Genomic DNA, 71,429 nt, shown 5'->3' with positions numbered 1-71,429 from the left:
TCTTATACCAAACAGTAAGAGTCACCAACGCCCTGTGGAATGGGGGCGCCATTGTTTTGGTTGGGTTTGGGGGTGGGATGCGGTTTGTTTTTTATTTTTGCCAGTGGGAGAGAAAAGAAATAAATAGAATCAATCCTACGGTACCCATTTGCTTCAGTTAAGAATCTTAGGGTTTAAGAAAGTTGCTTGGAGAGTTTATCAAACTTCAAGTCACTGAGGAAAAGAGAACTTCTCTTCTCAGAGGTGTGCTTAGATTCCATTCTTTAGAGTCTCACTTTGCCTACATGGCATTTTACTATATTATTGGTTGATATGTGTTTTTTCTGTTTGGCTTTTCTTTTTTAAACTGCCACATACAATTAAAATTCCTGCTTCTGCTTTGTTACAATTGTAATATATTTTAAATGATAATAAACAGATAAAATAAAAACCCCTGCCTCACTGCCTTCATGAATATGATAGCCTGGAGGCTGTCCTCCGCCCCATCCCCTGAAGGACCACAGAGAGTAACCCTGTACCCCTGAGTCAGCAGAGAAGTCAGCCCTTACTGAATGCTGGAGGTGTTTCCTCAGGGAAAGTGTTAATGATTTGAGAGGTTTATTCATTAAAAAACATCTCAAAATGACTTATGTAGGCTCCATGGAAGACAGGAGATTTGCAGTTTGTGTATTTAATACGTGTCATTTCCACAGAAGAATCGAGAACAGGACAGAAGATTCTGGGCCACATTAGGGTTGAACTTTGTGTCCCTCTACTGACGCTGAAGCTGAAACTCCAATACTTTGGCCACCTCATGTGAAGAGTTGACTCATTGGAAAAGACCCTGATGCTGGGAGGGATTGGGGGCAGGAGGAGAAAGGGACGACAGAGGATGAGACGGCTGGATGGCATCACCGACTCGATGGGCATGAGTTTGAGCAAACTCTGGGAGTTTGTGATGGACAGGGAGGCCTGGCATGCTGTGATTCATGGGGTCGCAAAGAGTCGGACACGACTGAGCGACTGAACTGAACTGAACTGAACTGAAGACAGAACGATCAGACAGACAGAAACTGATCCAAACTCAGCTTGAGTCAAGCTGTTTTAAATTTGGCTTTGAGCATGTGTGCATGCGTGAATGTAACCGACGCAACACATGTGTAAGGTGCTGGACACCTAACAATAGCCACTGAATAGGTCTCAGAAAAGCAATAGTAATCCATTTTCTGAACAATCCTGCAGGAATCTCCCACATATATACTCAAATTTGCATCAAGCTTGACCCCCAGGGGCCCACTCTTAGTGTGGCTCATCTCAGAGGCCCAGGAGCAGGTGGGGCAGACCCTAGGATCTTTCTGAACATGAGTCCACCACGCCCAGAACCAGCTCTAGCCAGCTCCCTCCCCTGTCCCTGTGGTCTCCCGAAGGGCTTGGAACTGGAATGTTAGGAGGTGAGCTCCTCTGCTCTGCCAGGAACCACCCCCTCCTCCCCTCTTCACCACCCTTAGCTGTCAGGCAGCATCCAGAAATACCCAGATGTTGTGAAAGCCTCCACTGCCCTGGGTACCAGCCTCACACTCACTCCCCTTTTCTCTTCCTGAGTCCCACCCGGAACATGAGTGAGCCGAGGAAAAGCAAAAAGCAAAAACCAGCCACCAGGGCATCAAGAGTTACAGGCTTCTAGGATGTTAGAAACGGTTCCCACAAGGGAGCCCTCAGATATATTGCAATGCTGGAAATTAGATCATTAGCAAGAATCCTAAGGGGGCTGGCACTTCTGAGACCACAGTCTTTAAACATCTGTAATTTGAGGTAATTTCTGCAAAAATAAATTTCTGTCACTTTCAAAAACCAGCAGACATTCTAAGAAAAACCTACCCTTAATCAGCTCTGCACTCTCCTTTCCTCCCTCTGGGATTAGATGCTAACCTTGCATAACCAGGAGTTTGGGATGGATGTGTTTCCTCCACTATATTTAAAATGGAGAACCAACAAGGACCTAGTGTATAACACAAGGAACTCTGCTCAATGTTACTAGCAGTCTGGATGGGAGAAGCGTTTGCGGGAGAATGCATGCATGTATACGTATGGCCGAGCCCCTTCGCTGTTCACCTGAAATTATCACATTGTTCATTAATCAGTTATGCCCCAATACAAAATAAAAAATGTAAAAAGAAAATTGATTAATACAGAATGGATGTGTTAATTAAAAAAAAAAAAGAAATGAGTTTATTTATAAAATAAATACATCCACAGGTATAGAAAACAAATTTATGGTTCCCAGAGGGGAAGGATGGGGAGAAGGGATAGTTAGGGAGTTTGGGATGGACGTGTACACTCTGCTACATTTAGAATGGATCACCAACAAGAACCTACTGTATATAGCACTTGGAATTTTGCTCAATGTTATGTGGCAGCTTGGATGGGAGGGGAGTTTGGGGGAGAGTGGATACATGTAAATCCCTTCGCTGTTCACCTGAAACCATCACAACATTGTTAATTGGCTATGAAGTGAAAAAGTGAAAGTGTTAGTCACACAGTCATGTCCAACTCTTTGCAATCCCGTGGACTGCTGTGGCCCACCAGGCTCCTCTCTCCATGGGATTTTCCAGGCAAGAATACTGGAGTGGGTAGCCATCCCTTTCGCCAGGGGATCTTCCCGACTCAGGGACTGAACCTGGGGCTTCTGCATTTCAGGCAGGTTCTTTAAGTTAAAAAAAAAAAAAAAAAATGTGACAGTGCAGGAAATTGACTCCTATTTAGGACAGTGCTCTGAGCTAAGACTGCCTCCCCTGGCTGACGTTGACTCTCAGACATCCCTGGGATTCCTTGGTTGAATCACCTTGGTCTGTGGAATCTCCATCTGTTGGGTGAGGGCTGGAGGCAGGGACATAGAGGGAAAAGTGCTTGGGCTTTGGAGCCGGGCCCAGGCTTGAAACCTGAGTCCTGTATCTAACCAGGTGCCTGCTCTAGAAACGTTTCTCAAACACCCAGCATGTGACCAACTTCCACACTCGTTCCTTTTGAAATACTGTGTTTTGATTGCATTACATTTTGCTCCATATCATTTTGAAGAATATTCAGTTTGTCTTTCCAACTCCTGGGGCATAAAAATGTATTCTTGAATACGACATGTTCCTATGAATACATTCTTAATATTCAAGAATATATTCGTCATGAATATATTTTCTTATAAATACATTCTTCTTAAAAACTGATTTCTCCTTGTAAATATATTCAGGAAGAATCTATTTGTTAATAGATTTTTGAATATTCAGAATCCTTATAAATATATTCTCCCTATGAATAAACATATTAATGAATAATATATTCACAGGAAGTCTTTCTTCAAAAATACATACTGCTCTACACTCTGCCTCTATCTCTCTCTGCCCTTCAGTTTCTAGCTGTGGCAGGCAGCTAGCACAGAAGACACGGAAGAAGACTCTGGGAAGACAGAGTGAAAACTGATCAAATAGAATTCAAGAATTAAACAAGTGGGCTTCCCTGGTAGTCCAGTGGATAAGAATCCACCTAACCAACATGGATGGACCTTAAGATTGTCATACTAAGTGAAGTAAGTCAGACAGAGAAGGAGAAATATCGTATGACATCCCTTATATGTGGGATCTAAAAAGAAATGATACAAGTGAACTTACTTACAAAACTGAAACAGACTCACAGAGAATGAACTTATGGCTGCCAGGGGGAAGGATGCTGGGAAGAGATAGGGATCTGGGGATGGACATATCCACACTGCTGTATTTATTATAGAATAGCTAAACCAACATGGACCTACTATATAGCACAGGGAACGGATCGATTTTATGTGGCAGCCTGGGATGGGAGGGGAGTTTGGGGGAGAGTGGGTACATGTATATGTGTGGCTGAGTCCATTCTCTGTTCACCTGAAATTGTCACAACATTGTTAATTGGCTGTACCCCAACACAAAATAAAAAGTGTTTTTTTTTTTTTTCTTTTTAAAAAAAATCTGCCTGCTGATGCAGGGAACACAGGCTCAATCCCTAGTCTGGGAAGATCCCACACGCCTCAAAGGAGCTAAGGCGGTGCGCCACAACTACTGAAGGCTGTGCTGTCTAGAGCCCATGCTCTGCAACAAGAGAAGCCATCGCAGTGAGAGGCCCACACACCGCAACTGGAGAACGGCCCCCACTCATCACAACTAAAGAAAGCCAGTGCAGCAACCAGGACCCAGCAGAGCTAAATAGAGTAATTAAAAAAGAAACAAACCAAACAAGTAACCATTGATGAGCCACTTGGTGACCTAGTGCCCACACCTTGATCTCTCAGTGAGATTGCCTGCACATTCAAGTCTTTGCCTCATGTATCCCTTCAGGCAGATGACGGATGTTGAATCTGGATATTGAATCAACAAAACACAGCCCAGCCACTCCTGCCGAAAGCCCGGGTGTCCAGGCTAAGGCTGGAATGCACCGGGAGGTCCTTAAAGGCAGTGGTGAAACTTGGTGATGGGCGCAGGGGGTGGCGGGCATGCGGACACCATGTGGACACCATGGGCTGTCCCGCCCTCAGGACCTCAGAACTTTTAGGGGCAAAGCTGCTACATCAGATCACTGTGAGCTGATGCGGCTGCAGGAGTTACACAGAGATAGAGAAAATTCAGGGAAAAGGGTCATGGGGTTAAAAAAGAACAAGCCAAAACCACCATTAAAAAGGAAAGGCAAAGTCAAAGGTTGGAGAAATAAGACTGAGTTTAAAATAGTAAGAGTTTTTCTCCAAATGGTTCTGCGAGTCAGGCTGAGTTCTGTGCAATTTTGCCCACAGGCAACACCCATCTATTTCCCCACTTACTTCAGCTTGAAATCAGATCGTGTTCCCTTTGATTGCAGAATCCAGCGTCAAGGCAAATCGATTCGTGATGTATACAAAGTAGTGAGAAATCCCAGGTCAAACTTGGAAAAATCTGAATCTAAAATTCTTAAAAAATGTTTTTAGTTTAAAATTATTTAAAAAAAATTTTTTTAAAGAATGTTCCCACAATGGCTTTTTCACAATCCTTGAACTGCAACTGATAGCAACTGTGTTAAACACACAGGGCCTATTTGGACATGTTGGAGTCAGTGTTTTACTGTGAAATGCTGGGTCCTCAAGGGTCTGTTAGTAGCGAAAAAAATCAAAAGAACTACTGGCTAACACTAGTTTCATTTAAAAAATAAAGAAAGAAATAGAAAGCGTGTTTATAGGATCTGGTTCCCAAAGATGCATGAGTAGCTTCACCAGCTTGTGGTGAGAAGGGTCAGGTGTGAGTGACATGTGTTTCCACTAATGCGGCTGTTTCTCTATAAACTGGTTCAGGATTTGCTCTGAAGATGCTCGCGAACACCTTGCTTCAGAGAACAGCCCAGATTTTATTTGTCCAAGAAGAAGCAATTCGAATTTCATTTGGCCTGGCCTCTCCAACAAAGAGAGTGAAGCCAGTCAAAAAATACTTTACCAAAGGAAGCTTGGGACTTCCCTGGTGGTCCAGTGGCTAAGACTCCATATTCCCCAACGCAGGAAGCCCAGGTTAGATCCCTAGTCAGGAAACTAGATCCAGCATGCCGCAACTAAAAGTTCACATGTTTCAATGAAGACCCAGTTCAGCCAATTAAATAAATAGCTCTTTTACAAAAGGAAGTGCACTCAGACAGGTTCCTTGGTGTTAGTGACAATATTTTTCTTTCATTTTTTTCAAGTTTGTAAAATTTTCCTCCAGAATAGTCAGCTTACTCTTTTTTTCCTTTTCATTTCTCTGCTTAAGAATAAATCCGTTTTTCTCGAGCCTTAGGAGTTTGAAATTTGAGGTTGTCCTGGGTTTTTAGAAAGTTTTACTGCCATGCCTTTGAAAATTAAGTCAAAGAATAGAAGTAAATATCCCAGAATTGCATCAACATTGATTCAGAGATTTTCTTTAAATGAATCAACAAATACATCTGAACAGAGAGGCCCTTATCTTCATCCACTGTGGAAATTACTGCATTCATTCATTCAACAACTATTTACTGAGAGCCCACCATGTGCCTGGGTCGGGAAGATCCTCTGGAGAAGGAAATGGCAACCCACTCCAGTATTCTTGCCTGGGAAATCCCATGGACAGAGCAGCCTGGTGGGTTACAGTCCATGTGGTCACAGAGTCAGATGTGATTGAGCGACTGAGCACGCACACCATGTGCCAGGTGTAATGAGCACTGGGAATGTATCTGCAGACAAACAAAAATCTCTCCTTTTGTGGACCTTAAATTCAAGTGGGTGGAGACAGACAATAAACCATAAGAATAAAAATATGAATAGGAGGGAAGAAAAGGAGAAAGGTCTAGGGTCTCGTGTAATGGAAATGGTACCCTGCTGGTCCATGGATCTCATTGACATGCTATCAGGCAGCACCAGTGGATGGAGGCCCCTGGCACCCAGGTCCACATGGCATCCACACAACATACACCTGCACAGACCCAGGTGTTTCTGTTTTTCTGTCTAGGCCTTTCTTCTTGTTCTGCTGTAGTAAACAGTAGGCATGCCCTCATATCTCCCCACAGGATCTAAAACAATTTTCCACCAGAGGTGCCACCGCCCACACACATTGTTGACTGGCTGGGTCAAGGGAAGGAATATTATTTTGAGTGCCAGATTGATGTTAGCAATTAAGTAATCTGTTACCTGGAAATGTCTAGACCTTCTTCCCTCCAGAATGGAAGTGGCAATTAACAAGAAGTAATCAGAGATACTTGTAATGTGATTAAGTAAAATTGTCATCAGGCAGGTAATTTTAAATACAGCCATGCTTCAAATACAGACTCATTAATTTCAGCTCAGTAGTGTTCTAGTATTTATTATGCATACAGAAGCATTTAAAATATGAATATGTTTTCATATTGCTATGCTCAGTAGTCCTGCCACTCCCCCCCACAAAAAAATTATCCAACCAATTAATTTCCTCCCAGGGGGAAGCTAAAGGTTAATAATGTGATTGTTGAGTGCAATGCTGAAATAAAAAGGATAACAATTCTTGATGAAACAGGTCTAATAAGAAGATGGAAGGACTTGACCTTCTATGGATGCCAACACAGCATTCCAAGAGTAGGTCCCATGTCACAGCTGTTTTCAATGTCCCCATTTATCAAATTAATCATTTGGGTGCATGTTAATTTGAAAACTGATTAGCCTTAGAGGATGTGCCATTTTAGGAAAAGCAATATTTAGTGATTTATTTCATTCTAGGCAAGTTCTCTTAACCTGAAAAGTCTGAAACAGTGTGTTAAGATCTGAGTTGGAATCATGAACTTCGGGAGGGAAAAACCAGTTTTTCCACATCTGGGTAGCTGTTGGACACTTGAAGAGTCCTGTGGAACTTGGGAGCACTCTCAGTCAAGTTGGGTTATAGAAACTTATTTCAAAATCCTGTCTACATTCTGGGCAGACATTGGAAATATCTGTCTTCAAGAGGAAACAATAAAGAGCTTGCTGATTTCAAAACCTCAAGCTCAAAGTTTCAAGATCCGTTTTCTACTGGTATTATACTGGTAACAGGTATTTGTTTCCACAAACCTGGTTAGCCCCATTTCCATTTCTCCGGAGACAGGAAACCATCACACACACCCATCCTCAGGAGCAACTTCATGACTTTCTAGACTTCAATGAGAATCTGAAAATAAAGTAATAGATGAATGGAACACAGAACCATGGAACAGAACAGAACAATTGGGTCATGTGACTATTCTCTCCTTCATTATCCCGTTTCCAAAACTCCCTAGTAAAGCAAGTATCTAATATGCTGCATAGCCTCACTTGAGACCCCTTTGGAAAGAAAGATGACCTCCTGTAAAATCCTCCACACCTCTCAGGGCCTACCCAGAACCCTACATACACAGGTCAATTGAATTTAATATTTAACAACTGGATGGTGAGAAAGAGGCATTTGAGAAATATTAAGTAAAGTAGAAACAAAGATGCACTTTTTCAGAAGGAGCCTCAATGATTCAAAGTTCAGTTTAAGATTTAAAAGAGCTAGTTCTCCAGTCCCTATAAAATCATCTTTCATATATTTTTGAAGATCCTAATGAGATCACTCCTCAGTCTTCTCTTTTGGGGATTAAATCCTCCCTGCTTCTAGTCGGTTTTCATAGATTAACTTTGAAATGTTCAAGTTTTGCTTCTACTATTAATTCTGCTTTTTTCTAATCTTCATCCCATGTACCTTCTCAGCTGTTTGCGTCTAGAAAGGCCTTCCCTTCAGTATCTCTGGATAGTCATTGAGAAGCCAGCTGATGTCACTCTGACCTGTGATTCATTTCTGCTAAAAGCTAACCATGTCATAGATCTATTCACCCTCCTCCCTGTCAACCCTCAAAATAGCGTGACCAGGGAGGCACAAGGTGGAACAGCCCAGAAATCCATCGAGTCATGGAGGGATGCACTGACTCCTGGAGTGAGCAAGGGAGGCCTGTCATCCTGGAAGAGAACTCCTGAAGACTGTCATCTCGCTGATGGTTTATAAAACATCACACAACACAAGCACCTAATGAAGAGGCCTTAGCCCATTAGAATCCAGCTTTCAGGCTTTAGGATGTTCCCTGAGCACTTCTCTTGTGCTTCCTACAGCTCCTGTCCCACGTGTCTAGCTGTGCGATCTACAGACTTTCTTGTTCGGCGCATTTCATTTGGTTTCTGCCCAACCTGAATTTCCTTCTCACTTACAACTGGCATCTCTTGGTTAAAGCAACTGATACTTTCTCGTATGTCTTGCAGCATCTTGCTCAGGGACTGAGACTGTGGTCACATGATACCTTTCTCAGCTACATGAGGTCAGTTGTATAGAGAATTGGAACGTTTTCCTGAAGACCTTACCTTCAAAAGACACAACTTGTTTTGAATAAAGCAAATCCATTTCAGCCAAATTCTTCCTGGTTCTGTCTTTCATGAGTATCTATGTCCTGCCCACAGATCCAAACTTTGATTGTGATAAGATGGATGTGACCACAGTCCATGTGGTCAGGGTCATCCAATGCAAGCCAAGCACTGTCTTCACTTGGGTGAGTGTGTCAGCAAAGAGGGAAGTCCTGCCTCAGCCTTCATGTTGAACTTGGGATGTCCATCCAAGTATTCTTGGTTTATTCTACCCAGAAAAAATTATTTAGGAGCATGTGGTTAGAAGGGAGAAGAGAAGCAAGTTTATAAAAAAAATAACTGGAAAGATGAGGCAAAGCATTACCTAATAATTTATTATAATTTAATGAATAATTTCACTTGTTCTTTCATTATCATACTTTTTTTTTAGCATCTACTTAAGTCAGACACTGTGTTCATCATATAAGCACCAGTATTACGTACGGAATTTTTGATCTTTGGACTGTCATCAATGAATGACTGAATAAATGAACAAAAGCCAGAATTAGAATATAATTCTTAGGCTGTTGAAAGCCTTTAATATTAGTTCACACCAACTCTGATACAGTGTTTTAGAAGGTCTGAAGTGTTTGAGTCAGATGAGGCAGTGCCTGTCTGAATTTTTAAACTTTCATTCCACAGAAAGAGATGCTTTAGATCACAACCCAGTGTGTAAACACACACACACACACACACACACATTTCTGTCAATAGCAGGCTTTTTTTTTTTTAATTGTTGATCCCAACCCACTGAGCCTCTTGATGAAAGTGAAAGAGGAGAGTAAAAAAGCTGGCTTAAAATTCAACATTCAGAAAACTAAGATCATGACATCCGGTCCCATCACTTCATGGCAAATAGATGGGGAAACAATGGAAACAGTGAGAAACTTTATTTTTGGGGGCCCCAAAATCACTGCAGATGGTGACTGCAGCCATGAAATTAAAAAGACGCTTGCACCTTGGAAGAAAAGTTATGACCAAACTAGACAGCATACTAAAAAGTAGAGATATTACTTTGCCAACAAAGGTCCATCTAGTCAAAGCTATGGTTTTTCCAGTAATCATGCAGGTCAGGAAGCAACAGTTAGAAGTGGACATGGAACAACAGACTGGTTCCAAATAGGAAAAGGAGTACATCAAGGCTGTATATTGTCACCCTGCTTATTTAACTTATATGCAGAATACATCATGAGAAACACTGGGCTGGAGGAAGCACAAGCTGGAATCAAGATTGCTGGGAGAAATATCAATAACCTCAGATATGCAGATGACACCACCCTTATGGCAGAAAGTGAAGAAGAACTAAAGAGCCTCTTGATGAAAGTGAAAGAGGAGAGGGAAAATGTTGGCTTAAAGCTCAACTTTCAGAAAACTAAGATCCTGGCTTCCAGTCCCATCACTTCATGGCAAATAGATGGGGAAACAGTGGAAACAGTGGCTGACTTTTATTTTTTTGGACTCCAAAATCACTGCAGATGGTGATTTCAGCCATGAATTTAAAAGATGCTTACTCCTTGGAAGGAAAGGCATGAGCAACCTAGACAGCATATTAAAAAGCAGAGACATTACTCTGTCAACAAAGGTCCATCTAGTCAAGGCTATGGTTTTTCCAGTAGTCAAGTATGGATAAAGAGTTGGACTATAAAGAAAGCTGAACCCTGAAGAACTGATGCTTTTGAACTGTGGTGTTGGAGAAGACTCTTGAGGGTCCCTTGGACTACAAGGGGACCCAACCAGTCCATCCTAAAGGAAATCAGTCCTGAATATTCATTGCAAGGACTGATGCTGAAGCTGAAACTCCAATACTTTGGCCACCTGATGCAAGGAACTGACTCATTGGAAAAGACCCTGATGCTGGGGAAAATTGAAGGCGGGAGGAGAAGGGGACAACAGAGTATTATATGGTGGGATGGCATCACCGACTCAATGGGCATGAGTTTGGGTAAACTCCGGAAGTTGGCGAAAGACAGGGAGGCCTGGCATGCTGTAGTCCATGGGGTCTCAAAGAGCCGGACATGACTGAGTGACTGAATTGAACTGAACTGAACCCATTAAATTGGTCTCATGACCACGGGTTGTGACCACAGTTGGCATGACACCACCATGGGCCACCAGAGCAGCAACCCTCTGCCCTGGCTGCACAGGGGAGTCACTGGGAGCTTTCTAAAAAAAGTACAGGGACTTTCCTGGTGGTCCAGTGGTTAAGAATTCACCTTCCAATGCTGGGGACATGGGTTTGATCCCTGGTCAGGGAACTAAGATCCCACATGCCTCGGGGCAACTAAGCCTGCTCACCACAACTAGAGAGAAGCTCAAGTGCCTCATCTAAGACCCAACAGAGCCAAATAAATAAACAAATAAAATATCACAAATAACGATAAATAAAAATTAAAAAATACAGATGCCTGGTCCCCTACCCCAGACCAACTGAACCCAAATCTGGAGGTGAGATCTGAGTTTTGCTGTTAAAGCTCCCTGTCTGAGTCCCATGAGCAGTAAGAGTTAGCATCACCACTCTACATCATGGAAAATGTCCTTTTAAAATAAACAATTACCACCTTAATCATTTAAGTGATACGTGTGCCTACTGAAAATTTCAGTAGCATAGATGGTTATGAAATAAAAACTGAGGCGCTGGATCAACGCCTTACCTCTCACTTCTGCTGTCTATAGATAAACATTAACACCTCCTTCCCCAAAACTCTTGTTGCATATTCGGGAATCCATTGATATATAGTTTCCACAAGTTTACATTTCCAGATAACTTTAATAATAGGTTTCCAGGTTATAAAAGTTACTGATGGTATTTTGATGAAGATTACATTGGATTTCTGGATTAGTTCAGTTCAGTTCAGTTCAGCCGCTCAGTCGTGTCCAATTCTTTGCAACCCCTGGACTGCAGCACACCAGGCTTCCCTGTCCATCACCAACTCCCAGAGCTTGCTCAAACTCATGTCCATTGAGTTGGCAATGCCATCCAACCATATAATCCTCTGTCATCCCTTTCTCCTCGTGCCTTCAATCTTTCCCAGCATCAGGGTCTTTTCCAATGAGTCAGTTCCTTGCATCAGGTGGCCAAAGTATTGGAGTTTCAGCTTCAGCATCAGTCCTTGCAATGAATATTCAGGACTGATTTCCTTTAGGATGGACTGGTTGGGTCCCCTTGTAGTCCAAGGGACCCTCAAGAGTCTTCTCCAACACCACAGTTCAAAAGCATCAATTCTTCAGGGTTCAGCTTTCTTTATAGTCCAACTCTTTATCCATACTTGACTACTGGAAAATCCATAGCCTTGACTAGATGGACCTTTGTTGACAGAGTAATGTCTCTGCTTTTTAATATGCTGTCTAGGTTGCTCATACCTTTCCTTCCAAGGAGTAAGCATCTTTTAAATTCATGGCTGAAATCACCATCTGCAGTGATTTTGGAGTCCAAAAAAATAAAAGTCAGCCACTGTTTCCACTGTTTCCCCATCTATTTGCCATGAAGTGATGGGACTGGAAGCCAGGATCTTAGTTTTCTGAAAGTTGAGCTTTAAGCCAACATTTTCCCTCTCCTCTTTCACTTTCATCAAGAGGCTCTTTAGTTCTTCTTCACTTTCTGCCATAAGGGTGGTGTCATCTGCATATCTGAGGTTATTGATATTTCTCCCAGCAATCTTGATTCCAGCTTGTGCTTCCTCCAGCCCAGTGTTTCTCATGATGTACTCTGCATATAAGTTAAATAAGCAGGGTGACAATATACAGCCTTGATGTACTCCTTTCCAGATTTGGAACCGGTCTGTTGTTCCATGTCCAGATTAATTTCTGGTAAATTGATCTGTTTACAATATTAAGAAAAAAATAGGTCTTTTTATTTATTCAATTACATTTTTATGTTCTTCAAGAAAATATTATAGTTTTAAAAATATATAGGTGTACACATTTCTTATTAAGTTCATTCTAGGTCTTATTTTTACACTCATAAATGAGGTAGATTGCCTCATTACATTTTATAGCTAAATACTGCCTGTTTATTGAAATGCTGCTGAATGTGGATATTAATTTTGAAATCAGTCCACCTAGCTGAATTACCATCTGTTGTTACAGAATTTCACCCAATTGATTCTTTTGTACTTTCTATGTAAACAACTACATTGTCTGAAAATAGTAATAACTTTGTATCCTCAATTGAAATATCGATGCCTTATATTTTTCTCTAATTACATGATGCCTTATATTTTTCTCTAATTACATGACCAATGCTTTCAAAGCAACAAATTTTAATTTGAGATGATTCCAGAAAGTAACATCTATTATAATGACCTATTATTTAATGACTTATAGTGAAGAATTATATACACTATATATATATATATATAGGCATATTGAGACTGAGGAAAAATAAAACTTGGTAAAATCACTTTCAATAAATTTTTTCATTTACCTTTTTCTCTAAAAGACTGTCAACTTTAAAGAAAAATATCATTCCCCCATATTTGTTATTATCACAGCTGAGATTTTATCATGTATATGTACAACAGGGGCTTCCCAAGTGGCTCAGTGGTAATGAACATACCTGCCAATGCGGAAGACTTGGGTTTGACCCCTGAATCAGGAAGATCCCCTGGAAAAGGGAATGGCTACTCACTCCAGTATTCTTGCCTGGAGAATCCCATAGATAGAGGAGCCTGGTGGGCTATGGTCCACGGGGTCACAAAGAGTTGGACAAGACTGAGCAACTAACACTTTCACACCTGAAACTAATTTAATGTGACATGTCAGTGAAAGTCACTCAGTCATGTCCAACCCTTTGCAACCCCATGGACTATACAGTCCATGGAATTTTCCAGGCCAGAATACTGGAGTGAATAGCCTTTCCCTTCTCCAGGGAATCTTCCCAAACCAGGGATCAAACCCAAGTCTTCTGCATTGCAGGTGGATTCTTTACCAGCTGAGCCATGTTAATTACACTTCAAAACAAAACCTAAACCAGCAACTCAATTTGTCACTAGCCACAGGGCTGGTGGCCGCCGTGGGCTCAGCTCTGATTCCAGATCACTTGCATCACTGCAGAAAGTCCTACTGGGCAGCACTGGCTGAGCCATCACTTCGGCCACAGAGCCAAGAACTTGACACAGTCACCCTCAGAAAAGCAAAATCAGGCAGACTCGACTCCACCTCCTCCCAGGCCAGTGCTTCCTATTTCCAGGAATGACAGCCAGCCGTTCTCTGCTACTGGAGATGGACAGCCTCAAGGTGCCAATCCAGGAAACAGTCTTCTATGCAACGTATTTCCATGACAAAAGGAAGCAGTCATGTGGCTGGAGTCGTCCAGACCATGGGTTCAGGGGTCTTTTCATATTTTTTAAAGAGAAAACAAAAGAGGCAACAACTCCTGTTTTCCTTTCCATTCAGTTCCTTCAAGGTCCTTGAGCTCCGAGGCAGGTATGGGAACCATGCTGTTCTCCCTGCGTCCAGCCCACGGCCCAGCAACCAGGATGGGAGGGGAAGAAAATGACAATGTCACCTTGTCCCTTAGGAAACACTTGTTCAAAGTTCTGTGTCCACAGCAGGGCAGGCTGGAGTGCACCAGCTGGCCAGGTGAGGGCCCAAGAAGTCAAGGGCCACGGGTGCAAAGGTGGGGGGAACCCAGCTCCCTGTCCCTGCTCCCCGCATGCCCCACCCCCCTTCCCTTCTGCAGATGGAGAGCTGGCCAAGTTTCTTCCCTCGGAACACTGAACTCCTGGGCTCAGCCTCCAGCCCCTGTTCAGAGCGCAGTGTCATCACTGAACTGTGGTCTGAGGGCAACCCAGCAGCTGCTTGCTCTGTCCCTTAAAGAAAACAAAAACAGCAGAAACTTCCGCTCCAGAGCCTATGCGTGGAGCCGAGCCACCACCTACCTTGGGCCTGGGATGAAGCCCTGGGGAAAAGTCCTGACTGTGTGAATGCCCAGAGCTGCTGGGGACCAGAGCTGTGACCTCCTGGAGTTCACAGGACCATCTTCCTTCCATGGAGGCTCTTAGGAAGGAGAATTAGCCAAGTATAAGCTGCAGCCGCTGCTGCTTACAATAACAACAACAATAATAATATAGTGGCACTTTTCACTTTTCCCCTCATCAACTTCCTTAATTCTCACAGTAACCCTGCCTGGAAGTTCTTTTCCTATCTTCATCCTGCAGATGCGGAGACTGGCTCTGTTGTCGCTGTTGACTCGCTCAGCTCAGTGGTGTCCAACTCTTTGGGACCCCATGGACTGTAGACTGCCAGGCTCCTTTGTCCGTGGGATCCTCCAGACAAGAATACTGCAGTGAGTTGCCATTTCCTTCTCCAAGGAATCTTCCTGACCCAGGGATCGAACCTGCATCTCCTGTGACTCCAGCATTGGCAGGCAGATTCTTTACCGCTGAGCCATCTGAGAAGCCCCCTATACATAATTATTCGACATTTATTTGAAGGCAAGGTTTTCATGGCCCACACAGAAGAACCAAAACCCCTACAGTTGAGCAGACAATCCTCTTCAGAAAGCAGACTGTTAATTGTATGGGAAATTTTTTACCGCTGTTTTTTCCCCCAAATTTATCTAATGTCAAAGAAACCATAATAATGTGCCATGTTGGCAATATGACTTGAATTTGGGGGCAATGTAAGAGAAGCTCAGAGAAAATGAATAACCTTGTTAAGAAAACCCCTAATGCTTTTGCATGTCACTCATCCTAAAAATGCTACAAAAGATACCTGAGAATTGACCTTGAAAGCCAGCTCCTGGGGCCAGCATGTGATTCACTGTGGTCTTACTATTCTCACCATCCAGGAGGATCTAAGTTATTAATACACTGGAGGGAGCTTTCTGGCTTCCAAGTGATGTCTTCGGTATTAGCTAATCTGGATGTTCAGAAGAGGCTGAAAAGATGCACGATGTGACCTTAGTTTTATCAGAAGGTGATAAAACTCAGGTTCAAGAGGGTGTTAAACAACTCACTCGAGGTCATGTGGTTGGAAGGAGCCGCTGCTGCGGATGGAAAAGCATCCAGAATCCAGATGAGCCAACCATCCCTGACGCCCTGGTGAGATGCGGTTCAATGACTCAAGTGTCTTTGATGCTGTCAGAAAGCGAGAGTGCTTCTTAGCTGATTGTTAGCAGGAAAGAGGCTATTTAGATTATCACAGATGTTCAGGCCTGAAAATGAAGGAAATCAGGTAGCTGTGAATTTAACAACTGCATACAGAAATTACATAATGCCTCAGACTCCCTAGGTCCCAGGCTCACAACTCTATCATCACAAAGGAAGGTGTTAAGATTCACCAAGGTAACTTTGGGTCCTCATAATGACTCACAGGGCTTCCCTGGAGGCTCAGACAGTAAAGAATCTGGCAAGAGACCTGGGCTTGATTCCTGGGTCAGGAAGATTCTCTGAAGGAAAAAGTGGCAACCCACTCCAGTATTCTTGCTTAGAGGATTCCATGGACAGAGGAGCCCAGTGGACTACAGTCCATGGGGCTGTAAAGAGCAACTAACACGTTCACTTTTCAATGACTCATAACTGTGGAGTGAGATTTGATAACCCATCAACCAGGCTGGAAGGAGGAGGCTGAAAATTCTAAAGCCAGGAACTCTGCAAACTTGCTGACAACAGAATACACTGCCAAGTTCCCTCTTTACCCCAAAGTCACTGGAGTCTGCGTGGACAAGAAGAGCAAAAACGGATCTAAAATGTTTTCTAGTCTATTGACTCTAAACAAAGAAAAGCACCACTGAATTTGGTAGCTGACACTTTGTGACCTGAAGAGGAAGGTGGCACCACTGCCCGGCCAATTCCTGAGGTTTGTCTGTAAAACTGGGCACAGCAAAGGAGACCCGCATTTGTCTCTTCCTCAAAGACACTGTGATCCTAATGCTATTTGGAAAAACTCTTCCACTCAGTACATGAGCACTTGGAGCCCTGGCTAATCTCCAAAGATCTGAGGTATGAGCCTACTTCTACACCAACCTGGCAATGTCCTGAAGGCTCTTTGTCTTTCACAGACAGATTTCTGTCTTGTCCTTTACAGGGCCACCTGTGCTTCCAGTCTACGTGAAGCACAGGTGACCCCTCCTCTTTGGGGAAAGACAAAAAAAAAAAGAATAGTGGATTCAGGATCACTTTGAAGAAGTGCAAGCAAATGATAAGATAAAAGCAAGAGGCAGTCACTTGCCCACGCCTGGAATATTGACCTCATAGGGCCAGTGACCACACTCCTCTTTGAGACCTTCTAGTCACCTACCACACTCTCCTTCTTAAAGCTTTCCCACCACCTAAAATGACCCTTTTCTCTTTTCATCTATCTCTGAATTTAAAACCCCCAGCTTGTTACCTCTGACTTCAAATATTCCCTATGATACTTGTTGAATTGTTGTCTCATTTGTGGCAGAAACCCATGAAATCATATGAAATCTACACCCTTTTCCTCCTTTGCCTTTTAAGGAGGGAGGGGGAGGCTCCCCCAAAGATCCTTGTTTTGCCAAATTCTCAAGAATATCTGGAGAGATGGGAGCATACAATCTGCACACGTCCTAGCTATGTGCTCAGTCGCTAGGTTGTGTCTGACTACTTGCAACCGCATGGACTGCAGCCCACCAGGCTCCTCTGTCCATGGGATTCTCCAGGCAAAAACACTGGAGTGCGCTGCCATGCCCTCCTCCAGAGGATCTTCCCAACCCAGGGATCAAACCCAGGTCTCTTGTGTCTCCTGCATTGGCAGGCAGGTTCTTTACCACTAGTACCAGTTGTGTGGCCTGGGAGGAGGAGGAAAAGAAAGGCGGAGAAGGAAGGGGAGGAGAAGACATAGATGGATCTCTAGGGGTCATTTTTGGGGAAAGAGGAAAAATATTCAAAGAAGATTTTTAGAAATCTTTGCTTTATAATATAAGATGCAATTCCCACCTTTGTCTTCAGGCATCCAAACTTTTTTATAAGAATCTTCAAGAGGATCCTGTGTGTGTGTGTGTGTGTGTGTGTGTGTGTGTGTATGTTGGTGTAACAATGTACTGAGACTGACCTTAAGATGAAGACTTAATGGATACATTCAAATTATAAGTGTTCTGGAAGTTTTCTTACATAATTTTCACATGTGTGTGTCTTGTCTCACCCTAAATTATGTATCCATACTTCCTGAGACGATAACTGAGGCCACATAATTATCCTCTGTACCTAGCATATAGGCTATCAGTGTCTTACATATGAGAAAGTGAAGTTAAAGTGTCCGTAGCTCAGTCATGTCCAATTCTTTGTGACCCCTGGACTGTAGCCCGCCAGGCTCCTCTGTCCATGGAATTCTCCAGGCAAGAATACTGGAGGGGGTAAGCCATTCCCTTCTCCAGGGGATCCTCCCCACTCAGGGATCAAACCAGGGTCCCCTGCACAGCAGAGAGATTCTTTACCGTCTAAGGCACCAGGGAAGCCCCTTACATATGAGAAATACCCATTAAATATTCCATTGCTTGATTGATAGGAAAAGCATGTTTGCCAATTATTTTATTTATAATATATAATTATATTTATAATTATTACAATTATTCTGAAATGACAATGAGGAGCCAATATTTTACAACAGAAGAGAATCAAGGATGTCAGCAAGAGGACACATTTTGGTTGGGATATTTTTAAAAGATACTCTATTTGGTGAGGCATAACCATGTTCCTACTAACTTTGGAAAGAAACACTTCATACTCAGTCTTATGCTAAGAGAAACAGAACTGCCTATAAGCCACTGGGTGCAACTGCTGGCGTGACTTTCCCGTCAAATTTCCAAGCAGAATAGTCTCTAAGAGGACCCTACCTCAGGCTTTGGAAGGTTGTCTCAGGGGAAATGAACTGTGGTCTAAGAGGATCCTGAGCGGATGGATGCTGGTAAATCTTTAACAACTGACTTCAGAAAAAGAAAAAATGTCCTGGTCTGCACTGTGTCCAGTTTCCATGGTGTAAGGACTCTCAAAATGGCAGATCTCAAGCTTCCCACATGGCATCGCTGAGTACAGAACTAGAAAGAAACAGGCAAAACGACCGCTTAGATCCAGTACAAGTCAGCTCCAGGGCCCACCGATTCTGAGGCTGTCCCCACGGGGATGACCAAAGAGCAGGTCTACAAACTACAGAGGAAGGTGGGGGTTTTGTGCGTGTCTGTGTGTTTTCTTTCAGAGACATGAAGCTGAGACTCAGAAAAGTTACACAAGGCACCAAGAACTATCTTCAAAGCATTACAGAAAGAAAAAAGTACACGAATACACACACCAGGCCATTCAGCCAGCTGACAAAGCGTCCTTTCATACAGTATTAGGGGTTGCAAAGACATCTCAAATTTCATTACCGCACCGGGCTAACATGAGTCCTAGGAGAGCCAGAACAGTACAATTACGCACGGTTAAGACCTTGCAGGTCGTCCACTGGCTCCTCCGAGGCAGGAGGTTTTATTCTGATGAGCACAGAACGAGGCGTGTGCCAGCATCTGTGCTTAGGTCAATCATCTGAAGATGTCTCATCCACCTTGCCACATCCTTTTGCATCTGACACGCCATTAGAACATTGGAATGCTCTTCTGTGCTCAGTTCCCCCAGGGCCCAACTAAGATGTGCTGACATGCGTGTGCCTGGTGACCCGCAAAACGGTGAACAAGCTTCAAACAACTAAGAGCTTGTTGTAAATCACCGCAGTTTGTTTAAAGCAATCTCTTTGTTGTAAGAAGTGGTGTAAGTGCGTGAGCAGGCACGCACCGGCACACCTGCTCTCCATCCCCAAAGCCCCCCTTCTCCCCGCCCACCCCCATCTACTGCCTGAAACCACAGAGAGGAGAGAAACAGATGGGGGACCCCAAAGGGCTCCTCTTCACTCTGGTCAACTGATCTTTTTTCTAAATCTTAAGAACAATATTCCCCAGGACTCTGAAAACAAAGACTAGATTCCAAAATAATTACTGTGAATGTATATGGAGAACCTCTCTCTTTCAATGAAGCCCAAAGAATTTCATGATGTGAAATATGCTGTACTACTGGAAATTACATATATTTTACTCTGGAGGAAATTTTACAGAGCCGGATGTTGCAACTTCCTGGGGTCAAGTATTTTCTCTTTTAAAATTCTATGTGTGTGTGTGTGCATGCTCTGACTCTTTGAGACCACATGGACTGTAGCTCACCAGGTTCCTCTGTCCTTGGGATTCTCCAGGCAAGAATACTGGAGTGGGCTGCCATTCCCTTCTCCAGGGGATCTTCCTGACCCAGGAATCGAACCCACGTCTCTTACGTGTCCTGCATTAGCAGGTGGGTTCTTCACCACTGAGCCACCTGGGAAGCCCTTACGAAGGTGAAAAAATAACAAATCAAAAACCTCTTTTTTAAAATATGAAATATGTAGTTTATGATATTTTATATTGATTCTAAGCTTCTTTTCTTATATTTAAACCAAGAGGTATCATAAGCCAAGTTTATATTATTTCCCCTGAATATACTGCTTTAACTCACCCACGCTAGAGCTCATTTGCTATTTCTCTACCCACTCACGAAATCTCCCAAGATTGTACTACGGTTTATCCCTATCAGTTTGACATTTCACTTCCATCTTTAATTTCAGAGATCTCACTGTGTACTTTCTGATCCAAATCACTTATAAAACTACTAAATAAACTCGTAACATGTTTCCATCTGGAGGAGCAAATATTTTCCACTGCTTCTGATTTCCCATTAAGCCAATTCTTTATCTGCCGCAAAACAAAATACGACCCCCATTTGCCCCCTGACTGGTGGCAAAAGACTATTCCACGGTTTTTCATCAGCATTCTTTATCTTACAAAGAGGGAAACATCATACAGTGGAAAGACTAGCTTATGAAGCTAAACCACCTGCGTGGGTGTTCACCAGCGGCCTGACCCAGCATCCCTGAGCTGCAGTTTTCTCATCTGTAAAGTAAAGGTAATATACCAATCCTTATAAAGGAGGCAATGATCCTTTAAGATCAAGCACAATCAATGTCGGTTTCCCAGGTGGCGCTAGTGGTCAAGAGCCTGCTTGCCATTGCAGGAGACTTTAGAGATGCAGGTTCCATCCCTGGGTCGGGAAGATCCCCTGGAGAAGGAAATGGCAACCCACTCCAGTATTCTTGCCTGGAGAATCTCATGGGCAGAGGAGCCTGGCGGGCTACAATCCAAAGGGTCACAAAGAGTTGGACGCAACTGAAGTGACTTAGCACAGAACAGCACATAATGAATGTCAAGTTGTGCATCTGACACATGGCAGATTTTCAATACATACAAACTATCCTTATAAATATCTGAAGCCCAGAAGCATTAATTTGCTGCAGACTTCTTGGAAATAAAACACATGGACAATGTTAACCATACTCCAAATGTAAAAAAAGTAAAAACCGTGCTCCAACGACGCAAATAACTTGCTTCTTCTTTTCACTTTTATTGTACTGTCAGGTTTGATAAAGCAGCAACGTACTTCAACGTTCAACGTTGATAGATAACGATGGCGCGTTTCAAACTCCAATAAACATGCAGGCTTCATTCTCCACAGGAGCAGTGGTCCCTTTTAGGGAGTCTCTGAAATCTTTGATAGGAAAGAAGTGTGGGGTCCCGAGTGGTGATGGTGAGGGTGATGAAGCCAGGAGGAGGGTCTATTCCAAGCCTGCAGACCATCAGTACTGTCCTTTCCAAACCACAGACAGGCTGTTGGTGTGAGTCAGTGGTGACAATGGGCCATCTGACGTACGGATCTGTCTCGGGCATCACACTGCCTGGCTCCAGTGGACAGCAGCTACTGGTCTGGAAGGAGTTTCACATTCTTTGCGATCATGGGTCATAACCATAACTCCGTGGATGCTGGGCAGAGACCGTTTCAACCTGGTGAGAGCTTTAGACACTCTCTGGCCGGGGATTTCTTAAGCTGAGTAAATGTGTGTGTGGCATGGAGGGTCGGTGGGGAGCGTCCAATTAATTGGGGAAAATGGAACTAACCAGGGGAAGGGAGGGCTTCCCTGATGGCTCAGCAGTAAAGAATCCATCTGCAGTGTAGGAGACACAGGAGACTTGGGTTCAAACCCTGGGTCAGGAAGATCCCCTGGAGGAGGGAATGGCAACCCACTCCCGTATTCTTGTCTGGGAATCCCATGGACAGAGAGGAGCCTGGTGGGCTACAGTCAGTGGTCGCAAAGAGTCAGATGTGACTACGCACATACACACAGGAGAAGACTGATGTGAGGGAAGGAGGGGGCGGGGTGTGTCTGGTGTGTCAGTCACTCAGTCGTGTCGGACTCTTTTCGACTCGATGGACTGTAGCCTGCCAGGCTCCTCTGTCCGTGGGATTCTCTAGGTAAGAATACTGGAGTGGGTTGCCACCGCCTCTCCAAAAGATCTTCTGGACCCAGGAATCGAGTCCAGAAGATAACCCAGGTCTCCTGTATTAAAGGCAGATTCTTTACAATCTGAACCACCAGGGAAGCCCCAGGTGGGACAGAGGAACCAAGGGAATGTCATCACTATCCTTTCTCTTCCTCTTTTTTTTTTTTAAATTTTTGAACATTTTTTAAAAGATTTTTTTAATGTGAACCACTTTTGAAGTCTTTATTGAATTTGTTACAATGTTGCTTCTGCTTTATGTTTTGGTTTTTTGGCCAGGAGGCATGGGGGATCTTAGCTCTCTGACCAGGGACTAAACCTGCACCCTCTGAACTGGAAGGAAAAGTATCAGCCACTGGACTGCTAATGGGGAATTTCCCACTCTCCCTTCCTCTTAAAGAAGTTTCCCCATCTTCACTTATGTGCTATCTTGCTAGCTGCCTATTTCCAGAAAGTTGCACTGTCAGATTTGATAAAGTAACAGCATTCTCTAATTTTCACTGTTGATAGATGATGATGACTCATTTCAAACTCCAACCAACACGCAAGCTTCATTCTCCATATAGGCGGTGGTCCCTTTTAAGGCTAACATGCCAGATGCATATTTCTGCCTATTTTCAGACCCTTGCACTGACTCCTATAATTGTCATCAGATCCTAAAGGACATAGAAGGATTTCTTCCTAGAGGAAAGGAGATAGAACTGCAGCCAGTTCTTTCAGGACTATATTTGTTTGCGCAGCAGTAGATTTCTCTCCAAGTCACTGAGTCATCTTCCCAGACACAGAACTGAAACCTTCTTTTATTTGGAGATTGACATTCTCATATAGCATTTCATAATAATGTGTTCAAAGGGCACATTTAAAATGTATGAAATGTATATGAAATAAAGTCACTGAGAACTGGAGATATTAGGAGACTGAAGCCAACAGGCTGGCTTAATAAAGAACCACAAAAACTTGCAAAATAGAAATTCAGACTAGAGCCCGAAAGAAGTCCCTCTCTCACTCTTATCCACGTGAGTCCTAATATTTTCAGGTGCTGCCACAGAGAAGAATCTTTAACTAGATCATTTCAAAATTATTTTTCCCCCACTTAAATAAAAATGTGCCATGTGGAATAAACCGCATTGAATTCAAAATACAGTGACTTCATATCTGTGGTGGCTGCCTCTTATACCACACTGAGTCTGGCACAGCATCAACAATTCTGATGGCTTCTTGGAAGACCAACATTTCTCTTCCAGGCACTTGCTGTTGCTTTTCGAATCTTTATGAAACCATTATCCTATCATGCGTGCTAAGTCACTTCAGTCATGTCCAACTCTTTGCACCCCATAGACTGGAGTCTGCCAGGATCCTCTGTCTGTGGGATTTTCGAGGCAAGAACACTGCACCTTAGGGAATTTTCTTCAATGAAACTAAATTTATGTTTCTATTATCCCCAAACATGTGCCTTGGTAGGAATCTAGTAAAAGGAGAATGAAAAGTGTTCCAGCGGTGGTGGTGTGCAGCGTGGAAGTTGGTCCTCCAAATTCGGCTGTTGTTGTTCAGTCACTAGGTCGTTTCAACTCTTTGAGACCCCATGGACTAAAGTACACCAGGCTTCCCTGTCTATCTCTTGGAGCTTGCTCAAACTCATGTCTGTCAAGTCAGTGATGCCATTCAACCATCTCATCCTCTGTCGTCCCTTTCTCCTCCTGCCTTCAATCTTTCCCAGCATCAGGGTCTTTTCCAATGAGTCGGCTCTTTGCATCAGGTGGCCAAAGGATTGGAGCTGCAGCTTCAGCATCAGTCCTTCCAACAAATATTCAGGGTTGATTTCCTTTAGGATTAACCAGTCAGATCTCCTTGCACTCCAAGGGACTCTTGAGAATCTTCTCCGGCACCACAATTTGAAAGCGTCTATTCTTTGGCACTCAGCCTTCTTTATGGTCCAACGCTCACAAATAAAGATTTATAAACAATAAAAGAAAAGCTCCAGCTTTCCAGTTAAAAGTTACTATAAGTGAAGCACCCACAGCTTTCATTACAAGGAGGCACTAAAAGGAGTCCTTCACTGCTTTTTCCCACCCACAAACTCCGGAAGCTTTAGAGGAGTCATAACTCAGAGGTCACTGTGGCTTCCTAAACTCTTAGGAACCACATCAGATCAGGCTAAACTCTTGATGGAAGTTAACCCTGAATTCCTGTTCTCCTGGCCACTTTTTCACTTGGTGTCTTGAGAAATGGATGAGAAATTCAGCTTCTGACCCAACACTCACACACACACACACACACACACACACACACCCCACTATACAAAGCCAGCCCTATTGAAGGCTGGAGGATCATGAGAAAAGGTCACATATTCAACATATGTCAGATGACAGAGCATCCCACAGCGCATGTTCCTATCTTTAAATATCCTTTTAGCCATTCTTTGTCCACCATCTCCTTCGAGGAGGCATCTCACCATCCTTTCCTCATGTCTTACCCAGCCCCCTCTCCCTGTTCCCAACTCCTCGACTTCCTGGACTGTCCTCTGAATTCTTCCCCTCAACTCTTCCTGCAGGAGTGCAGGGTGGTTCCACCCTCCAGGCCCTGCTCCCACACGCATGGAGGTGCCAGACATACACAACAGCATCACAGGTACACGGACCCATTCCCTCCTGACAATGGGGTTGCACATATCACTGTCCCATCACACAGTACACATTTTCCCTAAGTTTGGGTGTTTTTAATCTTTTTAAAAACATTCTGCCTCTTTTTGCCAGAGACCATCCAGTACTTTTGCACTTTATAAGGCTTCAGTTTCACATTTCATTGACAGAACAAATAAACTTATTTGCTCCCCAAATGGAAATTGTATAGAAGGATACATTTTCCCTTTCACAATTTGATAGCTAAATTGCTTGCAGTAAGACTATAGTAATTTTCTCTTCTTTAGAGACCCTGATTGTGTTGCCATGAAGCTCTGATGAATAAAGGTAGAGTCCCAGGTGGCTTTACGGAGAAGGCAATGGCACCCCACTCCAGTACTCTTGCCTGGAAAATCCCATGGACGGAGGAGCCTGGTAGGCTGCAGTCCATGGGATCATGAAGAGTTGGACATGACTGAGGGACTTTACTTTCACTTTTCACTTTTATGCATTGGAGAAGGAAATGGCAACCCACTCCAGTGTTCTTGCCTGGAGAATCCCAGGGATGGGGTCACACAGAGTCGGACACGACTGAAGTGACTTAGCAGTAGCAGGTTGCTTTGAGAAGCTTAGAAAAACACACACTCCCATAGCTGAGGGTCAAGGAACTACCATTAATCAATGGCCTGACTCTGTGCTAGGTATTTATATCTACATCCTTAAAGTCACAATGTAATTAGTATTCTGTAAAGCAATTATGCTTCAATAAAAAAATAAATTAAAAAGAAAAAAAAAGAAATGTTCTAAACACATATGCTTAATAACTATCTCAGGTTATACTAGTGGCATCATTTTTAGTATCAAGTGGCTTTTTTTTTTTTAATTGTATCCCTATTTAATAATTATGTCTTCTTTCATGCTGGAATTTATCCTTTTTACAACTTTTCAAGTATCAGGACAAAATTTTAATGCCAAACACTTTCGTGGACTACTGTAAATTGAGGGAAAAAGTCCAAATGGCCAAAACCCATGGTACCTTTAACAACATGTTCAAATTAATGTGCATTTTTGAATCATGATGGTGTTCACATCAGTCCTCCAGTCTCTTAGAGTGGGCTGTTAGGAGAAGACTCGAAGGAGGTGACATCTGAGCTGAGATGGGATGAAGATCAGAGCAACAGCTAGTGTAAAGGTCGGAAGGTGATCGAAGGGCCTGCAATGATCAAAGCTGAGAAAAAGGCCAGTGTAAATGAGCAGGGTCAGCTTTCAAGAGGCAGCCGGGACCAGACACCGCAGGGCTTTGAAGTCCAGGTCAGGAGACTGACCTCGATTATAACTGCAATTCGGACCATTGGGGGATATTAATGGGGGGTGGCATTGATCTGATTTCAGATTTTACAACATTGCTCCAGCTGCTGTGAGGCAAGAGATTGAGGGATGGGGGGTGGGCCAGCAGGAGGTCTGTCAGGAGGTTCCCCCCACACCTGCCCTGGTCCAGGGGAGAAAAGATGGGGCGTGGCCTAGAGGAGGAGCAGCTGAGGAGAAGGGAGGGCAACCTGGCAACGGGTACCACCAACTATTCAGTGTACACACGATGAGACCACATGCATGGCAAGAGTTTGTCTCCGGGGGACGTTGGGGTGCCATGTATGGAAACATGGTCTCCTTCCAGCAACGCCAACTTTAAAATGCTGCAGAGGGCCTGTGACACATGGCTTCTTTGCATCTAGAGGTGAACTTGCCAAAGTCTCACATGAACTATTTTCATCTGCAGAACATTGGAAGTAATTCTTTCGCGTTGGAGCCTAAGAAGGCTCAATTAGTGAATGCTTATAGGGTGGTTAAAAGGGAAAAATGAAAAAGTGTTTAAATGTCAACTGTGACTCTGTCTAATTGTATTGGAAGTACTTAACTCTGAAGCTTGCTGAGACTTCCTCCTCCAACCAACAGCTATTCTCCGGGGATGGTAAGAAGGCAGGAGTGGCCTTTTCTAACTGCAGTCAAAGGTCCATTCGTCACTTCACGCCATTTCCAGGGAAGGGTATAGGAATCAAGTCCTGTAGAGAGGTGCTTCATTATCTTCTGGAAAACCATGTTAGATGATCATTTTTATGAGAAGAAGAGATGCGCGGTGAAATACCACAGTCTTTAATATCATTAGAGAAGAATTCCTTCCAGATAAGTGACTGCCTTGAAGCATCTGTTTAGTTGCTCAGTCATGTCTGATTCTCTTTAACCCCATGGACTGTAGCCCGCCAGGCTTCTCTGTCCATGGAATTTTCTGGGCAAGAATACTGGAGTGGGTTGCCATTTCCTCCTCCAGGGGATCTTCCCGACCCAGGGATCAAACCTACGTCTCCTAAATCTCCTGCACTGGCAGGCAGATTCCTTGCCTTGAAGCATCAGAGTAGTTTTAACTACTGCTGATGGCTATCTCTTTCAAACATAGGGCACACACTTCCCCACACATGGGGAGGTGTCTTAGTTATGATTGAACCTTTTCTCCACCTTTCAGAGTCACAAGTCACACGGGGAGTCATGACTTGTGATGTTGCTGAGTGCTTCTTCTCCACAAGCTGTCACATTTCTCAGCATCCTCTACTGCTAAGCACTTGCCTCTTGCGGCCTCTTTGTGGGTCTTCTATCATTTCCCTTGCAGCCAGGTCATCCATCATCACAGACTGTAACCATCATTATTTTTGCTCCAAAAACTCCTCATTTGTTATTTTAAATCTGCTGCAGACTGGATAACTAGTTCACAAAGCTGTGAGCATTATGTGCGACATCAAGAGTGAGCGGGCTCTGAGTGAGGGATGAGGCAGGTCTGTTTTGAGTTAAAGTGCTTTGAACTTTATGGTCTCTATTAGGACCGCGTGGAAGGCTCTGGAGCACGCGTCATTTCACAAACCAAAAAGAAAACACGAAGAAGCGATGCGTCTTCACCAGCCACTCTCACTATATTTATTTCCTGTAGTTGCTGCTCCCGCAATTTACTGTCATCATATTGGCTTAGAACTATACAAATCTATTATCCTACAGTTCCGGAGATGGTGTGAAATGGGTCTCACCACACTCAGGTCAAGATGACAGCAGAAGATGCTGCTTTCCTAGGCTCACAGCTTCCTTCCATCTTTAAAGTCGGCAGGGAGGCAGCTTTGAATCTCTCTGACTCTCACACTCTGCCTTGGTCATCACCTCTCCTTTTCTGAGCCTATTAAGGACTGTAGTGATGATGTTGGGCCCATTCAGATAATTCGGGATAATCTCCTTGGCACGGGGTCCTTAACCTCATCTGCCAGGTGACGTACCAGAATCACACGGTCTGGAGGGAATTAGGATGCGGACATTTCCCATCAATTTTCAGGTGTTGCTGAAGCTGCCGGTTCAGTGCACACTCTGAGCAGCGAAGGAAAAGGCTCAACCTGCCATCCTTCTGTTTCATCGGGCAAACTTGCAGGAAATGGACACGATTAAGTAGGCAAGGCTTCCACGACCAGTGTGACTGTGCAGACTGCTGTCTCTGTGAACCTCCACAGCAGTTATTTTTTGTCTTCTTGTTTGACGCTCAATAGATATTGCCTTATATGATTAGTTACCATTCTATGCTATCTTATTTTCCAAACAAAACTAAAAATGCCTAGAGATTCAGGACAAACCTTGATCAAGTTCTTCATATACTTAGCTCCCAAATTCCAACTCTGTACCTTGTACCAAGTAACTGCCCAAGAAATATTTGTTGACTATTCATGGATTTCCTTAGTAGGGGCTGTGGACCTATTAAAATTAGTTAGAATCACAAAGAGATGGAAATATGACTTTTGCTATGAAGCTAAAAATTTAAATCAGGTAAGTTTATAATTAGGTGTATATGCAATAGAGAGACAGAATGTGTATGTCTGTGTTAATAAACTGGGTTAATTACATAATGGGATTCTTTGAAAAGTTGGATGATTGAATAAAGGAGAATTTCAGAGCACCTGGACCTCTAAACTGCTTCACAATTACAGAAGGATTACATAATACTGTATATCCCTATGAAAAACAAATTAAACAATAATCATGAATATTATCCAAAATAATAAAAGAACAGTGAGTAGCTGCTTGATGTAAATTATCAGAAACATTTTCATGATTGTTCTTTAATTAATTGCTCCATAATCTGAAAGCGTTCTCTGCCTCTCAGCGTGCAAGGCACTCTAATACAGAGTTTCCTTCCCGGACTCACTAACAGTCAGCTTGATACATCAAGGCAATGAAAAGAATACAGAGTTACATAGGAAAATCACCTACGTGTGACTGCCCCTTGGAATTCAGTACGGAATTACATCCTGCAATTAATATGAAGACCGCTGTCTGAATGACCGCCATCTCTCCAGGCGCCGTCACTTCCCATCTGTGCTCCCTGGGAAGAGAGTTCCTGGCACGGCCCCTGAGGCAAGGCTGAGGACCCTCCCAGCTCTGATCTCACTCCAGCAGCACATTATGGAGATGCTGCTCCAAGTGCCAGCGGAGAGGAAGTCTAACCACAGCTGACTTTTCCTTTTGCAGAAGTGTCAATTACCCAGTCAGTCATTCTTTAATAAACACTGCTAAGCATCTCTTCTAGGTTAAGTGTCATGCTGGGCTCTAGACGGAGTTGCATGCACAGGATCTCCATCTTTGAGAACCCAAAGTCCACTAAAATGAGTCTGTGAAGGGGCTGGGGCTTCATCTGGCCTGCTCACACTGGATCCCCACATCTAGGCGAGTGCTTGGCTTATCATAGCTGGATGAGGGATGGATGGATGGATGGATGGATGGATGGGTTAGTGGGGAGCACAGACACATACCTCATTAACTTCTGGTTAATACAGAACTTCTTATAAACTCACAGCAAAGCTACAATTTATGGAGCCTTCACAAAGCTATGTGCCAAGTACTGTCCTACAACCTCTCTGCAAGTTACCTATTTTAATTCTGACACACACCTCTGAGTGGCCATGATTATCACACCATTGCACGTGTGAGGAGCTGGTGTGAAGAGCAGCCATGCCTTGTGCCCAAGCTCACACTCTTGGTGATAAAGTGATGACTCAAACTGAGGTCTTCTGACTCAAGGTCTCTTAACTGCCTCACTATGCTGGCCTCTCCAAGCTCTCACTAAAGCCAGAGGCTTCCAAACTGTGGCTCAAATTTAAAAAAGGGAAGGAAGGTGAGTAATTTCCTGCCATGGGGCATGCTAATAAACATGATAGCAAAAGCAATCTTCATCGTGTTGTGAGATCGCGCTGCTTTCCTTGGAGTTTGCCTGCAGTCTGAGCCCACGGAACAGCCAGGATGAGGATCTAGGCTGACTTATCTATTGGTCCGAAGAGTCAAGATGCCACAGTATTTCCTGGAGAAAATTGTTATTTCCATGAGTTGGCAGGAGCCTGGTGGTGCTCCTTCTTCAAGACAAGCTACGAAAGAAAACTTCACCTTCAGCAGTTTTTAATACCGAAAATCCGCTATTGACAGCAGAGCTGAAGAGTGGGGGCAAGAAAAAGGTCAACATTTCTTTAAAAGTGACATTTTTTCAGTGCAATCATTTCCAAATAATATTACAACTTACAATCGTATGTGGTCAGTCGAGTCCGACTCTTTGCAGCCCTATGGACTGTAGGCAGGCTCCTCTATCCATGTAATTTTCCAGACAAGAATACTGGAGTGGCTCCCCATTTCTTATTCTAGGGGAGCTTCCTGACCCAGGGATTGAACCTGCATCTCTTGTGGCTCCTACATTGGCAGGCAGATTCTTTACCATTTGAGCCACCTAGGAAGCCCCTATAATTGTATATTAAAGGACAGAAAAAGCCAGCATATGTGCCACAAACACTTGAAATCAATCAAGAAATTTACAAACTCGGAAGATATACTCTACAGACTACATACCCACTACTTAGCTTGGGAGGTGATTATAGAGCTGTGGTTGGGGTCTGCAGGGGTCGGGGGGTCCACATGAAGAGAAGCAGTTGGGGATCTTGAACAGTCAGAAAATCCTCAGAGTACCAAGTTCTTGAGATGCCAAGGAGGCAAGGCTTATAGAAAGAAGTGGGATGGGACCCAAGACAAATTTCTCCTCCCTTAAAATCTGCTGACAGCTAAAGACTGTATTTTTTTTCGAATCCCTGTTCTCTTCCCTTCTATACAAACGCTAAGGCATTTGCCACATTGTTTGGCCCCACAGCTTCCCTGCCTCGAGCGGAACAATAAACACTGAGGAATGTGTCTCTGGACATTGTGTGATGGCCAGGGCAGGCTGTGCCAGGGAGCAGGAGGGATGTTTAGTTAATCAGTTTGGAGCAGTGGTCCTCAAAGTCATCCCCAGATCCGCAGCATCTGCTAGACCAGGGAGCTGCAAATATTTTCTGTGAAGAGCCAGAGAGCAAATATTTTAAGCTTTTTGGGCCAAGAGGCAAAACTGAGGATATTATGTGAGTACTTATATAACAAGGGAGGAAATCAGCATTCCCCAGTTTGACTGATGAAATTCAAGCCATCAGGTTGAGTATACATTTTTATAATCTAGATCCATTAATATGAAAGAGAAGAATGAAATCATTTTTGCAGGAAACAGCAGTTTGCTTAATTGGGGTTCAAAGACAGTGTCCCCTGTCAGGGAATCAATTGCAAAAGTTCATCCATAAGAACCATTACTAGGTTGCTCCTGTTCAGTCCTAACTTTTTTCAATCCCATGGACTGTAGCCCACCAGGCTCCTCTGTCCACGGGATTCTCCAGCGGAGTATGCTGGTGTGGGTTGCCATTTCCTTCTCCAGGGGACCTTCCCGACCCTTCCGAACCCAGGGATCAAAACTGCATCTCCTGAGTCTCCTGCATTGCAGGCAGATTCTCTACAGGCGCCTTGCCACAGGCGCCTGGCCAAAGCAGGGAGCAAAACAGATCTGGCCCTTGGGCTAGACCTGGGAACTTCTTAGAAACACAAATTAGAAGGTCCTACTAAATTAGCAGACACGGAGGTGGGGCCAGATACCTGCCTCTTAACAAGCCCTTCAGGTAATTCCGAGGCACCGAAGCATTTGAGAACCAGTGGTGCACATGTTGAAGGGCCAGAATTAGCCCTGCCCACTCCATTATTACCATGGTAACAGCCATTTCTCAGTCATTCAGTCATTGCCTTCTGCCCTACTTTTCCTTTGCCATTATTTTAATTAGTTTGGGTGTATATTTTTATTTTAAAATAACCTTTTGAGTCTTAGGCAACTCATTTAGGAAACATGGCATGCCCATGTCTGCTCAGAGATACCTAAGCAGAGGAGCAGGAAGTCCTCTGGGAAAAGGCTCAGAGCCCAGGAGGAAGAAGCATCTCTAACCAAAGCTAGAAGGAGAAGGTCTCAGACGTTTTGCTCCGAGCAGGTAACCCGAGAGATGGGTGATGGAAGTGGTGACTTTTCACCTTTTCAACTGAGCCACCTCTGCTCAGTTAAAAATAAATGGGGCTACAACATTGGTGCTGTGTTGGGATTGAAGGGGTGGTCTCGGTGCGATCATTTCATGCAATCCGTAAATAATGTTTTTGTAGCAAACTCAGAAGGAAGATATACACAGACTGCCACCTGGGTTCATTCTCACTCTGACTCATCTTTTTCTCTCTCCGATGCTGCCTTGATTTCTCCATGTTTACAATGGAAATAATCCATCAAAGCGCACCGATGGGGCTGCCTTGAAAATAAACCCAGGTGTGTGAAGCTCTCTGCCTCTGACAAATTCTGAGAATTATTATTAGGCGGTATCGTCCTAACAGACTGACAAGATGATGTCTAGGCTGATAAAAGGAGAGCAGAGCCCCCTGTTACTCATGTGGCGTTGCTCCCAGGGCTACGCAGGCTGCTCCATGGTCCGCCTGGCACCTTTCCGGCACACTGCATCTTTTGCTGAACAACCAAGTAGCCTTCAGACCCACTGGCCAGGATGCGTCTGCCAACATTTAAATTAGGTTCCCCATCAGTCTGACCCCATCTCTCCCCACCCGTGAACTGCAGGTTAGTTGAGTGACTTGGGGGTAGGGGTCCAGAGGGGAAGGGGAGGGATGTTATCTCCAGAAGGGCTTTGGTCAGTCTTCTGAGACCCACATCTAGATGTTTCCTATTAATACTGGTTGACTGATCAAACTCACTGGATGAAACCTAGGAAGTTCCAAAGAGCCAGACCCAAGTGGATAAGGAGTGTATTTTTAGGATGTTCACTTTCCTAGTTTAGAATTATGGGTGTAAAGCCAGGAAGACTGTAGCTGTAAGAAGGGAGTCCTGTATTCTCTGGCTTTAAAGGTTTTGCCCAAGACAAGCAAGGAACTTAACATGCTTTCAAAGGCTCGTAATCCTGCTCCTTCTCAGGAATCTTCCTGGAGCCTAAACTTCAGCACAAAAGATGCCAAGGAAAGACATACACACCCAAGTGGACTGGCCATGTTGGTGGATGGATTGGAGGCACTTTTAAAAGAGAAGCAGGAGGAGGAAAGTTTAGGGCATGTATCCAAAGGCAAATGCTCAGTTCTGCATCCCCTTTAAAATCCAAGTCCTCAGAGGACCCCTTGTTTTGACTAACAAATGCAGAAGGAATCAACATGAAAAAACACCAATGACTGGAAGAAAGCAAGCCTTGTAAAGATCTCCGTAGAATCCAGAGGACTACAAAATACTTTTAAAAAAATATGAGAAAATGTATATAGGGAAGAATCCATTACTGTCTCAAAAGCTTCACCTTAAGAGATGACACCGTTGAGTGTTATTTCTAATTCTCACTTCATGCCGTGGGTACTTAGATTGTATAGAGACAGACAGATGATTGGTAGATAGACAGACATTTATCTTCTATTCTTTTGTTATGAAGCCAAGAATTCTAAAAGGAAAAGTATACACAAGGAAAGAAGTGAAAGAAACTTCACCTATGAAGCCCCTTCACTGAAGAGGCGATTGTGTGTGTTACTTGCTCAGTCACGTCCGACTCTTTGTGACCCCATGGACTGTAGCCCGCCAGGCTCCTCTGTCCATGGGATTTTCCAGGCAAGAATACTGGAGTGGGTTGCCATGCCTTCCTCCAGGGGATCATCTCACCCAGGGATAGAACCCGCGTCTCCTAAGTCTCCTGCGCTGGCAGCCGGGTTCTTTACCACTAGTGCCACCTGGGAAGCCCCACTGAAGAGCTGAGCTCTGAGCAATTCTGATAGGTGTCACCACACTGTCCTTCATTCCATCAAGTAGAAAACTGAAGTTCTGAGAGCTCAGGGCTCGTCTGAAGCAAAATTGTAAATGGTTAATTTCCCTTCCATTTTATACGAGTTAAAGACTGCTTCTGGGTGCTCATTACAAAAACCCAACCAATAAAGGCTTTATCAAATGAAGGGGGATTTTTTGCTTCTCACATGCAAGAAGCTGGCAGGCAGGGCAGCACTGGGGCACTGGCTCAGGGGGGCACTGGGGACTCAGGCTCTTTTTGGGCTCTATTATCCTGAGCAAGCCTGACAGCATCCCCAGGCTTGTAGGTGTCCTTCCATCAATCCCATGAAAGCTTTTTCAGACACCATCCTGAATCTCACTGGTCCCCACGGTGTCTGCACACCTTAGGGCTGCAAAGGCAGACTGGAGAACTCTGACAGCAACCATATGGCCAGCAAGGGCAGCGTCCCCACTACCTGGCCCTTGACAGGAAAAGTCTGCCAGCCTAACTTGACAGCATCGTTCCTAATGGAGGCTGATTTTCAATACAATGGATAGATAAAGCTCCTCAATTAACTAACCGATTTTCTACTTTTCTATACTGAAGTTACTCTGGTGTTCACCATTGTAAAGAAAATGGTGATGAACATCCATGTATTATACATACATGTTTGCATGGTTCTCTAAGTACTTTCATAGGAAGATGGGGAGTATAGTTCAGTAGTTAACAGCACGTTCTCTGGAGCTTGGCTGCTGGGTTCAAATCCTGGTTCTGCCCATCAGCAGCTGTGTGACCTTGAGTAAATGATTTAACCTTCAGGAACCTCAGTTTTCTCATCTCAGTGAGGTTAACGTGAGTTAAAACATGCACAGATTAGAAAAATGACTGCACATGGTAAACGCCACCTGTATCAGCTATTATTGACTTTGAAAAAAATGTTTGGCCATTGTTATTATTAGCAGTAAGTTAAATCCCTAAAAAAGGGAGTTCCCTGGTGGTCCAGTGGTTGGGAATCTCCTTTCCAGTGCATAAGACACAAGTTTGATCCCTGGTCATAAAACTAAGATCCCATATCCCACAGGGCAACTAAGTCTGAGAGCCACAACTAGAGAAGACCCAACAGCAGCCCCTCATCCCCACAAAAAATTTAAAAAATAAACAAAATCCCTAAAAGTGAAACTGGTCAGAGTATACAGCTTTTAACATATATTACATTTCACACAAATAGGTTTTCCTAATTTCTGAGAAACAGTGAATATTATCCTTGATGAAAAAAAAGGACTTTTGCTGTTTTGAAAGTGAATAATTGTATTGAACTACAATTAATTATTAATTATAAAATAAATAAAATTATATTCTTAAATTTGTTATTTTTGTTACTAGTGAAATTGTCTGATATTTGAAATTTTTATTTTAGGAATTTCCAGTTTTTTTCTGTTTATCCCTTATTTCTAATTAAGATTTTTTTTTTTAGATATTGGAAACACTTTTATATGTTAAGGATATCAACTCTTTGGTGACTATTCAAGAAACTCTTTCCCTCATGTATTGTTTTTGAATTTTCTTTTTGATATTCATTAATTAAAATGTTAAAACTTTATGCAGTGCAAACTATCCATTTTTTCTCTTTATGACTTTGATCTTTGATTCCTGGTTAAAAGGAATCTTGCTGTCCTGTGATCCAATATACATTCATTCACATTTTCTTTAATTTTTTAAAGGTCTAATTTTTTTCACTTTTAAACATTCAATCCATTTGGAATTCACTCTAGAGTATAGTGAAAAGCAGGAACCTAACTTCTTTTTTAAAACTGAATGACTCCTAGCAAGATTTATTTAAAGAATCTTGACTTGCTCACAAAAGTTATCATTTCTGACATGCTAAAAATCTTTCATTGATTTATCCATCTATATATTTTAAAGTATTTATATTATTTAATTATAAATTTAATAATTTACTCTAATTATAATTTTATAATACATTTGTATCTGCACACCTTTTTTTCTTTACCAATTTTCTAAACTTTTAATTTAAAAATAATTATACATTCACAGGAAGTTACATAGATAATTCAGAGAGGTCCTATGTACCTTTCACCCTGTATTTCCTTGTGGTTGTATCTTACATAGGGCTTCCCAGGTGGCTCAGTGGTAAAGAATCCACCTGGCAAACAGAAGATGTGGGTTTGACCCCTGGGTTGGGAAGAATCCCTGGAGAAACATGTGGCTACCTACTCAAGCATTTTTTCCTGGAAAATCCTGTGGACAGAGGAGCCTGGTGGGCTGCAGTCCACGGAGTCACAGAGTCAAACACAACTTAGCCACTAAACAACAGTAACAACATCTTACGTAACTAAACTACAATATCAAAACCAGGAAATTGCCACTGATACAGTATGTGTATAGAGTTGCATTAATGCAATCAAGTTGCAAAAGTAGTCTATAGCCCCAGAGATCTCCCTTCTTCTAGCATTTCATAGTTACACACAGCTCCCTCCCTCTCCATCTTCCCCACCCCGATCACCATCCATAACCCCTGACTATCACTAACTTGTTTTCCACCTCTGTAATACTAGCATTTAGAGAGGCTCCTGAAAGTGGATTATGCAATAGGAGCCCTTCAGGATTGGCTTCTTTCAGAAGCTTGCCCTGGAGACTCATCCAAGTTGTTGTCTCTCTAAAGAGTTTGTTCTTTTTTGCTGCTAACTCATCTTCCATGATGTGGATGTATGAAGGTCTATTTAGCCATTCACTTGAGGGGTATTTTGTTGTTTCCAATTTTTGGCTATTACATATGAAGCTGCTATAAACAATTGTATCCAGGATTTTGTGTGGCTGTAAGTTTTTATGTCTCTGGGATAAATGCCCAGACTTATGAGTGCTGGGTCATATGTTAAGAGTGTGTTAAATTTTTGTAAAAGCCCCTAAATAATTTTAAGAGTGACTGTACCATTTTATAGTCACAGCAGCAACGTATGAGACCTCTATTCGTCTCATCATAACGAACATTTGATGTTGTCATTTTTTTTTTAATTTCAGTTGTTCTAGTGGAAATGTAGTGATAGTTCATCATGACTTTAGCATTTTCCTACTGGCTAGTGAGGTTGAACATCTTTTTGTGGGCTTATTTGCCATCCAGACATCCTCTTTGGTGAAATATCTGTTCATCTCTATTGCCCATTTTCTAAGTGGATTTCATTTTTTTTAACTGTTGAGTTCTGAGTTCTGTAGATATTATACATATGAGTCCTTTGTCAGCTATGTAATTTACAAATATTGTTTCCCAGTCTGTAGCTTATTTTTTCATACTCTTATTATTTTTTTCTTATTCTTCCATACTCAGGATTGGTCTTTCACAGAGCAAAGGATTTTAATTTTGATGAGGCCCAATTTATTGATTTTTTAAATTATTGTATGGATTATGCATGTTTAAGAACACTTCATCAAGCCCAAAAGTAACCCACAGATTTTTTTCCTATGTTTGCTTTAAACACGTTATAATTATACATTTTACTTTAAACTCTAATATATTTTAGATTACATTTCATTTAAGGTGTGAAGTTTTGACCCTGGGTTGTTTATTATCAATATGCATGCATGGTATTCAACTACTGTTATTATTCACTTTGTGTATATCCTTTAATCCAGAAATTCTCCTTCTAAGGCTTTTCCCAAAGGAAATAATTAATGTCCTGTCACTGCTTTCTTTTTTCCCTAAAAGTGCTTTGGCTCTGCATACCTCTCTCTCCATTCTTATATAAACACTTAAGCAGAAAAACCTTTGCTTTATGGATACATAATTTACATAATAAAAAATCGGTCCATTTTGGGTATCCAATTCAATGGTTTTCAGTGTTATTTGCAGAGTTGTACAACCATTACCACAGTCTCGTTTTGGAATATTCCCAACCCCCTCAAAGAAACTTTGTACCTATTTCCAGTCACTCTTCAATTCCCAGGGTGAGGCAACCACAAATTTATTTTCTATCTCATAGATTTGCTTTTCCAAACTTTTAATATTAAACATAATGATAGTGTCCACTGTATGACCTTTTACATGTGGTTCACTGAACATATGGTTTTGAGCTCATCCCTGTTGCAGCATGTATATTTCTTCTTTATTGCTGAGTGGTATTTCATGGATGCACCACACTTCGGTTGCCCACTTATAACTTGATGGGTGTGTGAGATATTTACACTTTTGAGCTGTTATGAATAATGCTGCCATGAACATTCACGTCCAAGTTTTATGTGCAAATATGTTTTCATGTATCTTGAGTAGACCCCTAGAATAATGTTGATACATTAAAAAGAAAAGTCAGATTTTCATTGGAATTGCATTCAGCTAAGGGAATAACTGGTTCCCTGGATGGCTCACCAGGTAGCGAATCTGCCTGCAATGAAGAAGCCACAGGTTTGATCCCTGGATCAGGAAGATCCCCTGAAGAAGGAAACGGTAACCCACCAGTATTCTTGCCTGGGAAATTCCATGGACAGAGGAGCCTGGGCTACAGTCCAAAGGGTCACAGAGTCGGACAGGACTGAGGGGCGGAGCACACAAGGTGTGTGCTGACGTCTTTAGCCATATTGAGTCTTGACATCCAGAAAAATGGTGCTCCTGCTCTTGTTCAAACATTAGAACCTCCTTCCATTTTTTCTACTTAGGTTAATGGGATGCTAAAATATTTCCATTTCATTTTTGTACACCTCTCATTTGCCCACAAGTCCATTAACTGTCTCATACAGGGAAAGTCCCTGATGGTCCAGAGGCTAAGACTCTGCACTCCTGTCCTCCTCCGCTCCACGCCTGGGTTCGATCCTTGGTCAGGAAACTAGATCCCATATCCCACCTCATACAGCGATCCTGTGATGAAAACTAGTGGAGTTCACAAGCCGCCACTAAAGAACCCACACACCCCAACAAAGGATCAAAGATCCTCAGCAACTGAGACCCCAGCACAGCCAAACAAACAGAGAAATACAAGTACATGACAGATGCTTGCCAGTCACTTTCTTTGGTGTTACGGGCATGGCAACAAACAAGACCTAGCAGCTGCTCTCTTAAGCTACTTTCTAGTTGAAGGAAGGGAGGATTTGCCCAAAAGCTTCAAACAGCTGATGGAACGGTAAAGCAGTGACAGCACTGAGAGTGAGAAGCGAAGGAATCAGTGCTTCCGGTGGACTCGGGGACGATCTTTCCAAGCCAGAAGGTCTCTGAGATGCGACCAACCCATTTCCTTCAGACAAGCATGCACCTAAGGTTCTGTCCTGACTCGTCTGGTCCGCGGTGCCGGGAAGAGGGGCTCTGACAAAGAACAGATGGATCTGTGCATCTTTGCTAACCTGAGGCCAGGAGGGGACGATGGGTGATCCACGCTCTCAGAGATAAAATGCCCTGCGATGAAGCCAACAGGACTTCCATTACGATCTCCATTTACAGGATCTCCATTACAGGATCTTCCATTTACGATCCTGTAAATCCCTGTATATTCTTCATGTGTCTTATTCACATAAAGCAGGTGCTCAGCCCACATGATTGACAGCAGAACTCTAAGTAATGCTGGCGCATTTGTTTGGAGAGTGCGAAAAAGGTGGCAGCCAGGAAGAAACATTCCCACATGGAGAATGAGTTTGGGGAGAGAATACCGCCTGCCCCCCCACCAGGAGGAGAGTCGGGGGATGGCAGAGGTTACTTCCCAAGAGGAGAAGGTGAGCGGCACCCCGGGGGTCTGCTGAGAAGAAGAGCAGTGGGGCAGAGAGACTGGACAGTGAGGAAGGGCCTCTGGTAAGAAGGGCTTCCCTGCAGAAGCTGAGGAGCTCAGAGTCTGTCTGAGATTCCTGTGAGAGTGGGGGTGGGGCGCAGGAACACCCCCACCCCACCACCCCACCCCCGCCCACCACTGCCCCAGCCCCTGAAAGCCTGCTAGAGATTTTTACACTTAGTCCCCCATCGTCCACATACAGCAATCGTGCGATGAAAACGTGTTAGATAATCTAGCGGAGTTCTAACAACTGTGTTTTCAGCTGCAGGATTGGGTCAGCCCTGATAATCCAGGGAATGACACAACCCTGCAGCTGGAAACACAGTTGTTAGAACTCCACGGAGTTGGTTACCTGATTTAGCTAAGTAGAGAGAGACATCTCAGGAAACTGTTTCTTCAAAGGTGGACTCAGAGTGGGTTGAACCCTTTCTCTGCCTTCAAACAATACAACCCCACAGGGGCTTGTCCTTCTGAGGATAGGGAGGGATTGAACACAAATAACCAGAAAAGCAATTCCCCTGGTGATCCTGAACACTAATGATCAGACGAAGGGAGTAAACAGTACCCTCCCTAATGGTGAGACCCAGTGAATGAGCTACAGGGACAATTGCAAAGATAAAGAAACGACAGCAGAGGATTTGCTTGGATAAAGAAAATGTGCTGGGGGGGTGGGGAAGAGTCAACTGGGGAAAAATGCCAACTATACCCCTGGGGAATTGTCCAGAGAAACAAGGTAGTTAATGAGCTAAGGAAACCTGAAAAGCAGTGCTGCTGAAAGAGGTCACAGCAGAGAGAGAATAAGAAACAGGGATGTGTTTGCAGGGGGAGCCTGAAGGTCAAAGAGGCGAAAGCAAAAATAATAGCTGAAGACAAAGAGTCTTAGTTATCTAAGCACCAAGATCACTAAACCCATGTTTTTAAAATAACTTTCTGGGAGAATACACTGGTGTTTGTAACTAGGTCAAAATGTCCCATGGTGCAAATAAATGATTGTGTTCTTGCCCAATTTTTAGGGGAAAAAATGTTATCAGACAAAGATTCCCAGTTTGAAGGTTTTCTTTCATAAGTAATCCTTCAATATTTGATGCTTACTCAATTCTTATGTAAGAATCTAATGTTAGATGATTCGTGATTCAATCGAAAAGCATACATGAATTAGTTTTGTTTGCTACCTGAAAATATTCCAAGAAGAGGTCTGAGATGTTCAAACATCCCATCTCCTGAAGAAGTCTGAGAACTGAATCCAAGTAAGGCCAAAGTCTAAAACAGTATAAAACCAAACCCAGTAGCTTCCGTTTGTGGACATTGTAATTTTACTACCTTCTGTACAGACCAGAGTTTCTAGAAAACACAGTGGCCGAATGAACATTACAAAAATGACTGATCCCCTGTCTCCACAGCTTGAAGAATAAGATGAACCAGAAGACAGGATGGAGTCTTTAAAAGCCAGCTAGTGCTTTCTTCAAATCCCGTTGTTCAATACCAACTATTCAACATTATGCATCATTTAAATACTGCATTAATATGTATGGTGTCCAAGAGGTTATGCAACATGCCCTTGAGATTTTTTTTTTTTTTTTATGGCTGCGAAAGCAAAGAGGGAATCAAATTATCCAGTTTGACTTTATACATCCTTTAAATAAACAGCACACTGAAGGATCACCCAGGAAAAGGGTACCAAAAGTATCATTTTGAAGTGGTTTAGAATCCTGTCTTGCTCAGAGCCGGAAAGGCTAGCTGACATTTCAATGTCTCTACGTGCTGGTAGAGACAGGCATAGAAAACCAGAAAGCTGGCTCCACTGATGGAATCCTTGGAGCTCTGTAACTTCCTCTGACTTGAGATCCAAGATTCTGTGCACCATCCCCACCCCCAACTCCCCCTTCACCTCTGCCCTCAGTCTTTGCGGATTCCTGGAGAGATTCCTTCACTGCCTACTAGGGGAAGCCACAGAGAGTCTATAAGTTCTAATACTTCTAAAGTCAGCCATTAAATGCACATTTTGATGTGTACCCTCTTAAAGTGATTGCCGCAAATGACCATCTTTTCTAATCCTCCTCCTGTGGTTTGTGAATTCTGTCTTGATCATAATATACTTATTTCTGTAAATGGGAAAAACATCATTTCCTTGGCAAAAAAAAATAGGTAGAGCTGTAACACTGATTGGTATTTAATTTCCATAAAGTATAATTTTTCTATCATTTCATTCATATTAATGTCATCAAAAGCCAGAAGTCATAAGTGATTGGGAGGCATTGGAAGACAATCTGTGACACAGGTTCCCTTTGGTGAGCGGAATAAATGAAGCTCTTATACGATATGCTGGAAACAGTCAGAATGCTACAGACCTTTCAGTAGCCCAACCTTAATCCTGGAAGGAAGTGGCTTTGGAGAATAATAAAAACCAGGAATATTTTGAAGTATTACCTCTGCTTTCTCTGCATATCATTTTCCAGTATACCATACCAGTGTTTCCCCTCTGTAAAAAGCTGTGTAATCACTTTATTTCGCCTGTCAAGAAATCATGGTGGCATCTTTCTCGCTGGAAAATAACTTCTTGTGATACTTTTCTGACATCGTGGTATTTCTGTCTTCTTCAATATAAAGAAGCCAGCTGAGATTGTTGTCAGTAAGATTTTATAGAAATTCAAAACTAAATTAAGTGTGGGAAAATACTGCATACTCCCTTCAGAAAAAAAAATTTATATTAATATTACTTTGAGCCTACTTTAATCATGTAACTCTTTTGTGGTTCTGACAAGAGTTTCACTGGGTAAAATACTCTATCAAGGCTGATTTACTGGCTTTATATATTAGATATCTATGTATACTGTGATGGTCATTTGGGGCAGGCAGTTTTCTCCTTTGCTCTGACTATATTTGCAAGGAGATCCAACCGGTCCATCCTAAAGGAGATCAGTCCTGGGTGTTCATTGGAAGGACTGATGCTGAAGCTGAAACTCCAATACCTTGGCCACCTCATGCGAACAGTTGATTCATTGGAAAAGACCCTGATGCTGGGAGGGATCGGGGGCAGGAGGAGAAGGGGACGACAGAGGATGAGATGGCTGGATGGCATCACCGACTCCATGGACATGAGTTTGAGTAAACTCCGGGAGTTGGTGATGGCTAGGGAGGCCTGGCGTGCTGCAGTCCATGGGGTGGCAAAGAATTGGACACGACTGAGCGACTGAACTGAACTGAACTGACAATATTTATACTCTAAAAGGAATATGGCTGTATTATAGTTCTTACAATGGGGCCGTCCAAAAGGGGTGTGCACTAAGAAATTAACTGTAAAATGCAAAATTAATTGTTCATTGTGATTGTTTGGCTTCCAATGATCTTGAGCCCCAAATATGCAGAGTCTGTAGGTCAGCAGCAGGGATTCCAACACTGCGAGGTTATGTGAGGCCACCACATAACCTGAACAGTGGAGCAAAGCCTGGGGCTCACAGGATGGTTGCGATGGCCCGGGTGTGAGACTGAGGAAACCCAAGACCACTTCAAAGCATAATTAATTTTAAAGTATCGGACCCATTTTCCAAGTGTAGATACATTTTAATTTATCTCAATATTTTGAATAAAATGATATGTTTATAATATCAACTTCTCTTCTGACATAACATGCATAATTTTTTCCCCACTCTTGTTTCAGAAAGGAAGCAATGATCTAAGTTTCCAGTATGACCTTGAGATATATTCTGGTGAGGACTCCTTTCATAGTGATACTTAAGATGATCAGCCTCCAAAATACACAAGCAGCTCATGCAGCTCAATATCAGAAAAACAAACAACCCAATCAAAAGTGGGCAGAAGACCTAAACAGACATTTCTCCAAAGAAGACAGAGAAGTGACGGCCAAGAGGCATATGAAAAGATGCTCAACATGACTCTAGAGAAAAGCAAATCAAAACCACAGTGAGGTATCTATCTACACCTCACAGCAGTCAGAATGGCCATCAGAAAATCTACAAAAAATAAATGTTGGAGAGGGTGTGGAGAAAAGGGAACCCTCTTGCTTTGTTGGTGGGAATATAAATTGATACAGCCCCTATTCGATACAGCCCCTATGGAGAAAAGTACAGAGTCCTTTAAAACACTAACAATAAAAATTACCATATGACCCAGCAACCCCACTACTGGGCATTTACCCTGAGAAAACCACAATTCATAAAGATACTTGAAATGAAAGACAGGTTTTTATTGGTCAACACTCTGTCCTTGGACAGGTATAATAAAGGTCTCCTAAGTCACCCTAGTCAGTCAATTTAATTTCACAAGTCCATAGTCACATACACAAAACATATATATAAGTTTGCATTGCTCCAAACATATGACGAGAACAATATCTGGCACCCACACAAGTAGTTGTTCAGCCTCTGTTTTTGCAGGAGGGGAGGGGGGCTGGCTTTAACGAGAATTAAGTTGGAAACAGGAGAACAGAAGTAAAAAGGATCCAGACCCTGCCTTCTGAGACAACGAATAGGAGATACGCATATGAAAATGCCATTGGCTTCCATCAGAAAGAAAATGAAAACATTTACCTCGAGCTTTACAAGTACAACTAAAGCCATTTCCAGTCCCATCTATGGAGGAAGTGACCATCTTGCTGAGGCTCAGCCACCAAAGGCAAAGGAAAAGCACGCTTCAGGAAATACCCTCAAACAAACCAAAACACAATGGCTGCAGGAGCAGCGTGGGGCTCATGAGAAGAGAGGAGCATGTCAGTCATCACTCCCTGCCTGCCTGGGCTCACTGGGAACCGCAAGGCACTCTGGGAAACTCTTCTCTGTCTTTGGATCAGACCCAAACCTCGCAGGTGGCTTCTGCCCTCCACTGTGTCTCCAGGACCCACGATGAGTCCTGTAAAGATTCCCCACCGTCATCACCATCACTAACACCTAAGGCTGGACAGAGATCAATGCCTGTACACCAAGCAAAACCTATAGCAGCAGCTCTAAAATTCCTACATAGAGCAGGCTTAGTTATAGGATGGGATGAGAAACCTTTCCGTAGCAAGTACTCAGTTTTCACTTCTATATATTCATTTAGAGGTGTTCTGGGGGATGGTAGAGATGATGGGGGCCCAGAGGACCTCTTCCTCACATCTTCTTCCCCAAGCTGCCCCCGGCTATCTCATTTCTTCCCCACAACCACCTTGCAAGAGAGGGGTCAGACAATCAGACACTTGGGTATATAATAATGTATCTTGCATCCCATAACTAGAAGGGGCAGGGCTACTTGAGTGTAAAGGCTCTGAACCCAAAGAGTAGTCCCAGAGTAGAGTGAACTTGATCTTTCAGAAAACTGGATTCAGGCCTCACCTCCACCAAACCCATTTCCTAGACAGATACACACACCTCCAAAAGACAGAGGTTTTAATTTTTTCTTTCATTTGAGCTAAACAACATGCTGCTGCCCCGTGTTAAGAAACACATATTTGGTCACAGATGCTATGTACGTCTGCGTGCACTTTGTGAAATAAAGAGTTAAAGGCAAAATTCTTTCTCTCACACCCGGATGCCCGTAAAGACGAGAGATGACGTGAATCCCAGGTAGCGCTGATGCTGCTGGTCCGTGGACCACATGAGAGAAGCAAGGGACCAGAGCATCTGAAGGGCTCTTCCTGTTCTGAGCATCTTAACATCAATAGCATGCTCGGCCCCTACTCCCTGGGCCTCTTATACTCATCAGAGTGGTTTTGTTCACGTCCCGACTATTCATATGTCCAAGTTCTATGCCTTCCCTCCACTGACCCAAATCTACCCCAGGTCAAGGTGGGAGCCACGAGGTATTCCTGACCTAGCTTTTTCTCCCCAGTGATCAATATCTTCTAAAGTTCTCTAGCCCTAAGAGATTTTGCCCTCTTGCCCTGCATTGGTCACTAGTTATTTTTTGATGACTCTAACTAAATTATAGGCTAACAGGGCCAAGTCCCTTAATCTTTTCTTTTCCTGGGGAATACTCTCAAACGGTCAGCTCCTTTCCAGCCTTCAGTTAGTACAAACACCACTCCTTGGCAAGATCTTCCCTGAATATCTGATCTAAGTTATTCTCTCCTGCTGCCCCATCTCACCAGTCACAGCACCCTCTTTTAATTTCTTCATAATACTCATCAAGCTTTGAAATTTTCTCACTTGTTCGCCTCGAACTTTTCTATTACCTATCTGCCCCCTTTCCAGAGAGGGACTTTGTTTACCTGTTCATCACCCTACCCCCAGTGCCTAGAAGAGTAACTATAACATAGTAACTGCTCAGTAAATATCTATTGAGTGAATAAATGCAAGAATCAAAAAGCTGGGTACACAAGAGGCACTTTAAAAAAAAAATGTTTGCAGGATGAGTCAGAGCCTTTGTTACCCAAGCTCTAGTCTTGAAATCGTATGTTTCTTTGTTTACCTGTTCATCACTCTACCCACAGTGCCTAGAAGAATTACTATAACATAGTAACTGTTCAATAAATATTTGTTGAGTGAATAAATGCAAGAATCAAAAAGCTGGGTACACAAGAAGCACTTAAAAAAAAATGTTTGCAGGATGAGTCTGAGACTTGTCACCCAAGCTCTAGTTTCGATTTCTTTACTTTTGAAAAGGAGTTCCATGTCTGTGTGTTTCTCCCTTCCTGCCGGGTGCTCACAGCAGCTCACATCACAGTTAATTTTGAAAGGAGCTCCGACATGCGAGTTTCTATTAGTTCTCAGTAGGACAAGTCTTCTATCCGGAGTGCTCGTGGATTAGAAATAATGGGGACAGACTTGGTGTGGACGTTCGGGATATGTTTTGGGAACACAGAGCACATTTAGTTGTGAGCTGCTTCTTGGCTGTTCTGTTGATGGTGCCCTCTCTGCAAAGCCCTTTCCAAGCTCGGCTTTGATGTGCTTTCAGCTGTGCCAACACACCCTGGTTTCTCATTTCAGACCTCAATTATCTTATAAGGCACACAATCCAGCTTTGATGGTGTCCATGAAAAATGGTAGAAAATACAGGCCATCGGGAGAAACTGAATGCACAGAAAGGAACCTTCTTATTAGAGAAGACAAGCCCCCGTCAGTCTCTTGGTGACTTGCAAAATTAAGAATGAATGGGGCTGGAGGCAGAAAGCAAAGGCTGTCTCTGCCACATGTCCCGTTTGTCTGGAACGGAGGTAGAGGTGCCTGGCTGATATGTTTCATCATTTCCTTTCCTCTGCAGTGGAAGTGTTCGGGCTTGAACTCTGACATGTTTCAGAAACACAAGAAAACAGGCTGGATCGTGACCTTGACACAGCATGAGTTCACCCTTAGTTTCCAAACAGAAGTTCTTGAAAGTGATGCCAAGTTCCTTCTCCCAGAGGTTCATTTGTGGGCCTCTGGGGAATGGAGGCAGAGGCAAATGCCTGTCCCTCTGGGGCAGCAGCGTTGGCGGGGAAGGGCTGGAAACACAAACCATGTAATCTTGAACTGTGAGAAACCAAGGCTTTCCCACCCTTGGGCTTCCAAGTTCTATTGCTTCACCCAGGCTCTGCCGGGTGTTTTCGTGCCTATTCTGTTGCCAAAGAAATCTAATGGGGCTTTAACCCACTGTTGCATTTCCTATTTTCTGTTTTATCAAACTCTATTATCCTTTGTATGTGCCATGAAAAAAAGTGTGAGGCTAACAATGTGTGTAATGGTGGGATGCAGATCAAAGACTGTGCCTGGTGAAATCTACATTTCAGATAAACAACAGAGAGCTTCTGTGTGTATGTTCCACCTAAGATTTTATTTGCTAAATCTGGTGCTTGGTTTATTGTTTTTTCTGATTTGGGTTTTGTTTGTCATGTTTTTTTTTTTATTGGCTGGGGTATGGAGAAGGAAGTAGGAAAGAGGAGGAGTGAGATATCTGATGTCCCATGCTCAACCTTGGGATAGTGGTTTTTTTTCCTGTGGTGATGCCAGAAAAAGGATTTAAAGTCCCTTCTGTGAACCCCTGAAACGTCCAGTCTGAAGAATGTCCTCTTGGTTGTGTTTTGGCAAACTCCTACGCTGACTCTAGAGTGACTTGAGTTTGCAATCTGGGTTCTCCAGCAAACTGAAATGAAAGGGCCCTAGTAATTGCAAAATGAGTGAGGTGGCAATGGGGAAAGGGTTTTCACCCCCACCCCCTAGAGAGTGGGCTTCTTGTGTGGCATTGAGCCTGGGCCATGTGGGCCGTGAGGGCAACATTGCTCAACTACAAGAGCCAATCCTGTAACCCCATTTCAGGGTGATTAAGGGTAGGGACCTCCCCCATCAATATTGGTGAACGTGACCAGAGCTTGAGAGGGAGGGTAACGAGGTGGGAGAAGAGGTTCAGACTACCAAGGATGGCTAAATGTAATGAGCGTTAAGGTGAAGCTGAAAGTCGCTCAGTCGTGTCCGACTCTTTGCGCCCCCCAGAAGACTGGAGTAGGTAGTATCTCCCTTCTCTACGGGATCTTCCCAACTCAGGGATCGAAGCCAGGTCTCCTGCATTGCAGGCAGATTCTTTACCAGCTGAGCACCAAGGGCAGCCCAAGAATACTGGAGTGGGTAGCCTATCAGTTCTCCAGCAGATCTTCCTGACCTAGGAACTGAATTAGGGTCTCCGGCATTGCAGGAGGATTCTTTACTAGCTGAGCTACCAGGGAAGCCCAATGAGTGTTAACCACATGCTAAACATTAGTGAACGTGAACTAAGCTTGTTAATCCTCACAATAATGCTGTGAGGCAAGCGTGTGTCGTGATTCCAATACATATGGGGAAACTGAGGCAGACCACTGACTTAGTCGATTAAATTCCGTATTTAGTGTGTGGAAGACAAGAACTAGTTCCAGAACACACACACCCAAACTATCTGTTTCTGCAACTGAAAAACCTGAGAGATCAGAGCGTGGGGAGAAGCAGGAATCGCAGGGTTGCTGACACGGGCAAGCCTCTCCCGCTGCACACTGTTATCCTCTCTTGCCCGTTCTTACATTCACCACCAAGGGCCCCGGCAGGCTGCCTACCACCACGTCTCCTCCTGAGCCCCCCGGGATGTACAGGCAGGTGAGCCAGTCCAGGCTGATGACATGACCAAGGGAAGTAAATGGATTGTGAATTACATATATTACATAAAGGTTGTTTTTAAGAAAGAGCAGACGAAAGGCTTCAGTTCAGAGTTTAATCCAACTAATCTAAGATCATACTGTTCTTTAAAAGTTTAGTTTAGTTAAAACTACTCAATCCTAGTCTAGGATTGACTAGTCAAACCAGTCAATCCTAAAGGAAATCAACCCTGAATATTCATTGGAAGGACTGATGCTGAAGCTGAAGCTCCAATACTTTGGCCACCTGATGTGAAGAGCTGACTCACTGGAAAAGACCCTGATGCTGGGAAAGATTGAAGGCTGGAGCAGAAGGAGACGATAGAGGATGAGATGGTGGGATGGCACCACCAACTCAATGGACATGGGTTTGAGTAAGCTCCAGGAGATGGTGAAGGACAGGGAAGCCTTGCCTGCTGCAGTCCATGTGGTCACAAACACTAATTCAAACACGACTTCGCAACTGCACAACAAATTAAGCTCATCTTTTTCCTCTTCTTTTTTCCCAAGGCCCTCACTTCTCTCCTGCTGCCACATGTTCTGAATGCCCGGCTGAGCCATGTTCTACAAACACTGGTGAACAGTTATGAGTAGGTAGTCTTCACCCTTCAGTATCCAGCAGGGAGACAGAGGGGGTGTCCCACAATCTCTGAAATCACCCCAACTGAACAGCCAGGGAAATCAGAAAGAAAATAACTCCAGAAGGGCTGGAAGCATCATTGTTCCTTTCAAAATAACCACATCACTTGCAAACCCGTGGGAATGTATGTTGATATGATATTATTACAGAGAGGATAAAGGACTGCACTGGAAACAGATGTGATCTGATTTCCTCGGATACCCTGAGCTGAAAACAAAGAAAATAACTGAAGATGATACACTCAGGTGAAACAAAACAGTTCAAAGTTCCAAAGAACTCCAGTTTGGAAGGAAGCCTTTGAATAATAAACCATGAATCTTACTGCAGTCATCCACAGAAGAAAAGTATGTCCCAAGGCCTGTTTGTCTAGAAAAGCATTCTTTTCCTTTCTCCTTAAATCCCGCAGATGAATTTTAACTGTGCCAATGACGGCTATCATTTCTGCTGAAATTTGAAACTGTTAATGGCTTAATCCACCTCAAACCCTAATGAAGTTCTGCAATGCCATTCCTGTTTACACAGCTCAGCAAACAGAGGCCAATGAGGATAGGAGTTGCCACCCGTGGCCCCTGGCAGCCAGTTGTGTAATGAAATCAGATCTCAGAGCCAGTCTTTGTGCAAATCACCAGATTATTATTGGGATTCAAGAAGTCTAGAGGGCTTCTCTGATGGCTCAGTGGGTAAAGAATCTGCCTGAAGTCTAGATGTTCGGAGCCAAAAAAAAAAAAAAACCACCTTGAAAATGACTACTAGACCAAGTGATTTCTCCTTTGCAGTGATTTTTCTAAAAGGAAACACTCTGTTGTGGAACTGAAAACTTTCCCTTCATTTGACTTGTTTCCTAGTGTCTGAGTAGGAACAGAGGTAGAAGGAGGTGGGCTCTGATCACCCTATCATTATCCAGCTTCTTATTCGCTTGGAAAGGGAGACAAAAGCCACCTTCCAAACATGCAGATGCATGGTTTCCTTTGAGGAAATATTTCTCCTCCATCCCCTCCTGCCTCCCCACCGTCTCCACACCCACCTCACACCTCAGTGTCCACATTTCCGTCTTTAAACCCATAAATGTTTAGTCTTCATTGTTCTTTTTGCAAAGTGCAAGCTCTAGCATTAAACACAAGAGGATGCCGTGTACCTTGAGGAACAATCTTGTCCCTGACACTGCGGGCAGCAAGGCCCTGCCGGGTGGGCTCCGTGGACCCTTGAACAAGCAAACTCAGAATACACAACAGTCTCCACGCCCCCCCCCCACCCCCAGCAATATATTTCTCTCTGGGCCCCAAAGTTCAGGCAGCACCTGCTCTTCTGTTGCTTTCTTCTTGAACCCTGGCTGCCCTATTTCAATAGATAATTGAAATCTTTCTTACTTTCTTTTCAATTCTCCATGGGGAAATTCCACTTTGAAATGCTCGCTTCCCTGTCATTTTTACTTTACAGTTGAGAGGACAGGGATGAGCCAGGAAACAGGACTCCTCTCCCCCTCTCGCTTTTTTAAAAATGACGTAGGGAGTTTGGACGGCCTCCCTCCCCCCACCTCCCATCTCTGCTGCTAACCCTGATTCTTGGAGAATTGTAGTTTTCCTTTGCAAGCTTGCTGGTGAGCGCGCGCGTGTCGGAGCAGGAGGGACTGCCAAACGAGAGCCCCGGAGCCGATTCTAATCTCCGATGAGCCCCAGCTGCCCGAGTCCGGGGGAGCGACCACAAAAGCCCGGCGGGGCTGGAGCGCGTGGACACCGGACAGCGGCGGCCACGAGCCCCGCGGGGCGCGCGGCGCGGCGGGGGCGGCTCCCCTCGGCCCGGCCTGACTTCGCTGGGGGACAACTTACTGTGTTCGCTGTGCGTCCACACTGCCAACTCCCGAGTGGGAGGAGGGAGACAGCCCAGGCTGTGTCGTGTCCAGGAGTAGAGGCAACAAAAGAGGAAGAGAGGAGAGGGGAGGCGGGGAGGCAGGGAGGCAGGGAGACGCGGGCGCTACCCTTGGGTGTCGATGGGAAGCCCCTCCGGGAGCAGCGGCCCTTCCTTTGGGGACCCTCCGGCCCGCGGCTCAGACAGGTAGTTGGGAGGGAAAGAACAAAGCTCCAGCCCCAGGCAGGCGGCGGTCCCGGGGCGCCCCAGGGGCGGGGAGGGCCGAGGCTGAGGCGCCCCGCGCCCTGCCTTCCCCGCGCGCGCCCCCGGCCCGGGCCCCCTCCTCCGCCTCCCCTCGCGCCTCCTCGCTCCCGGGGAAGCGGTTCTTCCGAAGGGACGCGCGCCGGCGGGAGAGGAAGTGTGGTGGGGGAGACCGGCGAGGCGGGGGGACGGGAGCCGGGGAGGAGGTGGGAGGTGGGGCGGGGCGGGGGGCGGGTGCACCCCCGAGCCGCCGAGCCGGGCCGGGTACCGACTGCCATCCTGCAGCGATTTCCCTGTGTCATGGCTCCGGTCTCTTAGCAACCGCCGCGGGTCCGGCCGCCCCGAGCCGCTCTCCCCGCCGCCGCCGCCGCCGCCACCGCGGGCTCAACTCCACCCGGCGGTGCCCGGCGCGCACCAGCCGCACAAAGAGGCGCGGGGCCGACCAGCAGGCAGGGCCGGACTAGGGGCCGGGGCGGCGGGGAGAGTGGCTTTGGGCGGGATGCGGGATGCAGAGGACCTGACACTTCTTGGAAACTCCGGGAAATGGCTCCCGCCCCGGCGCCGGAGAGGGATGCGCACCCGGGGCTGACGCTCGCCCCCGCCGGGATGCTGAGCCGCGCGCGCACCGAGGGCCCCGCGGCGCTGTCCCCGCGCTCCGCCGGCGGCTCCGGCTCGAAAAGTTTCTCCATGGTTCCTTTGTGTCTCCCGAGCGCCCGTTCGCCGGCCCCGAGCTGCCCCCGTCTTCCCGGGTAAGTGAGCGATATTCTTGGCTTCCAGCGCTGCCATCTTGAGCCGTTCTGTCCGTCCCCCCGGGCGCCCCGTCCCCAGCCCCCGGCCCCAGCTCGGGTCCCCCGCGCGGGGGTTCGGGACACTCGTGTTCCTGAGAGGGCTACGCGGCACGCGCTGCCCGGATACAAGCGAGTTCAGGATTGCCCTCACTTTGCTCCCGCCTGGCTTCGTTCCAGAGGCGGACTCCCAGCTGCTGCACTCATGTGACTCCAACATAAATAAGCAGACCTAAAAGGAAGGGCAAGGGGGGCTCGCTACCCTGCCGGGGAGGGGCCGGGGGTATTGAGGACCCGGGCAGGGCAGGGCGCTGCCAGTCCTGTGGGATCGGAGCCGCAGACACCGAGTGGGGCTTAATCCATCACGAGCCGAGAACTTGAACGTCTCTCTTGGAAGCAGTTGTATTTTTAGACATCCCTCCTTTCTTTTCCCCCAGCCTCCATTCCTTTGCCGCGGAAAGACCAGCACCAGGCAGTAAATTGCTAGGGCGGCCGAGCTCGAATGCTAAGTTTGTTTTCCTTCATTATGCACGAAGAAAACCTCCAAGGTGGTTCTACCTCGCCATCTGACCTTTGTCAGTATTTCCCCGTCAGATGGAGACACGCTATAAAGGGGTTCAGGCTTCAGCAGAGCTGAAGGAATAATAAACTAGGGAGTTAATTACTAGCTATTAAACTAATTTTAAAGATCTTCTGTAAACGATTGTTGAAATCCATTCCAGTCTCCCTTACTTTGTACCTGGAGCCAAAGCTGCCTTGTGAGGAAAAAAAGCATGTGTGGACCTTCCCCAAGACGTCCAGCGTCCCCATCAGTGCCCAACAAAATGTTAGCCCTTCTCTTTTCTCTGGGAGAGCCACCTCGCCAACTGAGGCTGCCTTTGCTTCTAATATGTCTGGCTCCCCAATCCTTCTTAAGACAATCACTCATCTCCAGATTATTACATTAAAGATGCTGGAGTTTGGGTATCACTTAAAAAAGCAGTCTTTGCAGTTACAACTACATAATAAATGTGCTTATTTGGAGGGAAGGATAGACAGTAAGCCACTCTGGTTTCTGTTTTGGGTTTTTTTGTTGTTGTTGTTTTGTTTTTCCCAATCTCTGCTTACTGGTGCAGCTCCTACCTAAAAACAAAATTCAGAGGGTTTATAAATGTATTCTCTCCACTAAGCTCTCTCTCACCTACTCAGTGTTTAACCCCTCTCTAGCCCACCTGACATTCCTTCTTACTGAAAGCCAACCAAGTTCCAAGGAGATATTGATTTGCAAGCATTGTAAATAGCTGATTACCATTTGCTTTTCCACCAGTGGAGAAATGATCCTGTCTTGATATGATAGAGGGGATCAAGGGGCAAAGCTGTTCACCCAGGCACCAACTAAAAGCAAAATTCTACCTGAGCAATCCCCCATTTTCAAAGGGCAGTTTATTCTAAAACATGAATTATTTTATAAAGGATATAATTCCCAAAGGTTTGTGAGTGATATCTAAGCCTTCTGATTTCATACAATGCCCTTAATTTTAGCATCTCTATTATAGGAGGGAACACAACCAGTGGAACAGAAAATGTGTTACTCTGGGGATCCAGCAGGACTGAAATTTTTAGAAGCTGACAGATATCCACAGAGTTGCATCTGTGTCGTTTATCTACCCAGGTTTTATTATAAACCACTAAACTTCCTGTAAGATAGTCCACTGATTGTTGTCCCCCCTCCTTTCCTAAAAATGACCTCATGAGAAAAACATGGGAACAGCTCTCCCTTGGGAGATCCTACAAACCATCATTATTATGTAGACTGCTGTACCTAGTTAATTGCCTCCTCATTTGAATATTTGGATTCTTCAGAATGTGCTGTTGGCACATTAATAAGGGGTCAGAAAGCTATGATGGCAGGTCTCTCTTTTTTTTTAGATTGGAATTTTCCCACATGAGAAAAAGATTTTTCTCTTGGAGATGCTGGGAGGACTGCTTAAATTCCCTGATGGGCTCTAGCACATGATACCTTTAAGGGAGTTCCTCTGAGGGAGGAGTAGAGGCCGGAGAGAAAAGCGCAGTTACATAACCTGTTACCTAAAACTAAATATTCCACCCCAAGAAGCTGTCCAGATGTTGCAGGAAAGAGATGAGGGAAGGCGCTGTGAGAAGGATCAGCTTGCTTGGAGCTATGAGAACAATGATGGCTTGGAGACAAGTTGGTGAAGGGATTCATGGTCGGAGTACTGATATAGCTCTCAGGTGTTCCCCCAGCCATGAACTCTTTATTAATTACCTCGGGTAAATAAGCCGTCTGCCAGGATGTGACTTTTCATTTCCGTCCAGTGAAAGGACTTCCTTTTGTCTTTATGAATCGGTAACTTTTTTGACTGTTTCAGGGACTTTGAAGGCCCCACAGACAGACAGACCCTCCTCTCAGTTAGGAGACTTGGAAGTCTGGGGCGCCCCCCCTTGGGAGACCAGGAGAGCCCGTGCCCACGAGCGCTGAGTCCCCACGTTAGTTTTCACTCATGGTCAGAACTCCGTTGGCTGTCAGCCTGGAGCTTTTGAAATGAGCACTGCTGGAATAGTACCTACAGTGTTTGGGGGATGGGGGAGAAGACGTCCTAAGTGTTTTTAACCGTCTCGGATCAGTTACCGCAACAGCGCTTCTCGTCCCTAATCTACTGCCCTCACCCCCTGGTCTCCACGTAGGGCACTCCTGTTAGTGGGTCATGGCCTCGGGATGTGGGATGGGGTGGGGGTGGGGGGGCGCACACGTGTTGGGATCCCGGAGCCGGACTATGGCAGAGCGCGTGGGATGTTGCCGCAGCCAAGCCTACACCCTCTGACTGTCTTCCTCTGCTTTGCAGCAGGAGGAGGTGGAGGAGCGGCTAGTGGGCAGCTGGTGCCCCCCCCCCCGCCCCCCGCACAGGCCTCCGGCCCCGGGTTAGCCCCACTCTCCACCGCTCGCTATGATCGCCACCGGCGGCCTCCTGAGGATCTCCGCCCGGAAGCAGGACCCCCTCCGGCCCCCGGGCCAGGTCCCCAAGCGCAAACGGAAAGCCAAGAAGAGGCGCAAGAACGACGTGGTGGTGGTGAAGGGCAAGCTGAAGCTGTGCTCCGTCTCTGGGCTCATCGCCCTCTGCGGGATCGTGGTGCTGCTCGTAGGCATCGCCCTGGCGGTGGTGGGCTACTGGCCCAAGGCCAACGGGGCCCACCGGGAGGGGGCTAAGCAGCCGCCGTCGCCGCCCGGGGGCAGCGGCCACCGCGTCCCCTCCGTGACCAACAGCAGCAGCGGGGGCAGCAGAAACCGGTCCAGGACCCAGCCGGGGCCTCCGGAAGGTGTCACTGCCAGTTCGGTGGGCGCGCCCAGGAGCACGCCCCCAGCGCGGTCCCCCGCCCCCTCTCCGTCGTCCTCCACGTCGGTGGGCTTCTTCTTCCGCGTCTTCTCGGGCTACCTGCACTCCGACAAGCTCAAGGTCTTCGGGCCCCTCATCATGGGCATCGGCATCTTCCTCTTCATCTGCGCCAACGCCGTGCTCCACGAGAACAGGGACAAGGAGACCAAGATCATCAACCTGCGGGACCTCTACTCCACCGTCATCGACGTGCACAGCCTCCGCGCCAAAGACCTGGCGGCCGCCGCCTCGTCCTCCGGCCCCGCCTCGGCGCCCCCCGGGGCCGCGCCGCTGAACGGCTTCCTGGGCTACGTGCAGTCGCGGAGCCTGGAGCTGAAGCCCGGGACCCGTGGCGGCGCCGCCGGGGACGCCTTCGGGGCGGCAGCGATGCTGGCCCGCGGCGCCTGGCCCCACCCCGCGGCGCGGGGCGGGGGTGGCGGGGGGACCCCAGGCGCCGCGTCCCCGCCCGACCTGGCCTTGTCCCCGCGCCGCCCGCGGGAGCCCCCGAGCCTGGCGGAGGCCGTGTACAGCATCTACCGCGAGCGCCCGGGCGTGGCCGGCCGTCGCCGGGCCGCGAGCAGCGGCAGCAGCCCGGCGCCCGGCAGCCCCGCCGAAACCTGGGGGCGCCCGAGCACCGCCAGCTCCCTCGTGGGGTCGTCGCTGAGCGCCTTCGCGCTGCTGCCCCTGCCGGGGGACCGCGACGGGGACGCGGGGGCCGCGAGCCGCGGCTGGCAGCGGCCGCCCGGGGAGCGCGGCGCCCGGGAGATCCCGCTCGACCTGAGCCTCGCCGACCTCCGGGGCGGTGCCCGGGGCGGCGCGCGCTGGGCGCCCCGCGAGCCGGAGGAGCCGGCGGCCGCGCGCGCCGCCAGGGGGCAGGGCGGCCGCCTACCCAGGACCGGCAGGCACGCGGCCCTGCGGCGCCGCAGCACCAGCGGGCTGCCGGACTACCGGGCGGCCCAGTCCCCCGAGCCCCCGGCCGCCTCGCGCAGCGCGGACCTGGACTCCAGCCTCCCAGAGCTCGCGGCCTCTCCGGAGCCCCCCGCCCGGCCGGACTCGCCGAGTTCCCAGTCTGATGACCCGTCCTGCAGCAATAAGGGCTACACCCCCCTGCGGGAGACCGGCACCTCCCTGGAGTCGATAGGGGACCTGGGGGCCGGTGGAAACCCAGACGGGGAGGACGCCCCCGCCCCGGGGCCGGAGCAGAGACCCCCGGAGGATCCAGGTCAGGAGGCCCTCGAGGCCGAGCTCTCCCAGCCGGTGCAGAGGCAGTTTACAAACAAGGAGAAACTCTACATGATTTCCCGGTCTCACGCCTCAGGGGTCGAGGACGGAGAACTGGAGAGTGCTGGCATTTAGCAAGAGAGAGAGAGAAGATAGGAGAAACGCCTGCAGGAAGCAGGGGGTTTATCCGCGGAAATCGCCCTCTACCCAAAGAGCTGCAGAATGTTAGCCTTGAATTGCGTTCACGAGATTCCTGTAGATAATTCCAAGCAATTTTTTTTTCAAAGCAAACTAGTCTTATGGGTCCGATGGTGATTGTATGTTCTCTGAAAACCAAATGTATTAAAAGGTCAGCAATCTAGTTCCTTAGATAAAATTCTCTTAATTTTCTGAGGATCAAAATAATATATTTTTGACAGTAACTGTGCACTTTACTCAAACTTTTTTTTTTTTTTTTTTGGATCTCTAATTCCCCTGACCTGTACTCTGCTGCTGGTTTTGTCCCTAGCTGCTCGTGAATGACAAGCTTTCTTCCTTCTGTGCTTTTGGGGAGCATAGAAGGGTTTGTCTCAGTTCTCTGAGAACTGATTTTACTCAGTGAAGTCAAAGCCAAAAGCATGAGTTTGTCTGAACAGATCACAGTTCCCTGCCCCACCCCTGTCTGTTCATCCCACCACCTGAAGGCCTCTTTATTTTTGAAAAGGGTATTTACATTTTGCTACTAGGGTATCTCATGGAGACTAGGGGCCAGCATTGAGTGGGACTGTTATGTTCCTCAATTCACTATATCAAGTACACAATACTTTATGGAGTATTATCACACCTGTACTGAAAATAGCATTACCATGAAAAAAATCTTTTTTTAATAAAACAAGTTTCCAAACAAACAGTTAAACATAATATTGCCTCATTTTGCCTCGTAACTAATACTTTAACACATGTAAAGAAAGCATGGGGCAGTTCAGCTGGTAAACCTAAGATATTTTGCTATATAATTACACTACTACTGTGATTCAGCGCCATCCTCAGTCATTTCAAGCATATTTTTAACTTTTAAATGAACGTTTGGGAGCGTCTCTTTGAAATGAAATATTAAATAAACAGTAATTTTCAACAATGCTTCTAGTTTACCTTTAAGATTAATCTACAGAGTACCCAGGCTTCATGTTCTCCTGCCATCCTCTTGGCAGTTAACTATTTGATTTTTGCTTTTAAATTCGAGGTCTTGAATCCATGGCCTACATAGACTAGCAGGTCATGTTTTAATAATGCGGTAGGTTGTTTATGCCTGATATTATTAAAAGTCAATTAGTTAGTTTTCAAGACCAGTAGACAAACACAATAATTAGTGTACCAGTCTGATGTCCTCTCCTATGGAGGGTGAGCTCAGTCTCTTGGGAATGGTGTGACTTTTTTTCAGCTTCTCAGAGACAGGTTCTCTAGTTAGGGCAGCTGAGGCTAGCATTGCAGGAATTTAAAATACTGATTTTCAAGGAAAATCTTGTCAAAGATGCAGTCCTCTTGACCCCCAGGGGTGAAACAGTGGGTCCCGAGGACGGGATCCAGATTCAGGGGTGAAGCTGGACCCCAGCTTTGGGCATTTGCTGGCTGTGTAGCTATGAACAAGTCACAAATGTTGGCTCTCTGTGATCTCATCTATAAGAGGGGGATAACTAGACATACCAAGGGCTACTCCAGTGGGTAAAGAATCTGCCTGCAATGCAGGAGACACAGGAGACGAGGGTTGGATCCCTGAGTTGGGAAGATCCGTTGAAAAAGGAAATGGCAAGCCACTCCAGTATTCTTGCCTGGAGAATCCCATGGACAGAGGAGCCTGGTGGGCTGTAGTCCATGGGGTCGCAGAGTCGGACACAACTGAGCGACTAAAAACCACCAGACATCCCACATAGAGCTATGAGGGGTGGGACGAGGAGGTTATGTGGACAGAGTCCACATTCATTGATTGAAAGTTTGGTTCAGAGCAGTACTCAAAGACAGCAGTTACTGAGACTGTCATCATGATAACTGTCTGAATGCATGCTGGAGGAGAGTGGGCCTCCCTCCCACTAAGCTCTAGAAAGCCTGGGCTCAAATCTGGAAGATCCACTTACTATCTGTGTAACCTTAGGCAAATCGCTTAATCCCTCTGGGCCTCTGGTGGATGATATAATCTCTATGATTGCCTTCAGCTCTAAAAGCTTTACTTAAATTCAGGGTATTTGTTTTGTCCCGGATACAATCCTATCATATTTGCACAGACAACTTTGCCAAGTGAACATAATACTTTGTCAACTCCATTTAGTGTCACATTCTGTGATCAATTTTTAAAGGACCTAATTTACTCCCAGACTGAATCTGCATTATGCTCATAACACACTTTAAAACTGTGGATTAATTTGTTTGACTCTACCATAGAGCAAAAGTGAGTTTCCACTAATAAGACTGACAAACAAAACCATACCTTCAGGTAGTGTTAAATTTCAAGTCTCAATTATTTTATCGCCCTTAACCAAAGTATTTAAAAATTTCCTCATTTTTCTTCTCAATTATCTTGCACCCTGGATACTTCATATACTGAGAGAATCTGATGAGTTGTCTAAAAGGAAAAACATTCTAGTGCTCTAAAATTCTGTTCCTAGTCCTCAAAAAACACACCATCAGACGTTTGTTTAGCAAATAATAAACCCACAGCTGCTTAGTTTGACTAAATATGGGTGGGCAGAACATTCATATCTTATAAACTTCAGAAAATTCAGTCCCACCAATTGCCTGGACTTAACAATGCTGATTGCCTCATGATATTAATCAGATTAAATAAAAACTTCTAGCTCACATTGATCTGGATACAGGCCCTCTGAAATTGAGTAACTTCAGCAAACTAATTTAGCTCGGTATCAAGTCACATCTCTTTTAACTACTGAGCAATTTAAATGGATTTTTTTTTAACCCGGAAATAAAGGATGAGCCCAATTTTCCAAATCTTGGGAGGAGCTAGGCTGTCATCAGACCTCAGAAGGAATCCTCTGCAGTTATGATCATAGTGGTACATGATCCTTCCTGTTCACAGGGGCAGAGATCTTCTGCAATAATAATGTTAAATGTTTACTTACTACTTTCTATGGACCAAGTTATCTTCTGTACACTCTAGACATTGATCTCAGTAACTCCCCACTCAGCCCTCACTCAGCTCTATGGAGATAGGGTTATTATTACACCTACTTTACAGAGAAAGACACAAGGCATGATGGAGTACTCACCCAGGTTACACAGCTGGTGCCTGGTGGAGCCAGGATTTACAAAGTGTTGAGGATTATCTGTATGTGTTGGCATACGCCAGGCTGAAGCTGGCATTTCTAGAGACCATCAAAATATTGTCTATGTTTTTAGCATCCTGCTTGATTCCTTTCTGGAAACCACTGTTGGGGATATCCGGGGAAGAATCAGAATGCACAGCCAGTTAAAATCTGGACTTTGCATTTAAGTCTTCAGACTGGCACAGACAAAGCTGTTTTAAAGTCAACTTTGCAGCCTTTGTTGAACAGATCTTAAAAGATGACAGAATCAGCCCCCCTCCTTTATTTATACATGAGGGCACTAAGAATTAGAAAGATAGTCATTTATTCGAAGGCAAACAGCGGTGGCAGGACTAGAATGTTAAAAGAATTGCAATAATTGGCATATGCATTGCCCCACATCCTGAATTTCTGTCAGACTACTCAGCATCTCTGGGTCTCCATTTCCTTCTTCAGACAGTGGGAATAACAACTGTGGCCCCCCTCCCCCCCCACAGGACTGGATTAAATGAATTGACACCGGTGCAGAGGGCTTACAACCACCTTGGAAGGCAGAGAGTATTATAAAAAGTTTTTAGAGCTTTATTTAAAATAGAATCAATTGCTGAACAGAATGATTTCATATGACCTTCCTGTTTATTAACAGAATAACATTAGGTTTAAAATCTAGAGAGTAAGGCAACATGGCGTGGTGGCTGGAAGCCTGACTTGGGGTTTGGTTTGGAACATGGGACCTGGGGTCCACATCTGTTCAATGGAAATACTCTTGGAATTAATTATTTAATTAAACTACATAAACTAACATCCGTGAAGGACTTAGAACAACTCCTGCCACAAATAAACCTTTGGTAAATGTTAACTACTGTTATTAAAGGCAAAATAGAGAAAAGTAATTAGTAGGTTAAATTTACTGCTCAGTTGTTAGGGACAACCATAAACTTACTATACTGGAAAAAAAAATCTGTATAATTTAGACATGTTAGAAAAAAGAGAATTTTAAAAGTGAGCATGGAGGCCCGTGCAATGGCCCCCAATAGACCATGGGATGAATGAGCACTAGATGTGTATTCCTCATGGTCCGGCATCATAATATTTTATGACAAGCAATGACTATGCAAACCAGCTTACTGAGCTGGTTTTGGCCACCATTATTTCATTTCCATTTATGGTGGGCTGGTGACATCAGAGAGGCTGAGCTAGCCCCTTCCCACCCCTCCCACACCCAACTCCCACCCCCATGGTCCCAGCCCCTTTCTATGAAGGGAGCCAGCATGGGAGACAGTGAGGAGCCGGTGCTTGTGGATTTTCAGAACCATGTCAACAACAGTTCTTTATACACTAGTTTTTCTTGAGTCATTTTGTGTAGTTTTTAACGATGGAATTTTGAAACATTTTTTTTTTAGAGAACTTAAAAAAAAAACTCCTGCCAATCACATTAAATTAGAAACAAAGTATGAATATGCATTTTAATCAGAATAGTATTTTTGCCAAGATATAAAAATATAAATATATACAAATACATTTTACAGTCACATAAGGAATAGGATTGATCTTTGTGGAATTTGTTTTCTATAGACTCGGGCCATTGTCTGATTGATTGATTTAGGACACAAAATCATGGGTGAATATTTAAATTTTTGAATGACAAACTCTGAAAAGCATTCTAAGGCTTTTCTCCCTTCGTTTCTCTTATGGAAATCATCTTTAGGTCCTCTCTTCAAAAAGAATGACTTCCATTCAACAGATATGAAAATTCTATGTGATATAAGTTACCAGCTTCCCTGGTAAAGAATCTGCCTGCAATGCAAGAGACCCAGGTTCCACTCCCAGGTTGGGAAGATCTCTTGGAGAAGGGAATGACAACCCACTCCAGTATTCTTGCCTGGAGAACTCCACAGACAGAGGAGCCTAGTAGGTTATAATCATGGGGTCTTAAAGAGTTGGACACAACTGAGCAACTAACACTTTCAGTTAAGTCACCACAAACTGGGGAGTCCACTTGTACTAATAATTTTAGTCAAACAGCTGCCTGACACCTCCGAAGACTTGAGGAGCAACCCCTTCCGATGTGCTCATTTTCTGTGGTGGGTCCCTCTGGGCAAGAACCACAGCAGGAGCTATAAATGGCCCAACCCTGGGAATTTAGATTGCATCCATGAGCCAGAGTTCTTTCACGTTTCTAGCATCTCGGATATATTTATTCAAGTTTAAATGGGCTTCCAAAAACCCTCACCCCAGCAACAGTGTCAGCCTGGAATATGGCCCTATATAGCAAACAGAATGTTTGGCTAAACCAGTACTAAGATAATAGGTTTGGGGTTTTTTTTTTTCCCTATACTCATAATGTTACTGTCAAAAGACTAAAAAAGCTTAAGCATATCCACCTAGAGCATCATAAAGCCCGTGCCCTGTATCAGCACCTGTGCCACTTTACCTGAGCTTCTGATCCTACACTGTGGCCAAGGCCACTAAGGGTGAGACGGTTGACTGTCAACCACAAGAGAGGAAAAAAGTGGGCAGATCCAGGTGTAGAAGAGGTGACATCCTGCAAAAAGACAGAAAGGATAAAGTTAAGCTGGGAAAGCTTTTCTGTTTCACAAGCACTTAGTTACACTTGTTTACAGATTATTTGTATGTAGCCAAGTGTTTTAAAATGAAACATTATGGTAACTTTTCAGTTCAGTTCAGTTGCTCAGTGGTATCCCACTCTTAGGGACCCCATGGACTGCAGCACGCCAGGCTTCCCTGTCCATCACCAACTCCCAGAGTTTACTCAGACTCATGCTCATTGAGTCGATGATGCCATCCAACCGTCTCATCCTCTGTCGTCCCCTTCTCCTCCTGCCTTCAATCTTTCCCAGCAGCAGGGTCTTTTCCAATAAGTCAGTTCTTTGAATCAGGTGGCCAAAGTTTTGGAGTTTCAGCTTCAGCATCAGTCCTTCCAAAGAATATTCAGGACTGATTTCCTTTAGGATGGACTGGTTGGATCTCCCTGCAGTCCAAGGGACTCATAAGAGTCTTCTCAAAACACCACAGTTCAAAAGCATCAGTTCTTCAGTGCTCACCTTTCTTTATAAGACAAGTGTTTTAAAATAAAACATTGTGCTAATTTTTAGTTCTTAGAAAATACTATTTCAGCAAATGCATGGCTGAATATTTTCCCATATTTAAGAAATTCAAACTAACCATGTATTATTGAAATTAACCTGCTTGATACTAGGGACTGCTAAATGTCTAATAACGTTTAATAATGAAAGAAGAGAAATGTATCTGCATATTTACAAAGAATTGGTTTCTGATGAGAAACTCAAGTATCTTTAAACTATATCCATGCTTTCAAAGGGAGAAAGTACACAAGTTGTTGTAACTGGTCTGTTAGGTCCATCAAAGCCAGACAGGCCAAAAAACTTTGTCTCAATGTAGGAGTTTGGCCATTGCTTTATGTGATAATTGCCTGACTCCATTTTACATAGCTTATAACTTAAGAGAAAACAGTTTCACCTGTAGGAACAAACAACTTTAGCTGAAGCCGCTGTCCTCTGGGTAACCAAATTCATTTTCAGATCAGTTCAGATTTTTAGGGCTTCTGTGGTCCTCAGATGGTAAAGAATCTGCCTGAAATGCAGGAGACCTGGGTTCCATCCCTGGGTCGGGAAGATCACCTGGAGAAGGGAATGGCAACCCACTTCAGTATTCTTGCCTGGAAAATCCCATGGACAGAGGAGCCTGGGGGGCTATAGTCCATAGGCTGCAAAGAGTCAGACATGACTAATCAACTAACACACACACATAGGAGGCATGTAGGCTCCGTGCAAGGTAGGAAGGCTGGATCTTATGAAGCAAACACAATTCCAGACCATGGAGTTTGAGATTGTGTTATTGATACAGGCACATGACCAGTCATTTCAATACAATGTAAGAAATATGAGCGCTATGACATGGACGCTGCAGCTGAATCTCAAGAAATGAAGACAGTGTCAGCTGCTGCAAAAAGGTACAATAGGTGTATCAAACAGCGGAACCAGCCTGAGCAACTGTGTGAAGGCAAAAATGCAACTGAACAAGCTAGATTGTCATAACACAACATCACAACATAATGTGTCTTTTCCAGAGAATCCCCCAAATTGCAGAGAGCAACCTGTTTCAAAACAATGAAAAACAACAACAAAACTATCTATGTATGGGGTAGGTTGACAGACAGATATCTCCTTCTATAAGTAGTAGAAGCATTTTGGGGATCAAGATTAAAATGATTTGGGCATTAAAGTACTCAAAAAGTATATTCTATACCATTTGGTATTTATTAGACATTTGATATGGTTCCCTGGTGGCTCAGATGGTAAAGAATCTGCCTGCAATGCAGGAGACCTGGGTTCAATCCCTGGGTTAGGAAGATCCCCTGGAGAAGGGAATGGCAACCCACTCCAGTACTCCTGTCTGGAGAATCGCCATGGACAAATAAGCCTGATGGTCTATGGGGTCGCAAAGAGTTGGACATGACTGACTAAGCACGAGCGCGCGCGCACACACACACACACACACACACACACAGACATTTAATTATGCCCTCTTTATAACTGACCTTGACCAGCAGGGCTTCTCCCCTGTGAAGAATCACTACATGGAACTAATCATATTTTCACTGACTCTAAGCTCTCTTTATGGAGAAGGAAATAGCAGCCCACTCCAGTATTCTTGCCTGGAGAATCCCTTGGACAGAGGAGCCTGGTGGGCTACAGTTCATGGACTTGCAAAGAGTCGGACATGACTTAGCAACTAAACCAAGCTCTCTTTATGAGCAAAATTGCTGAATCATATAATGCTTCACAATAACCATTTATCAATAGTTTAAATGTTCAAGTCCTGGATATCACTTCTCTCAGTGTGGTAGAGGGGGATAAGACTGGGATGGGTTCCAGCAAGGTGGATAATGTCATGTTGATCACCATGCCCTGAGGACTGGGACCAGGACTGGGAGCATGAACTCGGGGCTATTTTATCAAGGCTGCAGGGCACTTTCCAGAATCTAGATGTGACAACTGAATGTATTTCTACATTAATTTGCAACATCAACTATATCAAAGCAAAAATAATTTATCTTTGTTAAGAAAGCATCCCATTCCTATTTTTTCACACCCATGTTCATAGCAAAGCAAAAGATTACCTAGCTCTTCTGATGCAAATAAGAACAAGATAAATCTGAATATTCTTTATGAATTGGCACCAAAAGGCTAAGCTTTTAAATTTCTAAGTAGCCAGTCATTTGAGGATAGTCACTGAAACCAGATTCATCCAGAATAATGGTTTGGCACTGTATAAATGCAACCTAATACTTCATTTACACATAAAACTGCAAACTAAAAGATGGGGGGGGGGGGGAATCTACTTTTTCAATACAAATATTCTAATAAAGTAAAAAAACCAGTATTATTTTATTTGAATTTCTCACATTTTGATTTCTTTGAGATCTTTTTAGTGGGTAAATGGTCAAAACAAAAGTATAAAATGTGTTCTTTTCTCTAATCCATCAAAGTAAGAATTTTGCATTACGGATCAAGTTCAACAGATATTATCAACTTCAGTGTCATCATCAGAGCCATTAAAGAAATCTTTCAGAGAGATATATTTATTGGTAAGAGATTTAAAATTTGAAAATACTGGGAGCTAAAATGCTATAGTTAATATGGCCTGGCAAATGATGTCAGGAAGAAAATAGAATTCTGGATAGAGCAAGAAAATTCAAAAGACTAATTTGGTGACCTAAATGCTAATCCTTCTGCTTATATAACCACACATCTCAATGTGTTTGGAGCACAAAATATTATTTCACCGCTTGCACATTTTATTGTACAGTTCCTTCCATTTGTATTCCTAACTTCATTTCAGCTTTATGCCTAGGAACATTTCCTGATTTATTAGTCTTGCTTGGGATTACTATCTTAGGGGAAAAAAGAATGCATTTATAATGAAAGTCATAATAATAATAACACATATGATAATAATTATAATAGGCTTAATGGAACCCAAAGAATAATCTGAGTACTTTACTAATAATATAGTAATTATTTGTGCCCATTTAAAAAAATGTCTTCTCAGAGAGTAAATTAAATGATATCTTCTTAAAACACGTGCTGCCAAAACACAATTAAAATGCATTTTTGCAACATCTGCCTTTCTTAATACCATGAACGTTGGACCCTAAAAACTTTATTTTATTTTTATCATATATTCTAAGTCGAGATTTAGGGGTGGATGCTTTCCAAGATTTCTTTTATTATAAAGTAAATGAAAAAAGAAATTTAATAATACTATAACTGCTTTTTTAAATGCCAGCTTTGATTAAGTCAATGGCAATTAAACATAACACTTACAAATAAATTGAACACAGAATCTGGCTAGCCTGTGAGGATGAATCATCTTCAATGGAATCACCAAATAATAGTAAAAAAATAAGTAAATAAAATGATATAAAAAGAAAAAACTTCTTTCAGGCATGATTAGGGCCATGAGTAAAAATAATCCAAGTTGATGAGTGGCAATTTCTAATGCAGCCTAATTTTAGAAAATTATTTGGTGATTGTATAAATGTGACATGCCTGAAAAATGTTAATTAAACTGGTTTTACACAATGGTTGAGATGTATAATTATTTAGCCATGCTCCCACAGTCATTTGGAAGGAAACTGCAAGTTCCAACTCTAAAAGGCTCTTATGGATTCTAAGCCCTTGGAGCTGGTGGTTGAATGCAAAGCCTTTTCAATCCCCTGAAAATGATGAGGTCCCAGAAGTGTCGCAGTCATGTTTCATTCATCTCTGATTTCATTTACTCATATTAGGAAGAACAACATTAACAACAATCAGGTCTAACCTTAAATGCTGTCTCTCTTGCCCAGGATCATTTAGCATACTTAATTCATGGAAGAAAGACAGTGATAAGGTATTAAACCAGGTCTAATAATAAATAACCCAGCCATCATATCTCTTGATTTATAAGAGTTCTGTGCAATCCATCTTCAGGGCAGAGGAAGGGGCGGGGAGGTGGTTGAGAAAAATGAGCCTGAGGAACTCTTAAAATCTGGGGTATTTGTACCATTATGTCCTGAAACTGATATGAATGCCTGAGACCGATGTCTGGGTCTTGGCCTGGAATTACAGATTTGGAAATCAGGCTGCTGAAATGAAAATTAGGATTGATAGTAGAATTATCAAGTAGGAGGATTCCTGGGTCTTTGAGTAGAAGTGACAGTGGAAGGGAGATCTCAGATGTGTTCATGTGTGTCCCTGTGGTCCCGCTACAACATGGACCAAGGTCATGTTTGCAACGTACTTGAGATCATGTTTGCTCTACTGTGAGATCTATGGACAAAAACAGCATGGCCAGAAAACCCTTGTTTCAAGCAGATAATAGTTCTTATGATATAGATGGCAACCTTAAGAAAATCATGAAATAGCAAGACTTCATTTCTATGTCACAGAATACTGTCGCAGCCCAGGCTTAGGAGAAATGGTGCTCATATTTATAAATAGTAAAGTAGATATGTAAGACTCCATGGCCGCTTCAGATACTGTATTTTTATTTTCCTATCAAGTAGTGGGTATTCTCCTTACGCATCCTATGGTCACTATTATGAACCTCAGTGAAGACCTAAATGCTTTAGAAGCTCTGGGCCTTGCCAAGTGGTCTTAATGAAACTAGAAAGAAGCCCTGAAGGTAAAACAAAGCAAACAAATGTCAATTTTACAGGCCCTGGAATTGATTCCAGACCAAATTTGCATAATTAAATTAAAATAAAATAGGAATAATTCATTATGCAACTAACTTGCTCAGTTTGAATAGACAGGATTTTTTTCCCCCTAGACTCTAATTAGAAAATTCAGAGATGGTCACAATAAATTTTGAAAGAGCTCATGTTTGTTCCAATGCATGCCAGTTGGGGGCATTTTTAAGGGAAGATTTGCTAGGGAGTGTATTTAAAGAACTCAGCGTGTCACACTGAGAACAGTCACTGGTGGGGATCACACACTTGACATGAACTTGCTTTTCTCTGATTTAGTCTTTCTAGAACCAGTCTATGAAGTTCTTGAATTTCACGGCGGAATATAACCCTAAGCAAAACACAGCAATGGTTAGATAGCATCACCAACTCAATAGACATGAATTTGAGCAAACTCTGGAAGATAGAGGAGGACAGAGGAGCCTGGCATGCTGCAACTTATCGACTGAACCACAACAAAAACACAGCAATAGCAACACACATTTTATCTTATAACACTATTTCATGCACTTCATTTAAATAGCATCAGTAACATTCACTTCAATTCTGGTTTTCCATAGACCACAATAAAAGGTTCAAGGCTGGGTCTAATTGGCATAAACACGGTGGGAATTTTACCACTGTTGAAGGATGAATCATCTGATTTAGGTTAAAAACCATCTATCCGGCTTTATCCTTATTGAACACCTACATTGATCCTTGTGAAATCTTCCCTGAACTGCTTTGTGCTAGAATTGCTCTGGTGAGCAATTCCAAAACCATTTTCAACAGGAGAGTCAGTCTTTAAAATTTATCAACACCCCGTTTTCAGATTGCTTCGTGTAAAATCACTTTCTCATGCTTTTATCCCTAGGTGACTCAGAGAGCTTCTTATTTGAACTACAATTTTACATTTTTCTGCACCTTGCTCCCCCTACCGTTGAGAAGATGTCTGTGCTCCCTAAAGTAAAAAGAAATGCCACGTTTCAAGGTATTCTATGCTTTTTCTGTAAAATTAGTGCCCTGCCCGGGTGCCCCTTGGTCAAAATGTGAGGCAACCTAGATAATAAACATTTCTATCACTACTATGCCCCATCAACATCAATCAGCCCACTCTGTAATCTGTAATCTTTCTGAATTCTTTAATGTAGCTAGGTTCACATCCTGACCATGTGAACAGACATCCATTGCAAGGGTCACTAACAATTTTTCTTGATCTATGTTACCAAGGCCGATCACATTTCCCATCACTGTCACTTTTATTTGTCCATTTATTCTACAAATATCTATCATAAATCTTGTTTTCAGACCATGTGATTAACAGAGAAATATGAAAAGGATGCACTTCTTGAGCTTGGACTATCATATTCTAGTGGCAGACACTGACATGCAAACAAATAGATTTAATATGTGACAAGTGGAGTGTAGCCAGGCTACAGTCCCACCAGGCTCCTCTGTCCATGGCATTTCCCAGGCTAGAATACTGGAGTGGGTTGCCATTTCTTCCTCCAGAGGATCTTCCCAACCAAGGGATTGGACCCAGGTCTCCCACACTGCAGGCAGATTCTTTACCATCTGAGCCACCAGGGAATATACATATACATATGTGTATATATACATATAATATCCATTGTTAAGAATATGCATTTTCAGCTCTGAGCTAAACCCCCAAATTTTTTCACCTGCAAAACTTGATGACAACTGTACCTACTTCAAAAGGTTTTTGAGGGAAACAAATTACATAAGGTATATAAGGCCCTGTGTCTGGCCTATAGTTGGTGATCAATAAATGCCATCTATTATAACCAATCACCTGATAGCTTCCCTGATAGCTCAGTTGGTAAAGGATCCACCTGCAATGCCGGAGACCTGGATTTGATCCCTGCGTTGAGAAGATCCCCTGGAGAAGGGAAAGGCTACCCACTCCAGTATTCTGGCCTGGAGAATTCCATGGGCTGTATGGTCCATGAGGTCTATAAAAAGAGTCAGACACGACTGAGTGACATTCACTTTGACTATGACTGATCCCCAGCAGTTGTCTGGGTTTCCTGAGATGGGCACTCCTCCCTCATCACTTGGGACTCAAAATTCCTTCAGTTGGCTTGAGAAAATATTTTGAACAAGGCAAGACTCTGGTGTATCAACACCCCCGTGGGTGCACCACCATGCATCCGGGGACAGGCCTGGCCCTGCTGCTGTCCCCCAGGGTCATCAGTCTGGCCAAACCTCAGACCCCAGCATCTCTGCATCTGTGTAACACCATCCCAGGGTGATGGCAGCTGTTTTGCTTCCTCCTCCTGCAAATCTGTCTTTTGGCCAATTCCTAATTCAGAATCATAAAGCACAGAACATTCTAGAAAAGAAAGATCCAGCTTGATCGAGTTGACACAGTTGAAAAAACAACAGTCTATCTGCCATTGACTTGCCATTCGATATACCTCTCGGATCATATTTAACTTCCAAATAAAGACTGAAAAATATCATGCTTCTACCTAACATGATACAATCATGCCCTATGTGACTGAAAATACCTAACCCGCGCCCCCCCCCCCCCCACTGCAACATGCTGGACCTGGTGAAATGGGCTCACCTGGCCACATGTGAGACTGTTTAACTATTTGAAAAACAAAGAACTCAACACTGAAGCCCATGCTTTGTTTAAAGATGAGAGCCTGAGTCTGCCCGGAGATTTTTCAATGTTAAATTATTTTCAATCCACATATTCTCCTTGGTGCTAGGTCCTTGGGTTCTTGAAGTACTGGAAGAGGTCTGTGGCTGTTGAAGAACAAGTCTTAACCCTTCCCACAGGACGCATGCATCTCAAAGATCTGATGTGACCTTTGTTTTTGAAGTCTTACAGCTGGGGTGAATGACAGGAGGGGTATCGTAAACAACGCCTGGGGAGGGGAACAGACACCAGTCTGGTGACTTCAATAGCACTCCCACCCCCAGAGCTTAAGGACCTAAACCACCATGTTAATAAAAATGAAATTTTAAATCACATACACGAACTTTTAAAAACCAAGGCACATAATACCACAGCCCGTTTTGAAGAACAGAAGTGAACAAATGTTGCATGGCCAGTGTTAACAAATGTAGATTAGGGGGTCACTCTAGGGACAAGGGCTTCCCAAGGTGGAACTAGTGATGAATTCAACTGCCAATGCAGGAACGGCAAGAGATGGGGGTTCGACTCCTGGGTCGGAAAGATCCCCTAGAGAGGGAAATGGCAACCCACTGCAGTATTCTTGCCTGGAGAATCCCACGGACAGAGGAGCCTGGAGGGCTACAGTCCATGGGGTTACGAAGAGTCGGGCATGACTGAGCGACTGGGCGTGCACGAATACACACACACACACACACACACACACACACACACACACACACACA

At 44.3% G+C, this 71,429-nt stretch overlaps 1 protein-coding gene and 1 long non-coding RNA gene across 2 annotated transcripts; one reads left to right on the top strand and one right to left on the bottom strand.

The window, feature by feature from the left end:
• Nucleotides 1-12,657: 12,657 nt before the first annotated feature.
• Nucleotides 12,658-51,717, bottom strand: LOC133047594 (uncharacterized). Its single transcript, XR_009690791.1, has 4 exons — nucleotides 51,337-51,717; nucleotides 18,678-18,878; nucleotides 15,840-16,037; nucleotides 12,658-12,698 (listed from the first exon to the last, which is right to left on the bottom strand). It is a non-coding gene; the product is annotated as an uncharacterized LOC133047594 (long non-coding RNA).
• Nucleotides 51,718-52,056: 339 nt separating this feature from the next.
• TMEM200C (transmembrane protein 200C) lies at nucleotides 52,057-57,880 on the top strand. The gene is made up of 2 exons (XM_061130701.1): nucleotides 52,057-52,365; nucleotides 55,245-57,880. Exon 2 carries the CDS (start codon nucleotides 55,347-55,349, stop codon nucleotides 57,126-57,128), a length of 1,782 nt encoding a protein of 593 aa, XP_060986684.1. The 5' UTR covers nucleotides 52,057-52,365; nucleotides 55,245-55,346; the 3' UTR covers nucleotides 57,129-57,880.
• The last annotated feature ends 13,549 nt before the right edge of the window (nucleotides 57,881-71,429 follow it).

This window comes from Dama dama, chromosome 27 (assembly GCF_033118175.1).
Source record: "Dama dama isolate Ldn47 chromosome 27, ASM3311817v1, whole genome shotgun sequence".
Lineage (NCBI taxonomy): Eukaryota > Metazoa > Chordata > Mammalia > Artiodactyla > Cervidae > Dama > Dama dama.
The sequence above is the reverse complement of the archived record's forward strand: the minus strand, read 5'-3'. Positions and strand labels throughout refer to the sequence as shown.

Excerpts from the sequence above, each read along its gene's own strand:
- TMEM200C (XM_061130701.1), top strand. The coding sequence starts at position 55,347 with ATGATCGCCACCGGCGGCCTCCTGAGGATCTCCGCCCGGAAGCAGGAC.